Genomic DNA, 72,089 nt, shown 5'->3' with positions numbered 1-72,089 from the left:
ACGATTATTTTCCTAATCCACTGTCAAAGGTAAGCGATCGTGGTACTGCTTTGAAGAATATTAATTAGAGAATCAGAAAACAACCACATGTGTACATTTACATTTGAACTGTTCATTAAAACACGTGAAACAGACAGTCTGGTACAGATGTCAGTTTCGAAACACCCGCATAACGGGGTTTGTCTCAAATGTATTCGTTATCTTTCACACAGCTATTTAAACGGGTCAGTGTAACTGACATTTGAATTATTTGTGTAAATTAAAGTACACGGAAAGTTTGAATTGCATAAAAAGCTTCTTTTTTTAATTTAAATTGAAATTAAACGATAAATTGTATAATAATAGTATCGTTTACTTAACACCATTTTCCTTCCTTTTGATTTTTTGTTGTTATTATTTTATATTTGTATTTCTTTCTCAGAAATGCAGAAATTAGAATGTCTTAACATGTTGACATATTATTTGTAAATGTATGTGTTTAGACGATGTGCTATGTACAAGTCTTGAATAAAATGTCTGTCTGTCTGTCAACGAAAAGGTTAGATTTCGATCACATATTAAATACATTTATGTTTGCAGTTAATCTTCATTGAATAAAACAACTCAAAATGGGAATAACTTTGCACCTTTCATGAATATGCATATCTGTATTATTTTTGTAAAACAAAAATAGAAATTGTATTACTTCTTATCTTAAAACTGACAAAATGCTGAATCATTTACATGTGTTCATTATTAGAAAAGTGTGCACAGACAGGTGATTGGAGGCGGGCTACAATGCGAAAGGAACCTCTCACCCAAACGTCACGTCATTGGCGTCCACAGCCTGTTCGTATTCTACAGTCCGAGGTAGATTTACTAGACTGACTAGTTTTTTCACATTTCTTTAAACTTTCTAACATTAATATATGCTCTTTAACAATAAAAGACACACTGCAAAATCCCATCATAGATTGTTAAACGATTTTGTATTGGGATTGTAGTTATATTCCAATATAATATAAGTGTATCTTTGAAACCTATACAAAAAACTAAACAATATAAATGTGTTAATATTACAAAGGCGTGCGGGGACAGGCGATTGGAGACAGGACCTCTTGCCCAGTCATCACGTTCTTGTCGTCCACGTCGCTGCTGTTGATTTCTGGTAGAAGTAGACTTCCTGATCTTGTATTCCACGGTCCCAGGTACATAAATTATACTAATACTATGTATTACTTCGTATGTATACAAAGAAACGCTCAAATCATTAACTTTTGCATTTTTAGCTCGACTATATTATATGAAATATATATAGTAGAGCTATCCTACTCACCCTGGCGTCAGTGTGCGTGAGTGTTGGAATGTTAAAGTTTGAGTACTACCTCAAATATTTCCTATTTCCTTGACTTATTGCTTTTATCTTTTGCATACTTCTTTACCAACATGACCCTAATCTATAAACAAGAGCAGACAACCGTATCAAGCATTTCTTAAGTATCACGGCTATTGGTTTCAAACTTCAAATTCTTACTATTATGATGGTACTGTACCTGGCAAGTTGAATTTGACCTTGATCTTTGAATGACCTTGACTCTCAAAGATTAATAGTCAAACTGTTGCATGCATTAAATATCTATTATTGTACACGTGTTAAAATTTTGAATCTTTAAGTAGGTACACTCGTTGTATATGGAGTCAGTTTATGTACCCCCCCCCCCCCCCCCCCCCCCCCCCCAAAAAAAAAAAAAATTGGAGGTCTCAACACTCAAATAGAATGATTATACTTAAATATGATATATTACTTTCACAGACTTCAGACCTATGCAGATACTATTCATGTCTTAATATGTACTTAAAAAAACAACAGAGTCTCTAATTTGCATTTATGTGTGTCTCCATCCATTTTGCTGCATATTAGTACCCTTTGTTAAACTAAATGGGTGAAAATTGTAATTACTTGTGTAACCCATTTTGACCATTGCACAATCTGTATGGGGTAGTGCTGGATCAATGGTAAATGATTTACAATCAGCATGACTTGATATGTTGGTTCTATTGGCTTGGCAGATTAATTGGCATGCATCAATGGATTCAGTGTTGAGAAATCACAGTTAAAGAAACCTCTGTTTTTATCCCCGCCAGAGGCGAAGGGATATTGTTTTGGCGTTGTCCGTCCGTCCGGCTGTCCGTCCGTCCGTCTGGCACTTTTGTGTCCGGAGCCATATCTTGGAAGTGCTTGGGCGGATTGCATTGAAACTTCGTATAAGTATATATATATATATGCATAAGAGGATGATGCACGCCAAATGGCATTGTACACCATCCGTTAAAAACAGAGTTATGGCCCTTTGTATCTTGAAAAAAATACTTTTTACTATAGGCACTTTTGTGCCCGGAGCCATATCTTGGAAGTGCTTTGGTGGATTTAATTGAAACTTGGTATGAGTATATATATATATGCATAAGAGGATGATGCACGCCAAATGGCATTGTACACCATCTGTTAAAAACAGAGTTTTGGCCCTTTGTATCTTGAAAAAATGCTTTTTACTATAGGCACTTATGTGTCCGGAGCCATATCTTGGAAGTGCTTTGGCGGATTTCATTGAAACTTGGTATGTGTATATATATGCATAAAAGGATGATGCACGCCAAATAGCATTGTATACCATCTGTTAAAAACAGAGTTATGGCCCTTTGTATCTTGAAAAATGCTTTTTACTATAGGCACTTTTGTGTCCGGGGCCATACCTTGGAAGTGCTTTGGCGGATTTCATTGAAACTTCGTATGAGTATATTTCCCCAGCCAGAGGTGGAGGGATATTGTTTTTGCGTTGTCCGGCTGTCCGTCCGTCCGTCACTTTTGTGTCCGGAGCCATATCTTGGAAGTGCTTTGGCGTATTTCATTGAAACTTCGTATGAGTATATATATGCATAAGAGGATGACTCACGCCAAATGGCCATATCTTGGAAGTGCTTTGGTGGATTCCGATTTGGACCCATCATCAAACAAAGCATATGTTGCGGGGGATATCAATTCTACGAATTTGCTTGTTATTTTAGGATATGGGTCCAAAAAAGAGACCTTCACTTGTGAGCAGCCCTGCCCAATCAGAGGCAAAGAAAATTTCAAAGAAATATCTCGGAAACCGAATGAGTCCTGGGAAAAAAACAGCGAGTGAGGAGGGCTCTGTACAGTCTGAATGTAAGTAAAGATGTGTCGTTGCGGAAAGCTGCTATGGATAATGATCTGTCTTATTCAATGGCATACAGACGATGGAAAGGAGAAGTTGACATTTTCAAATTAAATGGACCTAGCTCAATTTTTAATGAAGCTGAAGAAGAGAAAATAGCGAGATGGCTAAGTGAGATGGCACAGAGAGGGATGGGCCTTCGAATGGTTGAATTTCTGGACTTTGTGGAAAATGTTGTTAAACAAGAGAAGCGAAAAACTCCCTTCAAAGATGGAAGACCCGGCAAAACCTGGTATTACGCATTTATGCGTAGAAATGCCCACATTATTAGTTCACGCATTGAGACACCGTTAGAACTAAAAAGATCTAAACTTACGAAGGAAAAAACGGATTTGTGGTTCAACAGTTTTAGAAATTTTCTCATAGATAAGAACTTGATTGATAAACCAAGTTGAATATGGAACGCTGATGAAACAGGATTCAACATGGGAAGCAACAAGTCAAAAGTAATTGGACCTGCGAAAAGAGATCTGTCTGTACCACACATAACCAGTGGGAAGCAGCGCTTGACTGTGATGTTCTGTGGAAGTGCAACAGGTCAAATGATGCCACCCTTTTTGGTTTACCCAGAGCCAAAACCAAGAGTATACAATCCATTAAATGGATCAATAGAAGGGAGTGACATTGCATTCACAAAAAAGGGATGGATGGATGTAGATACCTTTTCAAAATTTATTAACCGCTTTGATAAGTTTGCGGGAACTGACCGTCCAGTGGTGTTATTAATGGAAAGTGTAAGCAGCCATGTGGATCATTCAGTTTTCATGAAAGCAAAAGCCAGGGGCATTGAGATGTACCGTTTGGTTCCAAATGCAACACACCCGATGCAACCCCTGGATAAGGGAGTATTTGGACCATTAAAGTCAAGATGGCACATGGTATCCAGGAAGTACATGAGAGAAAATCCAGGAAAATGTATTGGCAAAGAGGTTTTCGCGCAGAAATTGACAGAGGCCTACCTTCAGTTCTACAAACCTATTACAGTAATAAACTCATTTAAATCCTCTGGCATATATTCTGTTGATAGCTCTGTTATCACAAGCGAAATGCTGAAACCGGCATTTACCTTCTCCGGTCCAGAATCTGTGGCAGACCAACATGCTGCCACTGAAGACATTCAAGTTTCAGCAGAAGTGACGAAAGCAAAAGGAGCACTAGAAGTCTTTGAAGAAACACTTTCTACATCTTCTCGTGACCGTTACAGGAAAAGAATACAAAAAGGTTATAAAACTGTAGTACAGTCTCCATGCTTTGATGTTTACCAAAAGATTTATCACAAAGCCAACCCAACATGGGAAACATCAACATCTACCTTAGAAGAACAGATTTCCCACTTAACTGGATTGGATATATTGGCACATGCAGTTGTAACTGTGACTACTGCTGGTGTAGCAACAAGTCAACCATCACAAATCAACGAAGAAAAATTGACAGAAAATTCAACTGGTGATATGGTTACATCACCAGTTTTGACCGAGTCCCTGAGTTTTCCAAAGGATACTGAGGCTGCAAAGCCAATGAAACAGACAATGTTAGACAGTTTACCAGACAATCTAACATCACCTGAATGTATTAGAAAAATGTCCTTAAAACAGCTTGAAAAAGTCAGAAGCTTCGCCCAAAAAGTACAAAGAGCTAAACTTTCTTTTTTCAAGAAAAAGAATACAAGCACAAAACCAGAAAAAAAGAGGAAACAACCAGAGCCGAATTCAGAGATAGGGAAAAGGCCTATAATCAAAAAGCTAAACAATTCACACCAAAAGGACAAAGTGCCTATGGACAAAAATGACAATGACAGTCCCAACGCATTTTGTAAAGCATGCCATATGACTTGGGAAGAAGACCAAGAACTGGGTCTGGAACGTGTGTGGGTTCAGTGCGACAAGTGTGATGGCTGGGTTCATTCTGAGTGTTTATCATACTCATTGGAAGAAGACGAGCCTTTCTTTTGTCCTGATTGCCTGTAGATAGAAATTTATTTAATCAGGTCTGAATATTATGGTTGATGAATATTTGTATTATACATGCCACGTGAAAGTCGCACATTAGATGACATTTTAAGCCATCTCAATAACTTTTAAAACTTACTTGGTGTCTTTCGTAAGAATGCTCCTACAGTGGGGATCAAACACGTGTCATAAGAACATAGTAACAAAAATAAATTAGTTGTAACTATTACATGCATTGTTTATGCCCCCAAAGGTGTGCATATAGTGATCGCATTTCCGTCTGTCTTTCTGTCCGTCTGTCTGTCCGTCGCACTTGCGTTTAGTTTTCGAAAAAAGCTCATAACTGTTATGTAGCTTCAGATGTAACCTTTATATTTGGTATGCATGTGTATATGGACAATGCTTTTCCATACGCACACATTTTGACCCTTTGACCTTGAACTTAAGGTTCGCGTTTAGGTTTCAAAATATGCATTTAGGTTTAGAAAAAGCGTTTTTCGGGGCATATGTCTTCCTATGGAGACAGCTCTTGTTCATTTGTATGTATGTTATCTTCATTTAATCATTAGTTAGAATTCTTTCATCTTCAGCCCGACATCGAAAAGCCTTCAACATCGGGTAAGATCAGTGGAACAAGCATCCATGAGAACGGGACTACAGACTGTCACCCTACCCCCAACATTACAACTTTTGACTCAAACAAAATGACACTCAAGAACTCTGTGATAAAAGGTTACCATGTTTTTATGATTAGACCATGTATCACCAGTCCACCAACACAGTTGATTGTTGACAGAGATTATAGTAATAAAAAGGATCCAGATGCATGCTTAGTATGGTTGCCAGCGTTGGAGACATTTCCTATAAGTGTCCATGATACAGTTACGGATGAAAAGCGCCATTTGAAATTATCAGATGTAGAAGGCCTCCCAATAGGACATGTTCCTAAAATATTGTCAAATTTCTTTTCTTTAATTATTAACGAGGGTGGAACCATAACAGCAGAGGTAACAGGGGAGCCAGTGCCAAGTTTTCCACCATGGCCAGCCCCAAATGAAGAAGGGGGTGGTGTTGTGTTACCTTGTAATTATGTGATTAATCACTCTGATATCAAGGCTACCTTCAGCAAGCTGTGTTTGTTTCTGGAAAAATCACCCGAAGGTTCAGCTATGGATATGTCAATTGAAACCACACCAAAGGCATAAATTAAAAGCATGGGTGATTTTTGCTTGCCTACTAGTGTTAATAAAATACAGTTTGTTTCATTTTCATAATATTATGTCATATGCCCAACCCTGTAACTGTGATAAATTGTATCTGAATTACTAGTATGAGCCTCTTTTTACAAGTTTGTTTTTATTTATTTATTATTTTGGTGCTCACATGAAACTTAACCAATATATTTAGGGTCATCAGTAAGATTCTATGCCAATTCAAATAAATCTGATCAGTATTTTAGCCAGATGATGTCCCCTTTTGAAGTTGACATGGAACCAAATAGTCCATGGACAGCTCTTGTTTAACACATAAATGTTATTTATTTATTGTTCACTACCATTGGTACCAGAAAGTGCCATTTCTTTCAGGTCTATATGGAACAACTCATTACATGGAACCAAATAGTCCATGTACAGCTCTTGTTTCACACATAAATGTTATTTATTTATTGTTCACTACCATTGGTACCAGACAGTGCCATTTCTTTCAGGTCTTTATAGAACAACTCATTAAATGGCCATCTCATGAGAAAACCGGGTATGGTGCGTCTGCATAAATTGTTATCTAGGATCAGCCTGTGCTGTCCACAAAAGCTTAATCCATTACCCTTTCTTTCTTTTTTCTGTTTAAAGACTCTATTTTTTAAACTGAAACATTCATCACATATCAGCCTGTGTGTACTGCAGTTGCACATGCTAATCTGAGATAACAATACACGATATTTGTCATTACATAATTTATAATTTCATGTTTCCAAAGTATTTGTCATGAAATATTGGCTAGTTTGATGTTTTCAAATTTGTCATGCAATGTTGTCACGTTTAATGTATGTGTGTTTATCTGCAACAAGAAATAGTGCATACAACTTGGAACAATACTAAATACTCTTAACACTGTAATATACCAAAAAAAGATATGTGCATGCTTTCTGCTCAAGAAACCTTTACCCATCGTCATTGTTATATATCTAAAAATGGCTAAATATTAATTTGACTGGCTTTGTTCATGTTTTTAAGTTATTTGTACAGACATAGTGGCTAGCTTTGTGTATTTGTCATACTATGTTGGGTAGTTTCATGTTTCCAATATTGCATGTCATGCCATTACAGTATTTACTTTTTATGCCCCGAATCCAATAAATTTTGTTTTTGGCCTATGTCTGTCTTTCATTGTATGTGTCCCAAAAATTTAACCTTGCTCATAACTTATGCAATATTGAAGACAGCAACTTCATATTTGGCATGCATGTGTATCTCGTGAAGCTGCATATTTTGAGTTGTGAAAAGTCAAGGTCATCCATCGAGGTCAAAGGTTTAATATATGGCTTCAAAGCGCAATAGGAGGCATTTTGTTTCCCAAACACAGCTCTTGTTCTATTTATATTTAAATCCTTCAGAATATGTGCCTTTTCTTTGATTCTGTTACTTATTTATGTATCACTGTTATATTGTACCAGTAAAAATTAAGGGTATGTAGTAACCACTACTTTATTAATGTGATTGACTGTGTGATCAATACTGATTTCAATATATGAAGGCTTTTTAGCTCACCTGAGCACAACGTGCTCATGGTGAGCTTTAGGGATCACCTTTTGTCTGTCGTCCGTCATGCGTGCGTCGTTCGTCGTCAACATTTTGCCTTGTGAACACTCTAGAGGCCACATTTTTTGTCCGATCTTCATGAAACTTGGCCAGAATATTTTTCTCAATGATACCTCGACTGAGTTTGAAACTGGGTCATGCTGGGTAAACAACTAGGTCACTAGGTCAAACAAAAGAAAAACCTTGTGAACTAGGCCGAGTTCCTTTATGGTTGCGGTCTGTTGAAAAACATGGCTTTAAATGGCTTTATAGTGTAACCTTGTTTACACTCTACTAAGAAATTACCAATGTACACGTTGAATGAAATTTATGCATATTATGATATTTATGATCTCCATGCAGTTATCTGAATATTAATTCTGCCGATAAGATATACAGTTAAATTGCCAAAAAAAATTATTAAATTTTGTTCATTTCTGATGATGATTGGTTGGGGATATAGTGCAACAAACATATTTACATGTATACCAACTGAAAACCCTTTATTAAATACCCGGTATTCCAAACAATTTAAGTCGTAATATTGATTTCACATAAAATTACTTAGAAGAGAAACAACTGTATATAACTTGAATTGTGTTTGACCTCCAATCATGAATGCATGGCTTTTCAGGAATGCACTTTTATTTCTCCAATGATCCCATTCATCTACCTGCTTATCAGCAAGTAAATAATTTCTCTTTTGACTGTGCCTGAATTGTTCTGGTACACTAGTACTCATTGATGTGATGTAACAGGCTTCCAGCTTAAATGCCATTAGTCCCTAGAAATAGGCCCCAGCTGACAACTTATGTTCCTATAATATATTGATTTACTTTGAAAATGGCACCGGTAATCTGAAGAGCATGGTTTTCAGGGGCGAGCAAATTTCTTCTCAGGTGAGCGCCTAAGGGCCGATGGCCCTCTTGTTTTTTATCTTTCCTTAATATGTGTTCAATCATCTTTCATTTATGTGTGTCCCTTTGTTTCAATAAATCTTATTCCCATTATTTTTATTCACTCATTTTCCATTTACATGTATTTATGCAAATCAAATTTATCAGTTGTGTAAAATCATATTTTATTGCAGTATTTCTGTCAGTCATTCAAATGCAATGTGTGATGTCATTGTACAGTTGTGTGTGACATTTAACTTTGGGTAAAGTATGTTTAAGCCATGATGTATTACCATGTGAATTGCTTATTAATGCCTTTTATGTTCTATGTCTCCAAACTGTTTTGCTAAAGTAATAATATGTGCAGTTCATTGAATACTTATTGTTGAGGTGGCAAATATACTATTCCTAATTTGCTAAGGATCACTTTTTTATTGACACATTATCTTCAATTTTGGATAACTTTAATTTTCAATTGTTATTTTTCATGTTTTGATATTAGCATGTGTTTTTGATTTTATTTTTATGTATTGATTATCATTGATGCGTGACGCTGGCTGAATCGACCAAGGCGTAAACTTCAAATTACACATACTATAACAAGTGATCCTTAGCAAATTTCGAATAGTATATTTTGTTTTATTGTTTTTTTTTTCATTGTTTCAGTTCTATATTTTAATATAGATCTGTTAACCAATTGTATACATACTTATAGGCTATGACCGTCTAGTCATATTATTTTATTTGTTGTTTGTTTTGTTTGTTTATTTGAATTGATCTCAGGTAATATATGAGTAAAATATTTGAAAACGAAAGATTTTATGTTTTATATTCCATTACATCTAATGACAAACATAACTTATTTACAATAAAAACACAATAAAAACACACACGTTTGTTTAGGTGTCATGACAAACAGGGTTTATTTCTTGGAACACAGACACTTTACACTGGTCCCCCCCCCCAAAAAAAAAAAGAATGCCATAAAGTATGAATTGCAAATAAGTGTCATTATACACAGAACTGAGAAAAATGCAGTATAACCAGTATACTCGTTAATGTACGGAACCAATGACCATTTCTAACTTAAGTCGTCCGACTGCTCTCATAAATCTCACTGAAACACATAAAGCATAATATTAACCTTTAAGCAAGCTGAGCATGAACAAATAACAACGTCAACGCTCTATCCTGCTTGCCTGTCGAATGACAAAACCTACAAATCAGTGCAAGATGAAATCTTGATTTCCACACCACTGAACATGCGAAACCTGGATATTAAGTTTATTCAATAACACAACGATAACAAGACTATTGCCAAGCAATTCATGTCCCCTACCGGCTCCACCATTGTCAGAAATCCCACCATTGTCAGAATTAGAAAAAAATGTTGCCATAGCAACCATAATTTTTGACATAGGAACAAAATTAAATAACGTGCATGATGTCTATATTACCATCAATCCATGTTTCAAGTCTCGTGAAAAAATATTAAGAACTTTTCTAAGTTATCGCAGGATCCAGAAAAGTGTGACGGTCTGACAGACGGAGCACAAACCAGTCCCCTCTGGTGAAACTTATGTAGGATAGCGGAATAAAATCAGCTTCCAAAGAGGTATAACACTAGCAAATTGGTATAAATTAGCATTTGTAAACGGCGTTAGTTTCATTAGTGATCCGGAACTCCTGTCTCGTCTGTACATGCACTGCACTGTGTTTTCTCTTGAAAGGGCCCGATTGTTTTTGTTGTCTTTATTGTGTATTTTTGTTTTCTTTATTGTTATTGTTACTACAATTTTTGTGATTTATACATACCAATCAGGTTATGTTACTGGTATTTCAATAAAGATGCATGTAAATAAACGATTTTGACAGTTAAAGTTTGTTTTGAGACGACCCCTGTAATGAAAATGCACTTGCTGTGACGTGATTCGCTATTGGAGAATATTAACCGGAAATAGAGAAACTGTACGATCGAGGAAAAACATAAACACACATCTATATTTAGAAATTATCTTTCAAAATCACTAACATCGAAATCTTTGTCGGTTGCTGTTTTAAAGTATACATTGATAATTTCGTTAGTGATTCGGAACTGACGACCTCACTGTATTGTCTTGGCGAGGCTTGCCGAGCCTTGTAAGTCTTTCTGAGACGAGTGGGATAAATTTAAGTACACAATCACACTAATGTAGTATTTTATTTATCCTACAATATATTTTTTATTTAATTTACTAAGTATTCCTGATGCAATTAAAATAGTAGTCTAAAATTGATAAAATAAAAGCAAAAAAAAAAACATTAAATTTACTGAATCTAACATTGCGTAGTAATATTATTTATTTTTTTCCCTTTTACGGAACTCAAAATAGTCCTTAAGAATTCCACGCAATAGAATAGAAACGAGACAAAATATCGCTATACTCCTCGTTTCAATTTTAATCAGCGTTTCAAATGTAACACACTCAAGTATAATACAGACGGTTGTGTTCAAACTACAGTTCTTGTTTTACCACTGTAAAATACCAAAAACAAACATGGCAGCCATTTTGAATTTTACAAAATGTGTAGACACCTGCATGAAGCATGATTCAGCAGTTATCCCCGCCGATATTGTCAATTTTAGTCTATAAACAACTCATCTTTTTACACACTTTTAACTTACTGACATACAAAGTAAAACATCTACTGGTTCTAATCACCCAAGTTGTGTAAAAACCATGTTTATTTTCGTAAAGTTAAATTTGCTTCCATGACGAGTTAAAATTCTGAACACATTTCTTTATTGCCATTCATCTTTTTCCATTTTGAAGCACTGGATGCAATTGTAAGCAGGCAATTCTTTGTGGATAGACATTATTTGATCGACTGACAAAGGAACGACTTATTCATCAAAGAAATTACCGTTTTATTTCAATATCGATTTCCTTCATAAAGTTAAAGAACAATTCACTGACACTTTTTTAAATTAATCCATCTATTGTTCAACAAAAAATCGCGTTATTCGAGTACATTCGACATTTTAACGAAATCGAAAATGGAGTCTCACCAGTTTCATTCCAGTTGTATATCCCAACACTGTTATTCACATTCATAATATGATTATAATCCATCGTAAACACACACAATAATCGTTCGATGCTTAACAAATATTTAATTTTTAAATAAAAAACCCTCCAAGTCCGAATTTATGTTGTCCTTAAATTCAAAGCGTCTAGCTAGTTTTGTCATTTAAATTACGTCACACGAGAAACGTCATAAATTGCGTAATCAATTGAATGAAAATAAAAGTACGGAAAGCTGGTTTATCATAAATGTTAGTGAAGAACCAAAATAGTATTATAGTATGGCTCAAAACCTGTGCCCGTCTATAATTTAGTATAAAAGTAAGATATATATTATAGACGTTAATACACGGCTGAGCCGGTCCGGGCAGTGATAATCAGCCCCAGGTCGCAAACCAGGGTTATGCCCCCTGCGGGCCGATTATCACTGCTCGGCCTATCTCAGCCGTGTATTATCCTCTAGATAATCCATCGTAAAAACACACACTCGTTAACTGGATAAACGACTGCGTACCAAATGACCTGAATGACGCAATCAGGGGCGAGTACCCAATGACCTGAATGACGCAATCAGGGGTGAAAGGCCAAAAAGTAGTCCCTATGTATATGTTCTAAATTTAACCTTGGAGAAAACCTTATCTAAAAATAACCGTGGAGAAAACCTTATCTTTTCTTTATGAGTCGTATTTGTTCTATAAAATCATTTAGCTGTAGGATAAAAACAAGTTCAAATCAAAAAGGGAGATCACCACCACTTACTATAACCCTATACTCTCCCCTGATTTAAGATCAGTGTTCTGATTGGCCAAAATGATTTTGGCGACCGTGGACCAACATGCCTCTGAACATAATCTAAGGTGTATGACCTAAACAAAATTGTTTTTTGACTCCAGGAGCTTAAATGTAAGACTCCAGGAGCTTAAATGTAAGTATAAATGGTCAATATTCTAGTAATTTCACATGTTTTCAGTCATTCGAAACTAAGTTACCTGAATTTTAGTCAACAACATGCTCAGTGAGATTTAAACAAATGTACTTCCGGCTTAAAGCAGCCGGCATTTGACAGATTTCAACGGTGGGTTAAAATAAGTTAGCAGTGCAAAAAAGTTAAATGGTAATAACCCATTTTGTTTGGCTCAGTTTGAAAGCATTTGCTGTGATAGAGCAAAGCATGTTGTCCACTGTATGCGTATTCTTACCCGGAAAGATAAATGTGATTGCCGGGTTTATCTGAAAATGGGGTTTTTAAGGACAAGTTCCGAGACCTCCGAAAAGGTCTATTTTACCCCAGATACCAGTTTAAAGTGCTTTTTCTGAATTGTGTTGTGCTTTATTTGCAAGCTGTTGATGAGCTGCACTGAATATTGTCTGAATCTATTTCAGGTTGGGACTGAAGGCCTTGTTTTGAGGGTGTTTTGCAGACCAGTGGTTGTCGGCCTGGGGATTTTCAACATAAACTGTAGACTGCCCCCATAGGGGGTTAAACTCTTGGTAGTCAAGATGGCGACGTTCTTGCCGAGACCGGTTTCGCCGTTTTATATCCTTTATTACTAATATAAAAAAGTGCCGCTCATTGTCCAGCCATATCAGCAAGACAATTATAAGCATTTATTTCGGAGTTATATTAACTCTATATCTCGACTTAATACGCTACGAAATTTATAAGAGAGGTAACACAATATCAGCTCCCGCTAAGCAACGGATTTAAATGTTTATCTATTGAAATACGGTTACGTTGTTTTCCAAATAGATTTATCATCCAAAGAGTATTCTCAAAAGTAGTGCGGTGTTAAATCCGCCCACGAATGGAGATAACTTAGTCTGTTGTAAAAATGGCGGTATTAAAAAAAATTAAATCCCTCTTTTATTGACGCCGACAATTACATCAGAGAGGAAGAAATCAAAACGTGCGAAATAAATTTTTGTCAAGACGTGGTTCATCGAAGTCTACAGGTATTTTAACAGTGCGATTCCAGTGTTTTGATAAAAAAAATACTCAAATTTGCCATTTAATCGATTTAAAAGATCCCAATTAGACTCAAAATGGCTAAGAAAACTGAGACTGTGCATGAAGGCTGAACTGTCTGAAACTACTTTTGAAAATCTCTTTGATATATATTTTAATTTTAAGAAAAAGGACAAAGACATTCAGCTGTGAATATTATATTCATACAAACATGTGTATTAATATAATAAATATCATTACATATAAACAATTGAATTTTTATTTTTCCCCTTTTCCTATAAAACGACGCATTTTTTCACCTTTGGACGGGCCCCGCAACCATTCCCCTATAAGTGAAAACAAACACTGGATTCGAAGATTTGTGCCTGTTAAATGCTGCACCTTGCTAATTGTTTACACTCCTCCAGCATTTTTAAGTTCCTGTTCTGTTGACCTGCACTTCCGCAGATGCATAGTGTGTTATGTGGTGCCCTTATTTTTGCAAGACTTGGGTCACCCCAGTCTACAGGTGTTTTGATATTTCGAATCGAATTTTTGTGCCTGTTAAATACCGCACCTAACTTATTGTTTACACTTTCTCTACGGTTTTCAAGATGCTGTTGACTCGCTTCAAAAGTGAGTTCACGATGATAAAGCCAAAAGGGGTACATGTACAAGCAAATAAGCGTTGTCGGAATCGTTAACCTAAGCCACTGGCTATAGATTTAAAACATTAGATCGACATGACCAACACATGTAAAGCACTAGAACATAGTAATCATGCTTTAGAATTGGACTAGGTTTATATGAAATTCACTCGCACAGAACATTGTCATGCATATCGATTCACTATACTGACAATGTGAACATTTTTTTAATTAAGCTGTTCGTTTACCAAAAAAACATACTGAAGTAGTGCCTGTCAATTTGCCTTTGCTTAAAATTATCGGCATGTTTTGTTTAGGTACAGCGCGTGCTTTCAGTTTATAAGGTCCGGACGGGACCGCTGTTCACAAGGTTTTGAGTCTTGGTCTGACGTGCAATAAACCGGTCCTTACCGGTTTAGAGACTGCAGCAAATGGTTAATCACACCTAATCAAAATAAGAATATCATAAGGGTGTGTTTGCATGTGCACTGTGTATTCGATTTCATGACATGGGAATTTGAGCAAACAGAATCGGACCGACTGTTTGGGATATTTAATCGGTCTTTCATGACCCCAATCGGTCTAGGACCAACAAAACCGACAAAAATATGATCCCTGCACATATGTATATTTTTGGCACATTTGCATCAAATATTTATATGAAGATGCCAGTGCCATTGATCTTTAAGAACAGAGACGCGAAAGACATAATGGGTTTAAAGAGCATGTGTTGTTTCTGCTATTGCGCCACCATTAGCAGAATGATGAAAGGACTCCAGTTAATAATTAGTTGCAAAACTGCTGTTATGATCTAAAATAAGTTTTTGTATTTAAATTGTAATGATATAGGTAAAATAAAATGTCTGGTGGCAAGAAGTCTCCATACTTCCCCTGTGAAGTAAAGAAAAAAAAACAGAAAACAAAGAGTGAAAACTTCAAGAGAAAGCCACAAATTAACCATCAATTGCTATTTTTGGAAATGAAAAGAAGTGTGCAATAAATCTATTTATCACATTAAATTTGACACTCAACATGTTTAGGAAATAAGAAACAGTGTGACTTCTTAATATAATATTGTGATTCTTAATAAGGTCCCAGGAAAAGTTATGGAGAAATCTACAAACTAACACTGGCTTTTTAAAAGTTAAATAGATGTGAATGGAAATTTACTTACACTATTTATTTGAATTAAGCTTATTGTGGAAATATTAAAATTTGAAACAATCGTGTGAAAGCATTGAATTGGTTTAAAAGGCAATGTATTGAAATGTATTGTATAATACACCAAGTGGAAGGAAAGGAGAAGGACATTTGTTGGATTGTTTGACGTCAAAAATATCTGGTGTTTGTAAGATATCCATTGTACATGTACATGTAAAATTGTACAATGTCAATGGGTACTTATCAATCAGCAGCTCACAAACAGATCTTAACAGGTAACAATACAATACTTACATTAATTTTATTTTGAATATTAAATGTTTATACTTTTATTTATATATATATATATATATTTGTAACAGTTACAGTCATTTAATATATACATAAATTTAAAATTTGTTATTTAAGATAAGCAGATATATATAAGATATATATGTATATTTGGTTAAAGCAGCAGCTTAAACATTTTGCATTATTTATCACTGTTCATTGTTTTGCAACTTTGTTCATGTTTTATGAAAGTTCATAGCCAGTTTAATCAATGGAAAGCTTGACTGATTATGTAGTTGTTATTTCCTAAATGAATGTTTGCCATATATATACATGTATGAACAGGTAATGTTTCTTAGATGTTTACAAGTAATATGCTATGGTGTGAAGAAATGTTACTAAATCCTGCATTTATATCACAACACTTAACACTTTAAATGGCAAAGTCTACATCTTCTTTTACTGGTCAATTTAACTGTGTTTTTTTATATCCATGTTTATGATACTATAATCTCAGCGTTGAGAAAAAAGGCAAAATAAGTATCCGACAAGGCTTATTATATCAGTGTCGATGCTACTCTTTTGCCTATGGTGTTTATTTACATGTACAGAAGAAACTACATTTAATGTGAACAATTAATTCTTTCATAGAGCATGAGTCATAAATGAGTTTCAATTTGTATATTGATTTTGGTATTATTTTTTTTTGGAAATAAAAAACAAGTGCATTACGCAAAACATGTATAAGCGCAATTCATATAAAATCTTATTGTTTTTATAAATTTAATAAGATATACTAAAGCTTTCAAAACACACCTTAAGACATACTTGTTTGGTGATTTTTTTCATATTTTTTAGGTAATAAGTGATGTTCCTGTGTATGTTTTTAATTTGTGTTTATATTTTTTTTTATTGTACAACGCCATTGAATATGTTTTATGCGTAGAAATAGGCGTTCAATCAAATGCTCAAGTTTCAAGTTTCAAGCTTACATTTATAGACTATATACTAGAAACTTAAATGATTGTTTATGTGTTTTATGTTGATATAAATGTAAAGTAATACTGAACATATTGAATGCTTGTAGCTTAATTGATGCCATGATTGTAGAATTAAGCACGACGGATGGCATTGTGTTTCGATTCTACGAAAATCGTGGTTTCATGCCAATACCATTTGATGGATGTCTGTCCGTGCTATTGGGAACAGAAGTAAGAGAATGCCACTACGGTCCTAATAGGAAGGAAAGAAAGGAAGCTCAGCCGGTATGGTTGTCATATAACACATTTTTTGACAAAATAATGAAAAGACATTTTATTATAATTGAAAATGATATTTTTCTGGTATTATTAATTATTTGGATAACATCTTTCTAAGCATGATTGCTTGGGTGGAAGAGAAAGTGCAAGGACAGTTGTTATGTAACTACCAGTATTGTGTCTATTTAGTATTACCCATGCGGGCATGGCATTGTAAGCATTCTTGCCATATCAATTGCTGTGCAGTGAATTGTTTACATTCCATGATGTCATTTGATGTGGTAATAATGTAATGGAAATTGGAATGTTATTGGTAAGTCGAATGAAAACTATTTGTGATGGTTATATTATATGGGAAACAAAGTATAGCATGTGATACATAATTATCGGTTTTATCCATAATCATATTTTGTAAAGTCTATCCATCAGTTAAGGGTCTCACGTTTACATATATTTTTTAATGTTTAAACAAAATGAATTAAGCTTAACGTTATTGTTTAAACGGTATCTCCGTGTCCCTTTTAAAAGCATCTGTGTCACACTGAAAATCATCCTTTTTCTAGATATTATTTTTCACATGTTATTCATGCATGACGTCACATTAAAAGTCAACTTCTCTTATGGTTGTCAAACCATTGGGCTACATTCTATCTAGCTTCATGGCATAATTAATAATACAACTGTTTTTGACGAGTAACAGTAGGTTTGACAAGTTATTCATTATTTGTTTGAAAAGTTCGGATATGGAGACTTTTCCCCCGACAAGCCTCATTTGCCATCACCCACAGAATGTATGTCAATGAAAGAAAAGATGTTGGGAAATTTCTTCGTGGTCTTTGTGCTGATGAGTGTCGAATTTTCAATGTGTTTTGGGGCATGCTCATGCAACTAGTGCCTGGAAAATGTCTCAGATAGGGGCCTTTCCCCCATGTGATAGTTGTGGTATGGGATGTTCTATAAACAAGACATGTGAAAAAAAATCTACAACAGGCTATTAAAGAAGAAATAGGATGTCGTCTTATTAGTTCATGAAATGCTGAAGTTTGTATTTTGCTCATTCACTGTATATAGTGTGTTTCTTCTAATATCAGTATTTTTCTTCAAATTTCACTGTAAAACGTGGACAGAATTCACATTGATGACCTGTTTTTGATATATTTCATAAGCAGAATCCTTGATTTTATTAATGCATGTATTGTGTGCATGAACATGTATCTAAGAATGATCCCGAACATACATACGCCGGCGGCAAGAGGAAAATAATTCAAAACACAAAGAAACTCGGCTGTTGCTGCCAGATTCGAATGAAAACCATCTTGCGGTTCCCAGACTATAAGGTGAGATGATGTGATTATAAATAATGAAATAGAATTTTAAAAATCAGCTGTGTACTTTTGAGGAAATTTTTCAGGCAATACTTGTTTAAAGAACATGTTAAAAATAGATCAAAAGAAATGGAATAAACAATCACAAACCATGTCAGAAACAAATTTTATATTGGTTTGTAATTTTTAAGCTCGGCTGTTTTCAGAGACAACCCGCAGTATTGTCATAGCCAGGTTGTCTTTTCAACCAACGTCCGTGTCATGCTAAGACCTTTACATTGGCTCTGAAATCAAAGTGCACGTATTTGTTTACTAGTATTTGCAAGTAACCTACGTAAATCATATTGCCATTTTGATTTATTACAATACATTTCTTTAATCCGTATACGCCGTCGTGTCTGAAAACATTAAGTATTATGAATATCTGAAATAAAGTATTTATTTTCATGCGCGATTATCCGCAAAGTGAACAATTAACTCTATAATAATGTTCAACCATATCCGTACTACCGTAGTTCTTAACGGAAGTGATGTTATTAGAGGATAGGTTGCTATGAATGTTGTCTTTATTTCAATGGTCTTTCACCGATCATTACGAAGAAAGCTGCACTCAATACAGGTATAAGTAATAGTACATCACGAAGTAAATTGGATATTACTCCACCAAAATACACTGTGATACACGAATTTACTTCTTAATGAAACGAAACAATCAATATAGTTTACAGAATTCCATATAACATATAACAGCTCCTTAGTTATGAACGAAAGATAAATAGTTTGCATTTACTGTAATACATTTTGTCTCCTTTAATAATGTCACACACTACCAGTTGACATACATTAACAAACATTTTTTTTCAAAATAAATGGAGTATATTTCAAGGTTGAAATATACACGACCAAAACAATTAATTCCCATAAGTCTGCGCGATAGTGTTTTAGGATCTTAATTCATAATATGATAATCTGAATGTTCTTCTGGTGATTAGTTTTTTCCTGATATTTGTTTTTTATCGTTTGTTGTTCGTCGTGAACATATGCCCTATAGACCCCTTTTAATTACAGTCTTTCGAGGTACGAGTTGTTAATATTATATATCCCCCATGTATTTTTGCAAACTGTACATAATTGAAATAATTTGCTGAGATGTAGGGTTAACTATATATCACCCTATATTCTCTCATATTCAAATTAAGCGGGTTTCTAGAATCAAAAGCCAACTCACTATCACTACACCATGAAGGTATTTGAATATGTAAAGCAGTTAAAACACAATGACCTTAAACACGTTGTTGCTACATCTTCGATGAAAAGCGTTACAACCATTTTATAATTGGTACGATTGCGATTGATGATTAGCCAAGAAAGAACACATATTTGTGTTAATATAATGCACCGCTAAACCGTAAACGATACCCATGAAAGAAATTCATAGCATGACCATATATGAACAATTAAGTTTGTATTTCTTTCTTGAATATCTGTGAATTGCGTAGAAGATGGGGTCAATATAGCCTATAAAAGATACAACCATGCTAATTGACGCTACTTTTAACTGTTGATACTGTTTTCGTCATGATTTACTACGAAGAAAACTATGCACAAATGTGTTTCCAAACAATTCCCTTATTTCGACTACGACAATAATATGAGATTCGAAGGCGATTTTTAAAGGTGACATAAAGAGAGTAATAAAATTCGTAACTTCAATACAAAGTTTTATTTTCAATAGCACATCAACTCCACACCAAGCGCATGCCGAAAGTCAAAGTTTAGACAGTAAGAGGCTTTCAAAGGTCACATCCAAGAAGACATTCATACTGGCACCCCTTACCGAATAAACGTATCACAGGTGTTAATGATGCAACATATAAATAAAAATGCATGGGGATATAGAAAAACAACAACATAGCAGTACATTTCGAGGGGAATAACAACTCGACAAAGCCAAAGATATTGCCCGTTTCAAGTTCCTTAAAACTATAAACTATTACAGTGTATGACCTATAAACGTACACATGTTCTTTATTTTGATTTTAAACTAATTGCTTTACAAGGCGGTCTACACACCTGATAATAATAATAATATAACGTTCTTATACGTAAGAAAAAAACGCATGTGTGACCCATATCTTTGTATAGTGTTCGTAAATGTCAACATCACAACATTCAACGTCTGTCAGCGTTCTAACCCCCCCCCAAGCGCCACCTTAAGCGGAAACGGCAACGACCATCGCAACCAAAGTGAGCCCCAGTGTCGCCGCCAATGCAGAGCATCCACACGTGCCCACGGTGATCGAGACTGTGGCAGATCCATCGCCAGCGGCTGCTCCGGATTCCTTCGCCCCCATCACCACCGTGTATTTCGCGGTGGTTGTCTGAGCCAGCGTCTTTCCAGTTGCTACCTTGAGCACGCCGGAGGTAGAAGAGATCGCATAATCGGTGTTTGTGTTTCCGGCTGAAAAAAAAACATATTACAGTGACTCAACTTCCCCACAACACCATTCTGGACAACTATGATGCAGAATAATACTAAAAACAGCAACATAAACACTTAAAGCTTAAATTTAGTACATTAATAGCTTCTGAAGTGACTTATTTAAACCGTGAAGATTGAGGGAAGTATACAAAATTTGGGTTATGGGATATAAGCATTTGAAGATTCTTATGCAGTGCGATTCTCCTTAATGTCTTCTCTTATCCATCCATTACTTTTAAAGATAAAAGCAAAAACGCGTATCGAGTTCAGCAGTTAATAATGCTCGATTGGTCATTGTCGGCTCGGGTACTACTTACATGTACCCCGGGTACTCTTAAGTATACTTACATGTACCCCGGCTACGGTAAATATACTTAATCGTACCCGGGAAATTTAACGCTAAATCGGTCGTTGTCGTGAATAGAAAGACAATCTGTGTTCATACATATACGAGTTTCAATTTGTTAACCTAAATACAAAAAAAAACAAGTTTTAGACTGAATAATATTTTTTAAACAATATACTGTTTACTACGTTTATAAAGCTTTGTTTACTATAAATCAATCAATATACGAATTATCCTGGCACTGCCACGCATGGAGCTTACAGTATAGCAACTACGTTACAAGTCAAACATTATTACATAAAAATGTAGTGAAGTCCTACGTTTTAACAACGTGCATTGGTAAATATTTTGTTGTTGCGCAATCGTATAATTAAGTGTATGTTTATTAAAAAGCAGCGTTATCTACAAACAATTCGTAAATTCTAATTTACGTTATCGTTAAGGTATATATGGGCATAGTCGAGGCTCTTGCCGGCCGCCAATTTGACTACACCGGCTGCACTGATCTCCATCACAGTACCGGTATTACCGGCGGTTATGGTGTATGGAGAACCGCTCGCTGCGGCTCCCGTTGCGGTTGCGGTGAAAAGCGTGACCCCGGAAGCCGTCTTTTCTGGAATCGCGGCGGTGACTGATCCACTGATAATGGCACCATTTGTTCCAGTAACCGAACCCGCTGTTATCGTCCAGCCAGAGATTTGAGCGTCTTAAAGAAACAACCAAGCACATTGGCAGGGTTTTTGAACGTGAGAGAAAAATAAATAAAAGTGAATTCAACAAAGTAATGTGTTAAGAGAGTTTACCAGATACTTGTTTAAACTGTACTTAGGGGACACCATCGTTATGTTGTTCTTACAGATTAATCGCAGTAGTAATACATATAATCAAAAGCAAGTGCGTTTTCAAGTCGTTGAAATACCAAAAGCATTTTGATAGTATGTATTCGATGTACAGTTATATTGTGTAGAACTGTTTAGAATGTATATGTCGATCACGTAATCAAAAGTAAGAAATTTTCAAACGTATATTTTCTACGTGTTTTTATTATTGAAAAAATATTCATAGCTCGTACTAATCATTATCAATATCAAAAAGCTCATGTTTTATTAGTGATATTATTCAGAATGAAAATAAAAATTGTTAATCGGATGTGCAAATCATCACAATTGCCTGTTTGCCATGACTTAAATTTCTAGCATGCCATTCACTGAGTTAACCATACAAATATATTGTTTCACTATTTTGACCAAGATTTAACAAGAACATAATTTGATATATTTTCTATGTAAAAAAGACACAAAGGTTTGAATGTATAAAAACTGAAAAATATATTACGTATGAAGTTAGAAACATTGTTTAACTATTACAATTTTGTGCAGAATAATGTAATAAGTGTTGACATTATTAAACTAAACTCACAAAAACAGGAAAACATGTTTACTCCTTATATTGTAAATTGATCTGACATTTACTTTCCTATTTAATTGACGTTAGGCATAGAGCTGTGTAAAGTATAAGATGGTAAAAATAGCATCACACTGGAATTGGGAACGTCCCATTTTGTACACGGGTATTATCTACTCATTTATCTGTTGTGTACTGGAATGTTTTCCATTCTTTGTGTATTTATATATTAAATGATTTTCTTGTACAATGAGGGCATTTACCACAGATAAATAAAACATTGTGCAAGTTTAAACATAATTATGTTTGTATGCAGAAATCTGCACATGCTTCCGAGTTTACCAATGGCTATTTTTAGATAAACTGCTCCGGTTCATTTGAACAGCAGTAATGTAGAGTACATGACGTAGCGTGTGACGAAGAAAAGTTTATTGAGTTCATAAACTCATTTGAATATAGTGATAGGATGGCATAAAGGTCTTTATTTAACTATGCTAAAATAATTCTTAAAGACCCTAGATGCCAACTCGTCAATTATTAAGTTAAATGGATTATTAGATGGATTTTAAAGGATAATTAAAGGTAAGATACTAGTTCTGACGTGTTTTGGTTTTTGTTTGTATTTTAGTCGTTCCCTGTTATCGGGGAAATGATTTTAACATGGGCGCCATTGATGCATCGGATCACACACGGCATACCCATAACATTATATATAAAAATACACGTTCTGCGCGTCCTTAAATTCGTCGTCCGAAGTCGGAAAACGTATTGCCCTGTATATTACGTCAAATAAAGTGTTAGTCGCTGCAATTGTCTGTTTACTCGTCAAAATTGTCAAGGTCGTCGATAGCTTAAGAAACTTCGGCGTACAGTTTATATAGAATTGACAGACCTGTACAAAGTCGCGCCAGTCAAAAATCATAAAAGCGACATTTAAAGTTATGGTAGCCAGAACTAGGTCGTCGATGGTGTACATGTATGTTGACATCGACATAATTTTGTCAGGAGAAATCGCCGCCATATTGGATTTTGATCATTTTCTTTCGAAAATGAAATGAATTATAATAAAGTAAAATCTTCTTTTCGCGGTCGTAATGTGTTACAATTCGCATACTGCGTCAAATTGAATCGGGGCATATGGTGATATTTTAACTTGTTTTACGGTTTGTGTGTGAATTTTTAAAAGACTATTTTGCGTACCATAACAAATACATGTATATCACTACGCCTGGTTACATTTGTTAGATTTTAAGCGCTTTTAAGACTAAACTAAAATTATTGTTAAAGTTATTAGATCTCTTTATGTTAAATGTCACGTTGAAAAAAATCAAATGGGATAAATAGAATACTAGGATTAGCGTTGAATACAGAGAAGTTTATGTAGTCCATATAAACGGACTCCCAGATAGTTTATCTCCCTTTGATAATTTTTGCTATGGCGGCTCTGGCAGTCCATATGCACCCCTTCATAAACATGGGTGCAGTTCAGCGCGGCGAATCCGTGCGCTTCACTGAACAGACGTCTTTCGAGACAAATTGAGGAAAATAATTAATAAACTTCATAAACATGTTAAATTTACCTGAATGGCAACCTACGGATGTCATCCTTTGCATGCACCCTATAAAAACACGACGATGTTTCAACAAACTTTTCTCGCTGACATGTTAATGTTTAAATTTGAAACAGTGTATTCTGTATTGAATACCACATCGTTATCGACTTTATATGCTGGAGCACATAACCCGACGTGCAAAATATTGGTGTACTGCGACCTAACCAATATTGGGTAAATTTTCCAATATGGCAGATACAGCGTACAAAACAAAATCTAAGTCAATAAAATCAATTATTTCTTGCTTTAATGGTACCAGTTGGATGAGTTTGTGGTTTAGATAGGTAAAGTTGTATAAGTTTTTGCAGTTTCAGTGTTCCTTAACCCTTGTATTGTTGATAACATTTTGCACCCATGGCCAAGAGAGAGCGCATTGCAACTATCAGCAACTCATTGGGTTATAAAGCTGATTTATTGCAACTAAAGTTTCGCGCTCCCGGCGTTCTAAGCCTCGCAACATAACCTTCTCTGTATTCAACGCTAACCTAGTATTCTCTACATATTCATTATTACCCGATGACACGTTCATTTTTTTAAATGACCACAACATAAAATCGTTTGTACACATTTATTGACACAAACAGTTTTATTGGAATAGACGCATATACACTGTTTTTTTTTAATTTAAATATTTGCTTAAGAGAATTGATCGGTTTATTTCTGTTTAAAAACGATTATTCGTGATAAAAAAATGTAAACCATATTCAAGCCATGACATTGCGAAAGTTTGCAGATGATGAAATGATGAGACTTCTTTCATCTCGATTCCGTGGGACAATTTAGAGAATAGTCGGTTATGTTTTTAGATAAACATTATCAATAAATGGGAAGAATACTTTTACAATACATGCATATTATTAGGTTTGATTGTTAAATGACAAACGTCGATGTTAATGGATGGTTAAAGTTACGTAAAGAAGTACATGAGTTGTTGTGCATGTTTTAAGATGATAATAGTCTATGGTTTGTATTCGAGACAAACCATACACAATCTTTCTTTTACATATGATGTTATTACATCCTTATCAAGGATATCAACAACCTGCCAATAATAATGACATCTTTATATTAGGATCTTGAAGAGCACGTGGTGAATTTTAAGATGATTTCACAATTTGTCGAATGTCTAAGACAAATAAGATAAACACATGCTCTTCTTATTCATAATCGATCTTAATATGTATGTTACCCAACATATATGGCATTTGCACGCCATAAAACTGTCAAATAACTTCCAAAATTGCAAATCAGTATAGTTTTATCAATGGTTAAACCCATGTTCTATACTTTAAGATCTGTGATTTAAGTGTTGAGAACAAACAAGAGCCAAAACATATAAAAATCAATGTGCAACCACTGAACGGTATCGTTACCAAAAAACACTATATTTATGCAAAGTAGGATTATTGGAAATCATGTCCTCTCCGTGACGTGAAGGACTGCACAGGCTAATCTGGAATTTTACGCACGTGCATTTAACCACTTTTTCACTGAGCATATATATATATATATATATATATATATATATATATATATATATATATATATATATATATATATATATATATATATATATCTATATATATATATATATATATATACGAACTACGGACACTATCGTAGACACCTGTCCTTTCTGGTTTTATTAAATTTGGCCTACTTCTGATCAGATTTACATGCATTTCATACCGTTTACAATGGTTACCTTTTCCTTTCTTTTAAAGTAGTTTATGGCAATGCATGCTCGAGTGAAAACTGACCGAAAATGTAAAACCAGCTCCAGACTAAACCTAAGACCGTCACAACCTGCCAAAAATGACAAAACCTGATGAAGATGTACTTAAAATCACATAATTAATTGAATGTGATAAATGACTAACATCAAATTTATCAAATATCCTTGAACACAAAATGAATATGCTCAATCTTGATCCCGGACCTATTTTTGGGGTGCACATAACTCATAAAATTAACTTGGCGTGGATATTCTAGAGAAACGCAGTCTGACAAAGTTATATCAAGATTGAGTCATAAATGTAACTACAACAACCCTTATGTACTGAATATTTATATTCTCCCACATGACGATAATACTTAAAGGAACAATAATTTAAATTGAAGTCGACTGTGTAAACAGCTCAGCGGAACAATATTGTTTAACTTTCCACTTAAAATAGTTATCTAAAATAGAGCCAAATATATGTTGTGTATTTGATCAGTGCTTTATGTACTCTTGTAAATGTCATTAGTGCTGGTTTATTGATACATCAATTGTACTATGTAAATATTGCGTGTTCCGATAACGTTTCCAATATGTAAGTGTTTACTTAAACCACTCGTTCCTTGTATTTTTGCGAATGAATCGGTACAATGCCATAACTTATATGAATGTAAAATGCTTACTTCATAATATGTTTTGTCATAAATATATCAATAAATAAATCTTCAGAAATCAGTACAAACGAGAAAAAATCACCTTTTCTTTGTTTGTCATTTTTTTAAAGATGAATGCAAGTATAAGTCAAATTCAAAGTGTTTATTTTGTATCTTTAGTAGTTTTTGAAATATTGAGTTTTGCACACATGCACCCTTACATGACCTCATATCTAAATAATGGTTTTCTATATCAATTGACATTGACAACAAACATTTTTGTAAAAACAGTATTCATGCAGTTACCGTATAGCATTCACACATAGATTCAATGCATTAGTTTGACTAACCATGTTTTTCTTATTTTATGTGAACACAAAAAAAAATCATTTAAATACAGTGGTTACTATGGTAACAAATTTACAAACAATACATTATTATTATTATTATTATTAATATCAGGAAAATAGGTTGAGTCATGGTGCAACAAGTCCTTTTTATAGTAAAGATCCACATATTTTACAGTGTATTGATTTTAATCCAGTAAAGCCTTCGCAAAAACAGAGCCATACATATATGCTGGTAAAAACTTTAATGTACAGACTTTGTGCAGATGGTTACGATGGTAACCATGTCAACTGAGAAAATATCGATTTTTACTGTTTTGAACAGCATAAACACCTACTTTTATTAGTAAATCGTTTCCCATACATATCAAACATGAAAGAGAAAAACATTTTTGACAATACAATTTGTTTACGAAACCCACATAGAAAAGCCTCCATAAATAAAACACTGATAATAACAACATTTACTTCTAATTCAGAACAAGTAAAGATGAACATGTATTATTTTTAAGACATTAAAATGTGCCTTCAATAAATCATGTAAAATTAACATAATGACATTTTCCTATAAATCGAATTGATTCAATCAACAAAGAAGTAAATGCCAACTAATGATTCCATGGCAACCAATATTCTTACTTTACATGTAATAGGGATTCAAAATCATAAGTATGATGAGTTACATCAACAGAGTTGATATATTACCGCCTGTCATCATAAATGAACACACATGAACAGTGGTTTATTTATATGACTGAATGTTTTGACAAACTTTATAAAACATGTTTCAAGACATAATATTTTACATTTATAGCATCACAAAATAAATTTCAATTTAGAAAATACCATGCCACAAGCAATTTTAATATTGAGATTTTCACAATAGTTCTTGTTGCTGAAATGTTCACCAATGAACAGTTTATATGGTAAACAATAACATATAACTTGGTAAACAACACAAATAATCTAAGGCTATTTGTCAAACAGGACCATACATTTGTTTTTACTTCGGCTTAGGATAGGTAGCTTGTCTTTTGAGGTCTAATATAAAACAACTTGCCATATTTCCTTATGTTAATACCCTTGTCGGGCGATACTGAGTCCAGACCACATAATTCGGGCTGGGCAAGACTGGTTAGACATTGATGGTAAGATGCAAGCACTCTTTAACAAACAGTGAGTTTTAACTGTAGATTATTCATTTGTTTTTATAAAATACCCAGCCTGGTTTACCAGCATCAATGAGGAAATGTTGGTACTTTAAAATGTTCTTCAAGGGCATGCACAAATGCGCAAGAAAAAATGTCCACTCTCAGAAGTGCACAGGCTTCTCCAATTCACCAACCATGTGCGGCACATTATGTCCAGACCTTGAGGAGGTGGACACAGTCTCAGCAACAGCCCCGATAGTCTCTTCATCGCAAAGTCTGGAAAAGTGTGAGGCATGAACATCGGTTAAATATTGCAGGGCTTTATTAACTTCTTAGAGAATTGACGTTTGTCACAAATTCGAAAAGTTTGTGACTCAAATGTTCACAATTTAAAGAATTTTCCAACTCAATTTGTCACAGTTGTAAACGCTCGCATTTCATTTTTTCAACTATTGTTTCACAATTTAGAACAGTTAACAATATGAAGGGCAAAAGGTAACTTCATTAATATGGAAAATGTCCCTGTATTAAAAACTTTTTTAATGAATACCGGAAGTAATAATTGCGCCAATGCTCATTGCAATATGAATACTAACATTATCAGTTGGCAACTCAATATCTTGTGATTAATATACCTCCACTTTGACTTCCGCAATCCGAAATGCCAATCAGCCTCGAACTTGTTGCGGCCAGTCAGCATCATCGAGTATCTCTTTCGAGTGTTCAGCCCTAATTAAAACGGAAAGAATATTAACATATCATTTTCACAATATGTAAACAAACAAATAAAACGTAAACACAAATTTAATGTCTTTGTTAACCCCTTTTTATGTTTTAACCAAGCAAAAGGTTTTCCCAAACATTTTTAATATCAAAGATTCCATTAATATTAAATATATTTTTATATTATTATATGTAAATAGTGAGTGATTCTAATTGTTAGTCCAAAATGTTTTCCTTTAAGATGCAAAAATAGAACAAAGTTTTCATGCAATAACATTGGATGCATAATGTAAAGTTCTTACCAAAAGTTACCCTCATCAATGCATACCAAAGTACACAGTTGTTCTTATTTTGTCCAGCACAGTTGTCGGAAGGAAAAACTGCATCTTCCTCCCCTAGGTCATAGTGGTGAAGGTAGTGGTGCACATAGCTAACACCAGTGTTTGCGCCTTTCCCGGGTGATTCTCCCTCATTCGCCCAGTATAACACCTGTTTTCCTGCAAAAGAACAATAACTGAAAATAAGAGCAAACTGACTAGAAGTGTGATTTGATACAGAAATGTGTATTTCATGTTTCACCTAAAATAATGAAACCAAAGTCATTTTTGTATATTTAAGAACATTATGGGAACTGATTCTTTTTAAATGGTACATACACTAAAACAGTCTTTACTATTTATGTGTAATTAGGAATGACACTTAGAACAGGCAAACACTCAATGTGCCTTTCAGATTGTATCTTAACAACACAAGTATTATTAAATAAAATCTATTATTACGTAATTATATGTTAATAGGGAGTGGTTTAATGTTGTGTCCACATTTTTTCCTTTAGAATGCAACACATTGAACCAAGTTTTCATGCAATAACATTGAATGCATAATTTCCTTACTAACAAGAACTCTCCACGATGCATACCAAAGTACACGGTTGTTCTTTTTTTGTCCAGCACAGTTGTCGAATGGGAAAACTGCCTCTTCCTCTCCTAGGCCATAGTGGTAAAGGTAGTGGTGCACATAGCTAACAGCAGTGTTTGCGCCTTTCCTGTGTGATTCACCCTCAATCGTCAAGTAAAACACCTGTTTTCCTGCAAAAGAACAAAAAAACAGATAATAAGAGCAAACTGATTATAACTGTGATTTGGTACATAAAAAGGTATTTCATGTTTCACCTTGAATAATGACACCAAATTCATTTTGTATATTAAGAACAATATTGAACATGATTCTGTTTTAAAGGTACATACACAAAAACAGACGTTTACCATTTATGTGAAATAAGAGATGACACATACAACAAGCTTAAACTCAATTTGCTTTTCAGATTGTATCTAAACACACAATTATTAGCAGTAACTGATATAAATTAATTAACACACATACCTGTACCTTCACAGCAAACACCAAAGAATTTGCATTTTTCCTTGTCTTGAAGTAGAGTTGTCCAACAAAAGATATAAAGTTTTTAAAACAATTGTCAAGATTGAAAAGATAAATATATTTCACTCAACTTCAAAGTAATATACAATAATATAATGCAATAAATCAGAATAATTAAGTGTATTTCGGTGTTTCGTTTAGAATTTCATTTATATTAAAAGCTTTTCAATTGCATTAAAAAACTTATGTGACATTTAATTACATTTATGACGCTTTTTCTCACTCAATTTTAGTTATTGAACCTCTTGACTGTGGTGTGAATAATGGACCTGCTGTGAATAATCCCATGAATAATGGTTCTTCATGTGTGTCGAGCATGCAAGAGCGCCTGAAATATAATGATATTTATGTTAAAGCAATTTTCAATATGAAACACGTATGCATTGTCTTAATACAAACAATAAGCATATAGCTGCCTCATAAATAAACAGGTTCACTACTTGTAAGTTACATTTATTTTTTTATTAATGTATTGCTTCTGTTTTGATAATCTACATCCCGACAGAATTGTTATTATGTGCATCATGTTTTTCATTTTAGTAGGAAATGTGATTACAATGTATACAACAATAATAACACAATTTTCAAACAAACATACACCTTCAAATGTGGTGGTTTCAAAACAGACATGCTTAGAGTCTATGCATTGTTGACGGTGAAAATCCCTTTCAAGTTTAGCAAGGGACACATGCTCATTATATGCAGCCAACAGCACAGACTTTTCCTCTTCATCCATGGAACCGCTGCAAAGCTGTTTGTTACTGAACTGTTGGCACTGTTTGCATGATCCGTCATTGGTTTTGACAATACAATATGTTGACATGATTCATTCCATATGCGATATAAAGTTGATAAGCTAACATTCCTTAATCCTGATTATGTGGCTGTTTTCTGGTACAGACTATGGATATCAGCCATGCATTTATAAGATGGTAATGGAAGAACACCAAATTAGGCAATCTACCTGGCAATGGCAAAGTATTGTCAGATGTATATTTACAAAAGAATTCCTTAATATGCTCCTTGTCAGAATAACTCAGAGTGTTTGCTGTAACCATCTGATTGTAATGATTTGGAAATTGAACTGAGTTTTTGTTTATCGATGTCAAGAAGAAACAAAAAATCTGTCTACAAATCCGGACATCATGAAAATGAAACTGCTGGCGGTTTCGTTCTCGTTCTTTTTTAGGGGGGGGGGGGGCTTCAAAGTATTTGCCTGTTGTGGGCTTTCATTACTAAATCATGTTGGCAATAATATCAATATCAATGTATGATATGTATAAGCACAATCAATTTACTTATTTTAATAAATGTATAACGACTAAGTTTTTTTAAATCTTGCAAAACTAAAGCATCGTGTCTCTGTGTCGTGTACATTGCCTCAAAGGAAACGTGTATTTGATGATCATTACGAGAAGTGCAACAAGTAGGAGAAACAAGCGTCAAACAAACCAGCATGTATTTATCTGTTGGTTCCATTTCTTTGGAACATTTAATATCGTGTGATATTTGTCATTCCAACATGGCATCTTCAGGAAGTTCGTCTATACCCGCTTATAAATGCGAAGTATATGATTTTCAAGATGTTGAATGATTTCATTGAATTATTAATAAACTGGAAATTATTTTCGGGAGCAAGGTGCACATAACTCCATGTCACGCTAAACGGTTAAAGAACATCTGTATAAACCTGTCGTTATATTTTGTGTTTTATAACCGCTTGTTGAAAAAACAATGTCGTGAATAAAAACTCAATGCGCTTTTAAATAATGTATTCGTTTGATAAGCAGTTAATTTATTATTTTCAAATAACTTTGGATTAATTTATTCATTCAATTGTAAGAAATATATCGTTGTCAAGTAGAGATAATATGTCATGAGTCGGCTCGGTTTGTTTGATAAGTACTCACTGCTAGCGATTTATTATTTAATTAAGTACTTAGTGTGCCCTAATCTGCTTTTAAAGAACAGTGGGTGAGCGTTTTTCTTAATAGATAAAATAATTTAAAAAAAACAAAGCAAGTAACTGTTCATATGGAGAGTGATATACTTTAAGAAAAGTCATGCACGAATGAAAGAAAGAACATTATAAATAGTATTATAAAGGAACTCAGGGTATCTAAATGTGCATAATAATTATACAAGTAAATGCTTCATTTGAAATTGAATAATTATGATCGTGGTGATCACGAGGTTTTAAATTGAAAAAAAGTTTAATTGCTATAATGTGATGTTCACATCCGTTTAAACTAAAAGTTTTAACGATTACACCTTGGAGGTTAAGACAAGTTATTCTTATGTTCGAATCAAAACGCCAACAAATTGATCGTGCAAAGGCGATTATAATCAGCATTATGCATCGTAAAATGTATTCAATTTAAAAAGTGTCACACAATACGCCCGTTTAAAGATCTGGTTTATATTGACCTGCAACCGACGTAGAAATTTGTTATAGTGATGATGGCGCAGGCATGAATACACCATTAAACGCCGCAATGCGATTAAAACATATACTTAACGCATACGATTTTCATCTAATTCAATAAAAACAAGCAAATTCGATGAATTAATATCCCCCGTCAAATTGTGTTTGTGGGTGGGTGTAGAACTAAAAGAAAAGGTATAAGTGAAGGGTTGTGCCTTTTGTCATTTTTTTAAACTCATTTTTACCTGTGATGGGTTTGTAGACAATAAAATGCTGGCATATTAAAGGAAGGACTAAATAATGAATAATTGATCATATTTGTGACCTTTGATCTAAGTGTGTGACCTTGACTTTAGCCCCGAAGATTATGGGTGTTGAATGTGAAGCACCCCCAGATTATTGACAACAACTATATCAAGTTTCATGGCTCTGGCTCATGGAGATAAAGATCTAAGCTTATATCAAAAATCATTTTTTCAAGATACATAGTCCATAACTTCGTTTTTAACAGATGGTGTACAATGCTATTTTTGTGCATCATCCTTTTATCCATATATGTACTCATAACAAGTTCCAATGATATCCGCCAAAGCACTTTCAAGATATGGCTCCGGACGGACGGAGAGACGGACGGACGGTAAACGCCAAACAATATCCCTCCGCCTATGGCGGGGGATAATAATAACGGCCTAATTTCAGGTTAGGTTTGAATGTACTATTACACTAAATTTAAATAAACGACCTCTATAAACACTTAAGTTATTCAATAATTTGAGCAACATTCACCTTGTCTTTTATACAAATGACATAACATTCAATGACCAGCTTAGTCTAAATGTAAAAAACAACACCAACGCTTTGCAAAACACCCCCATCCAAATTCCAGTTATTATTTGGGAACTGCTGCTATAATTCATGATGAAAACGACATTAAGCTGAAAGGCCCCATATGCAACCATAAGTTAGGCCTACATGTATGGTACCTACATACACCGTTTGACACCTCTTTCCGATTATAAGTTATTGAGCAAAAGTGTAATTCTACTATTGTTCACGTGACATTTAAATGATCAGACCACCAACATATGCATTTCCAAACTAGATCTCTATGGCAGCTTCCTACACACATCGAGTACAATACCTCAATCGAAAACTAGTTATTTAGCGGAAACTTTTTTTAAGTAACAGTGATCTTGACCCCAACCCATAAAGCCCCTATTAAAATCGAATGATCCATGCACGCTTGCAATATTCAAAGTTGGCTGGTTTTCAAACTTGGTGGAGATTATATAACCACGATCAAGTCATCAAGTTAAATGATGATCCGATGTAAAATTATCTGAGTAAATGGGAGAAAATATTTTATTTACCCACTTTTTAAGTGCCTATTGCGATCTAGCTTTTTAATGAAAACTGCCGAGATAAACTTAATTATCACGTTTCATTATAATCCGATTTTAATTGTTTGCGTAATTGCTCCCAAAGTACGCTCCCTTTTTAAAGGGCTCGTTAAAACGTGTTGAAATATTTTAGAAACTGTTAGAGATTGAATGAATGTAATATTTAAATCTTCTGAAAACGGACCATGTCAATTCATATTATATCTCTCCCGTGCATGTTTTTATTTCAATGAAACTGTGTTAAAAAAATGCATTTTCCTCACTGCGATTTATTTTATAAATTATAAATACTAATTTAATAGCAATATTTTGTGTTTATCATGTGTTTAAAAAAAGGGATTCAACTTACAGACAATTAAAAGCGCTTGTTTTCATCACCGAACCGGTAAATGTGTTGTGCCCTATTAAATAGTAAAGCATTTAATACATGTATACTGAAAATGAAACCGGTCATGAAGGTTAAGACAGTATGTGCAAAGCACTAATTAATAGACAAAGATTGATCACGTGTAATGCGTTCTTGATCTTTAAGTGAAATAACTTGTTTTCACTTTGTCAATTTTATTTTAATTATTTCAAAACACACGCGCCATTATTTAACTAACCATAAACAACAAAAGACTACTCTTTCGTTATTTTATATAAAAGTGGCATGCAATTGTTTCCCTTGATACTTTAAATTGTCGTGGTAATTTTTGGACTTCATTTTTGCACATTATGCACAGAAATACACACAATACTTTACACAAATATTTTTGCACAAAATAATACTCTTTTAAGCTCCATAAGTAGATTGCTCATGGCAAAGACAAATCAATTATTAAATACTTAAAAATATATGTATTCAAAACTAGTTTTAATACAGGTTTTCAACGAACATCTTTAATGCAATGTTGGCATTTAATACCAAACTGATCATGCAATTTCCCTTGTTCCCTGCTACTTTATTGCCGAATAAAAGCGAGACTGTTGCCACAATAATAAGGCGGAATGGTCGGACTAATAGCATCCTTAATGAAATCACCTGATAAGACCCATTCGACGCACCATCAGGAGAAGCGGATTGATTATATTTCCTCTTTCTCATACATGTGATTAGCTCGTTATACAAACCTTATATCCATAATAATCACAATTAACATGACGCTGACGACATCGACGATGAAAAATGGTGAAACCTATGTGGCATCTTTAAAGCAAATAATTGCAAGACACAATAAATGCATTGACTTATCGTTGGAAATGGTCAGGTTAAAATAAACGATTAATGCAGTGATTGACTTGTTAGCATGTTAAAATCTAGTGCGAAAACATTTTTGGATATTAATATTTTCAAGAATGTTTGTCACCAACTGTCTCTATAGTAATATCTAGATCGTCGTTGTAATCTGATTAACCGTTTTTATGACAGATCTGATCACTAAGCGTATTTTTTTACTCGTCTTTGCAAGTCACAGACGTTTTTCTTAATTGCCATTGAGATTTGGTACAATAATGTTCTTCAATATTGATTAATATAAATATCTGAATAAATTTGTTTCTCTTCATGTGCAATAATCCACAACATTAACAATTAATTCTATAATTATGTTCGACAATATCCTTACTAAATTAGCTCTGAACGGAAGTGATATTATTCGGGAATAAGTTGCTTTGACGGTTTTTCCCTTTTTCAGTGGTTTATAACCCATCATTCCGAACAAAAACCTACACGCATTACAGATATAAATAATAAGAAGTAAATTGGATAATAGACCACATACAAAACAACAGTGATGCCAGGATTTATCACATACGGAAATAAGACAACTAATATAGTTTATAGCAATTCATATTAAATCTTACAGCGCCTTAGTTATGACCGGAAGGTAAATAGTTTGCATGGGCTGTTCTACAGCGTGTCTCCCTTAATAATGTGCACACACTACCCGTTTAGATAAATTAACAAACGGGCTATTAAAGTATGTTTTAAGTTGATTTGCTACATCCTTAATACTCCAGATGTGCCGTGGATATCTTTAGATTAACAATATGACCGTTAAAGTAATTATTGAAATGGTATTTTTAACATACGTAATGTTGTGTTGGTGTTTTTCAAATAAAATATTTTGTGTACTTGCTGAAAAGTGTAAACTATCTTAAATCATCCTTAAACATATATAATCAAGGTAAAGTGGAATAACCAATTTAATCTTAAGAGAGATTCGAAACCGGTATCTACGGTTTCAAAACCTAGGCTATAGAACTATTAAGCGTATAGAGAGATTTTTGTGTTATTCACGTTTCTTGTCAAATTTTTAACTTGTCTAGTATTAAAATACAGTTGCATTATTTTATTTCAAATGGGATAATTATAGCCATACAAGAAACAATTCATTAAATATTTCGCTCTATGGTCATTAGTGATATTTTGCTTGTTTGAATAGCATGGCTACATTATCTCAAATTATATGCATTATTTGTGCGATTTGTTTTTTTTTTTCGAAATAATGAAGGAGTATATTTAAAGGGGAAAATATAAACGAACACAAACAATTTATTATTATAAGGCTGCGTCATAGTGTTTTATGAATCTCAATTCATAATATAATCTGAATACACTGCTGGTGATGAGTTTTTTTCTGATATCATTTTTTCTTTGTTTGTTGATCGTCGTCAGCATATTTCTTATATACGTCTTTAAATGGCGGTCTTAGAGAAATTTCTCAGAACAATTTGTTAGTAGTTTATTTTTCCTTACTACTGTACTAACCATGTAGGCTAAAACTACTTTTTAGCCATGTATTTTTGAAAACTGTACTTAATAAATATAATTTGCTGAGATGTAGGGTTAACTATATACCGCCCCATATTCTCCAATATCCAAATTAAACATAAAGAAAATATCGATCTTTGGACCTCTCGAATCAAAGCCTACTCACTATCACTACACCATGGAGGCATTTAAATATGCAAAGCAGTTAAAATTCTATGACCATTAAAATGTTTTAGCTACATCTTCCATGAAAAGCGTTTATATTACGATTGCGATTGATAATAAGCCAAGAAAGAGCGCATATTTGTTGTAATATAAGGCATGCATTCTCATTCGAATAATTTACTGTTTTATTTCGTTTTGCCAAATCGTGAACTATTCCCATGAAAGGGATTCATAACAAGAACTTAAATGAACAATTAAGTTTGTATTTCATTCTTGAATAACTTGTAATCGCGTAAGAGATGGGGTCAATAAAGCTTATAAAAGAAACAACCATCCTTATGGACGCAACTTTGAGTATTGATACCGTTTTATCATCATTTACTACAGGGAAAACTATGCACACACTTATTTCCGAACACCTCCCTTATTTCGACTAAAACATTAGATTTCGATGCTATTTTTAAGATTGAAATAAGGAAAGTAATACAATTCGTAACTTCAACACAAAGTTTAATTGTCAATAACACATCAACTTCAAACCAAGCGCATGACGAAAAACAAAGTTTAAACGGTGAGAGTCTGCCAAAGGTCACATCCAATAAGACATTCATACTAGCACCCCTCACCGAAAAAATGTATCACAGGTGTTAATGATACAGCAGATAAATAAACATGTATTGGAATATATATAAAAAAACATCAACATAGGAGAACATTTCGAGGGGATTGAACGCGACAAAGCCAAAGTTATTTCCCGTTTCCAAGTTCTTTAAAAACTATCAACTATTACAGTGAAGAACCCATACACGTGCACATGCCATTTATTTTTATGACTATCAGCGTTCAACCCCCCCCCCACCCCACAAGCGCCACCTTAAGCGGACACGGCAACGACCATCGCAACCAAAGTAAGCCCCAGTGCCGCCACCAATGCAGAACACCCGCATGTGCCCACGGTGATCGAGACGGTGGTAGATCCAGGACCAGCGGCTGCTCCGGATTCCGTCGCCCCCAGCACCAACGTGTATTTATCGGTGGCTTTCTGATCCAGCGACTTTCCAGTGGCTACCTTGAGCACGCCGGTAGCATTGAAGGTGAAATCGCTGTTGGTATTACCGGCTAGAAAAAAATTACTACAATATAACAGCCGGAAAACACTGACTCAACTTCCCCACTACACCATACTTGATAACTTTGATGCAGAATAATACTAAATACAGCTAAATTAACATTTATAATAAAGCTTAAATTTAGTACCTTAATCGCTTCTGAAGTGACTTATTTAAGCCGTGAAGATTGAGGGAAGTATGAAAAAATGAGTTATGGGATATAACTCATGAATTTGAATATGCCTACTGAAGATTCTAATGCAGGGCATTTCTCCTTAATATATTCATTTATCGAAACATGACTTTTAAAGATATAAGCAAAAACGCGTATCAAGCTCAGTAGTTACGAAAACCAAATATGAAATCGATCGACCGACATGCGATAAGCCTTTCAGGCAACTGCAGCAGAAATGTAGTGCGAATTACTTTGACCATAGTTGAAACGTTTGTCAATATAAGAAACAAACACTGAAATAAAATTACTTAGAATGTATATATATTATTAGAAAATTAATGACGTCAACAGGATGAGAACAACAAAAAAACATATTACAAATAAAAGACTAAGTACATTTTGAGTATGCAAGTTTTAAATCAAACAACTAAATTCAAATGTACATGAAATTGCGTAGGTCACAGTTGTGCTAGCGGTATTGTCCTTCAAGGTGTATGTTCAAACGGTCGTGTCTGAAAACAATATGATAATAACATAGTAAGTTACTGATACCAGCTGTTGATTACACATGCAAAAATAAACAAAGTGAAACTGAAGCTGCTGCAGCAGAAAATAAACCTTATTATCGCGGTTGGTCCCTTATGTATGGCAAGGTAAACAGCCGTGTTTCCGATTACATAAATCCCATTAAATGGTGTATTAGGTAATGTGTAGTATTTGTTAAAACAATAATATGATTTATGTGATTTTGTTTATTCCTTTGCACTTAACATGCAAGAATTGTAATGAAATAAATCAATTTTCTTGGATGTAAGCAATATTATCCGCATTTACAAGTAATTGAGATAGCCTTCAAATGTAATGAGAACATTTACAATATATAACACTTAACTTAAAAATCATACAAACAGTTGCATGAAAAGGCTTAAAGGTACGAAATTGCTATTAAAACATATTTAAATTGTCATATGAAAAGAAACTTCCTAACTGCGTTTTAACAAATGGTGTTTTATTTACTATTTATTTGAATAAGTTAAGCAAGTAAGTCCCTCAGGACAGACAATTAGAAGTTTTATTTTAATGTTCAAATTGTGTGCTAAACCTCCTACAGCCCCGCTCGCAGGATTTGCACTATGTAAAACAAAACACAAATTCAGTAATAAATCCGAGCGATATTTGAGATTCATATTCGTAAATGCGGGCGATATTGTCTTGAACTTTCATCCAATTATCAATAGAGGTCTTATAGTCAGTGCAGATCGAATAAACACATCACTGTGAAAAGACTCACTTGCTGAAATGCATTAAACACTAAGTTCATACATAGTACGGTTTAACTAATTCGGGTGCCGTTTAATTGATAAATGCATATTAACTCCATAAGCATGTGATATAAATCATTTCGCTCTTACTTAAACGGTTTGCAGTGTCATACATAAATACGAATATGAATTTATCAAATTAAAGTTACACTGTCGTTTGTGTATGCATAGGCGGAAAAGTGCACTAGCCTATGCGACAGAATCTACAATCTAACATTAAATTAAATTTAAAAATCATTAACCTCTAATGTTAATATAATTGCGAATTAATATGTTCTTACCTTAATACAAAGACGCAATTATTGTACTGACTAACTTAAAGAAAAAGACAATTTATAATGTTTAACGTTAAATCATATGCTCATTTTACTACTTAACATTAATAAAGATACGGATTATCTTCTCACACATGAATACAATACGAATTATACTGTCAAAGACGTGCTGTGTGTACTTTCTTGTTTAGTTTTAATGTAGAGACGCGTTGTATACAAACATAAACGTTCGTTATTGCAAGGAAGTAGTGCTGAAAAGCTGTATTATTGGATCGTGCGTTCATAGACAAGATAAGTCAGCTGGTATGACAACGATAAAGTAAACATTGCCCGTTAATAAATTTAGTACATATGTGTAAATGTATGTCATATTAGCGTACGCAAATGAATTAAATTGCTTATTGCAATGATGTAATGTGCATGCATTCGAAAGTACACAGTTCTAGTGATCATACTTGAGTTATTACAGAGTCTTAGTGATAAGTATTACAGCATAGCAACTTAGATACAAGTCTTACAATATAAAAAGGACGTGTTTTAAATCTTTCTTTATAACAACGCCTAATGATAAGTATTTCGTTATTACAAAAACGTGCAAATAAGTCATACGGTATAACAAAGCAGCGTTATTTCAATAAATTATTTTGTAAAGTCTTTCGTTATAACTTAGGTGTAAAAAGGCGTGGCTTCAAAGTCGAGGCTCTTTCCAGCAATCAACATGAGCACACCGGCTGCACTGATCTGCATCACACTGCCGGTGTTGCCGGAAGTTATGGTGTACAAAGAAGCTCTCGTAGCGGCCGCGGTGAAAAGGGTGTCACCGGGGGCTTTATTTACCGCGACCTTGGTCGTGACTGAACCAGAGATAGTTGCAGTACCTGTTCCAGTAGTTACAGTAAACGGCGTTTCCGTCCAAGCAGTCACCTGGGAGTCTGCGAGAAACAAGCAAGCACGTTGCCATAGTTTATACATGTGAGAAAAACAGTAATGATTAAATTAGAGTAAATTGAACCCAGTCATATGTTAAGGAGGCTGTTGAGATCATTGTTTTAGTTAGTCTCATGGCACACCATGGTCATGTTAAGTGGCTCTTAAATGGAAAATGCAGCAATATTATCATAGGTTGTTCTATCTATGAAGTTAGAGCTATGTTCATGTAATTTGTTTCATACAGGCAAATCGAAATGATGTTAACATAAGGTATGATGACATGCAGTCGGGCTCGAAATAGATTATAATGACCTCTTATTTTGATTTGTATTAAACCTTCTTAGTTTAACGCTCATAATCTAAATTACACGCAGTTGAGTACAGTTCTAAGACCTTAAGTGTCTTTTATTGCTGAATGAAATTGTAAATAGAGTCTTGTTTTTACATTACTGCGACTTTCTTGTTTGCAAAAGTAAACAGTATGTCCGATTGACAAATAATTTATTTATTATATTTGTATTGAATGAATTTTCATGATATTTATTTCATTTAAGATGCTCAATTATGATTAAAGACGGCATTCGTGGTCCAATTTTAAACATGGATTCTATTCAATAACTTTTTCATTTTATGCTCTTAAATAAAACCTTTTCTAAGACAAAAATAATTATCAACATTCATGGCTACCAATATATAAAAATAAAGGTGACGTGCATCTGCCAGAAAATTATCGCCCAATAACACTGCTTAGCTGTTTAGGTAAACTGTTCACCTGTATTTTAAATAACAGACTTACTGAATATATTGAAACTGTTAATGCTTTAAACGTTAATCAAGCGGGTTTAGAAAAAAGTACAGCACTATCGATAACATTTTTGTATTACACATGATTGCCGAGTATTTAAAAGTTAAAAAGAATAAATTGTTCTGCGCATTCGTGGACTTTAAAAAGGCCTTTGATTCTGTATGGAGGGCATGTTTGTGGTCAAAATATTAATAAGATATAATATATGTGGTAACTTCCTAAATATTATTAAAAATATGTATAGCTCCATAAAATCATGTGTTAAAATATCTGGTCAGTGTTCTGAATTCTTTGTGTGTAGCAGAGGCCTCCGTCAAGGGGAAAATTTATCCCCTCTATTGTTTTCCTTATACCTAAATGACCTTGAACATTTTATTACTACACGTAATGATAAAAGTATAGAGATATACGATGCAGATTTAGATATACTCGTCAAAATGCTTGTACTACTTTACGCCGATGATACAGTTATATTTGCAACTTCGGAAGAAAACCTTGTGTCTGTTTTGAACACTTTTTACTCGTATTGTTGCCAATGGAAATTAGATATCAATTATGATAAAACTAAAGTTATTGTTTTTGGTAATAAAATGAAACGAAAAAGGGATATAAAAATACATGAATACTCATTAGAGATAGTTGATTATTTTAAATATTTAGGTGTGATGTTTTCTAAAAACAGACAATTTTCCTTAGCAAAAAAGCATGTAGTAGAACAGGCAAGAAAAGCAATGTTTAGTCTATATAAAAAAGTAAGAAACCTCGATTTATCTATTGAATGTCAATTGAAACTGTTCGACAATACTATTGTTCCAATTTTAACATACGGGTGCGAAGTATGGGGTTACGGAGACTTATCAATTATTGAAAAGGTTCACACAGATTTTCTTAAACATATTCTTGGTGTTAAAAATGGTACACCACATGTCATGATTTATGGGGACCTTGGTCGTTATCCGCTATCAATTGTTATTAAAAAGCGAATGGTCGGGTTTTGGTATGACCTTGTTACAAATGATCAAAATAAGCTCAGCACGATAATGTATAAGCTAATATTTTCTCATGTAAGTCTAAACGATGTTAAGTTCAAATGGATCGATAACATGAAATGTATCTTTGATCAGTGTGGAATGAGCTACGCCTGGAATAATCAATATTTTACTGGCACCAAGCATTTTTTTGGCAAAATTAAATAAAGTTCTCTGTGATCAATATATACAGCAATGGTCATCCGAAATAAATTCAATGCCTAAATCTCTCAACTATCGAATTTTTAAAGATACGTTTGGACTAGAGAATTATTTTGAGTCTGTACCTGATTGTTATTTACCTTATTTTATAAAGTTTCGAATGTGTAACCACCATCTGCCAATTGAAAAGGGCCGGTGGCGAAATATTGAACGTAACCTAAGAAAGTGTCAACTGTGTAATTTAAATGACATTGGCGATGAATTCCATTACATTTTGAACTGTCCTTTCTTTGCAAACCAACGACAGCAACTACTCCCATACATTAGACATAATACCAAAAATGCAATACTTTTTAAAAGAATCATGAATGAAACAGATAGATCAAAATTTTGTAATTTAGTAAAATTTATAAAGACTATTTTAGATTATTTTAAAAATACACCTGGCTGATAGTGTTTATAAATAACTTTGCTGCTAGCTTTATGTAATGCTAATAACATGTATGTATGTACATATATATACATTGTTGATAATATACCGAATGTCGTTGTACCCTTATTTTCTTGCTGCATCTGTATTTGTATTTATATACAAATATTATCTGGAGTTGATCTAGTACTATGCTATTTGTTTATATTATCATAGTAACTGTGTTGTACAATGTATATGTTACCTTACCCATACAGCTTGACCTATACTTGAATTATTTTGTAACTCACCTTTATACACTTGTTCACATTGTAACAAATGTGCTGAGAGTATTAATAAACGAAACGAAACGAAACGGCTCGTACAAATATATCATTACCAATGTCAAACTGTTTTATGTTTTTTAGCAATATAATCCAGAATCAAACTAAAAGTTATTAATTGGAGGTGCAAATAATCAGATTTGCCTGTTTTCCTTTACTTAAATTTCAAGCATTCCATTCGCTGAGTTAACGAAACAAAACAAGTAGAAATTTATTCAATATTTCAACCAATATTTAAAAGAAAAAAATAAGCTATTTGACGTAATGATATTTACATATTTATACAAATGAACATTACATTTTCGGGTTATTATCGCTTATACGAGTGCATTGAACGTTTTATTAATTTAACACATTGTAATGAGAAACGTATATATATAAACCATAATTGACAGTAAATTTGAGGGGTTTATGGCAAAAACATATTTTAGACACATTTTTTGCTTTGACCTCTAGTATTTTGATAACTTTTACACACGTTGTTTAAGTCAGATAGGTGTATTGTGATATGCGATATTTTGGATACTGACAAATGCTCGACATATTGGGGTTTAGATAAAGCTAATCAAAGTACCCGGTACCCTTAAATATTGAATACGGCTAGGTAAATTATACAGATTTATATTATTATTAAAAGCGAAGTCATGTAATTAATGTTTGATGAGATGTTTTGGTCGGTCATAATGGCAAACAAATACAGGTATTTTTTTTTATTTGAACATGATGCTATATGGTAGAAGTCCTCTTAAATCGCTGACTGATTTTTCATCAGTACCTCACAAACAAATATACATTTGGTGTTTTTGGCACAATATGTTATTCTCATTACAGGATATGTTGTTGCATAAGAAAACTATAAATAAATGGTAAGACACTGGATTCTTGTTTTCAACCATCGATAATTATGTTAACTGTCTTTTATAGACAGTACCCAACAAACATGCGTCGTAAATACAACGTCAGGTTGTGGTCGGATTTTGGTTGGCTGGTTATCAACCAAATTCCAACGTTGATGCAACGTTAAAATACTAACATCAATACAACGTCAGTAATCAACGTTGTACCAACGTTATATATTGGTAAAAGTAAACCTTGACGATCACCCAACTGGGGTGGTTTAAACCATTCCAAATATATGAAAGAAAGGGTAAATAACTTGTACAGTAAGCGCTACAAATCTTCAGGTGCCTAATTTAGTAATTAACTCCCCTGCAAAATATATAAATAGGTGGGGCTGCATTTCAAGTCACAATTTCGTACATAACTAATTATGTTTTAATGCGAATTAATTTTGTAATAAAAGTGCAAAACTCAATGTTAAAATATGTAATTGTGTCTTATTTTGTAAAAAGAAAACAAAAAACGATGGTTAACGCATGTAAAACAATGATGATTAAAATGCGAAACTGTGGCGCATTCGCTTAGAGAACCGAATGAGAAAAATCATCTGAAAAAAAACCTCCGATTCAACGAAAAAGATAAAACTTAATTTACCAGGAAAGACAGATATTCAAAGTGATCATGTGTGTTTATGCAAGAGTATGCCAAAATAACAGCATATCGACCGTCATTTAAAATGAAAGGCCAATGTCTGAAAGTGGGTGGGGTATAGTACTGAACTGACGATGTTCTACGGGAAATTCTCACCTGACCCTAACTTAAATAAATCAATTGTAATCAAAATTTCTTTTAATTTGCTGTTCTCTGTTTAGTTAATAAACAATATAGAGTGGCATTAATTGGAACAAATGTTTATGTTAATTAGCTTTATTATCGGATATAAATCATAATTTATATTTCTAACTGTTATGTAAATATACACGCGGACCCCCCTTGTTTTGGCCCGTGAAACCGGCATTTAGTGTACCCTTTATGGTTCGGCAAAAAGGTCAATAGCTGCAGAACTCCAGCTTTCACGTATTCTATGGTGTTTTATAATTTTCGAGCTGGAGACAATTCCTATGCGAAAACATATTTTTATCTCGCCAATCATCTGGTACACTCCCATTTAAATTTCCCATTAGTAATGCAGGGCGAAAAAAAATTTAAAGTTACATCATTAAATTTTCAATTAGTCAAATATAAACATGCAGATTACGATAATTTATTAAACAATACCTTTATAATTTTATGTTGCGAAGATGTCATTTTTTTATTCGTGACCGCAAATTAAAGGTTGCAATGTTTTCAAATGACATGTCAAGAGCTCGTAACTCCGCCTTCAAAATTGGATCCGTTTCAACAGTTTTTTGTAAACGTAACCACGTAGAATTTAAAATGGATTTAAGTATTTTTTACACAAGTGCCACTTTAACATAAGATTAGTTCGTTGCAAAAAGAAGAAATTATCGATAATTTAATTCACAAATTTCTGGCACGCATGACGTCCCGCTGTTTTGAATATCATGTGTGCAAACAATTCAATGTAAACGGTCATTCGCTTGGAAAATATCTTGTTTGTGTTGTAAAATTTGGACTATATTCATTATTCTACTGCGAATAGTGCTACGTGATGTTGTAACCGTTGTTCAATATATACAGGCCATTGTTTTCATGATAGATGTTATTCAGGTACGTTTTCATACTGGCATTCCTCCTAACTCTGGGTGAGCGACCATAGTAAAAAATAAAAAAGCCGCATTTTAGAGTTGTGGAAGCCATTCGAGCCTAGAACTAACAAAGCTAGAGTTCGCTAAAACGCCTACATTAATTCACTGTAATTTGGTTACTCAAATAGTTACAATACATCAGGTCCTTAAATTTTTGTCAGTTTTAATACTAATTTAATGTAAGGCGACAGAAACGTACCTGAATTCTCTTCACAATTTTTGCAAATATGTGTTTTGGGATATACGAATATATAAGTCGCCGATGTACAGGATGGAGATGGTACTGGCCGGGGGAATAGGCACAACCTACTATGACAAGCAATATTCTGTGTCGTATGCTGTTTACAACTACAGTGATTGCCATTCATATTTTAAATATATATGAAATCTTGCCCTTAAGTAAGAGACACAGGAACTTTTTAAATAACATTTTCAATTAATCCACACCAAAATTATTCTGTCATTCAGGTTAATTAGCATGTTTTTGCAGCCCGTAAAACACATACTAATCACATGTATAATTCTTTCAGGTTAATCATCTTTCACTGATTGGTGGATCAAATACAAAGAAAACTTTGCAGATCATATTAGAAAGGTATCACATAAAACGTGTTTGTTATTGTACCCTACCGGTGAAACTGGAGGGGACTTTCGGTGTGCGCTCTGTGTGTCTGTCAGTCAGTCAGTCTGCCAGTCCGTCACACTTTTCTAGATCCTGCGCTAACTTTTGGAGATTTGCAATATGGAGATTATGCACGTCATTTCATTTTGTTCCTACGTCGAGAATTATGGTTACTTTGGCAACAAATAGATTAGAAATATTGCTAAAAATGGTCGATCCTGCGATAACGTTAAACGTTCTTCATATTTTTTTCATAAAACTTGAAACATAAATAGATGGCAATATAGATATTATGCATGTCATTTCATTTTGTTCCTACGCCAAGATTAGACTAAAAATATTGCTGAAAATGGTAGACTTTCACCGATAAGGAACTTATATTGATTGGCAATAGTCTTGTTCAATATTTTAATTTCAATTGAGCTGTTTGAAGACCATGTTTGGTGTGTTATTTGTTCACTGTCATAACCATACTTCCATCAAGGTTTTATTAAAATTATTTACCTTCTCTAAATAAATGCTTTCAAACACCTGGAATAGTCAATAACTCTTACTGTGTTTCCTAAATCTCTATTTGCTTTCTTACTATTGTTTATTTAGTGAAATTAATTCATATGTTAACTTGTATGTTTACTATGTCAGATTGATGTCTAAAAGACTGAGGTGTTAATTTAACTCAAAGAGAGTTAAAGGGAAGCTCTCGTTCGATTCATCAGAAATTCAAAGTTGTAATTGGTAGGTTTATTTGCCTTTAAAGTATAAGTACAAAACACATGCCAGACTTATGCCTCAGTCACATATTCACGGATGCCGTTGTCAGTTCCACTGCGGATTAAATCTCCTGGATGACCCTTTAGGTGTCCAAGTTCGTGATATCATATATACAGATCATGTACTACGGTTGTCGGGAGGTTGGGGAATGGTTGAATTTTGGTTGCATGATAGTTATTTGGTTATGGGGAGGTTGGCGAATGGTTGAATTTTGGTTTCATGGAGGTTGGGAGAAGGTTGCGGGGAAGTTGGGAGAAGGTTGCAGGTAGGTTGCATGGTAGTCACTTGGTTGAGGAAAGGTTGTATTTTGGTTTGGAGAAGGTTGCAGGGAGGTTATGAGATGGTTGCATTTTGGCTGCAGGGACGTTGTGAGATAGTTATTTGGTTTGAAGAAGGTTGCAGGGAGGTTGTTAGGAGGTTGGGAGAAGGTTGTATTTTGGTTGCGATTTAGTTAGAATCCGACGTTGGGTCAACGTTGAAAAAAATGACAACGCAAAAGTTTGCAAAATCAACCTCAACCCAACCTTCCCCCAACGTTGGAATCTGACGGTGGTGCAACGTTGGTACAACGTTAGAAAAATGACGACGAAAAAGTTTGCAAAATCAACCACCACCCAACCTTCCACCAACGTTGGAATCTGACGGTGTTGCAACGTTGGTACAACGTCAATTGTTTGCTGGGTGGTGAAAGTAACCTTTTCTTAATATCATGTATTCGTTTAGTTCTATACATTTTGTTTCGAAAAGAGTAGTTATTTGAAAAACATGAACACGTAACACTAACTTAAAGGAGAAAATTTCAACGACTGAAAGAAAATATTTGTCAATCTAATAAGTATGAGCAGCGGTATTTAATCATCTTAATTCGTAAGATGTTAATAAATACATGTGTGGTGAATTATTTGTTTTATATTTTGTCGTTCGTCGTTGTTGTTCGTCGTTTAAATATTTGTCTTAAAGACCCTTTTTAATATCAGACTTTTACACCCATTATTGCTGCTTCTTCCTGTATTCGCGCGATGATTATCTGAGATATTAACTCTATGATTCTATATTCTCAAATCTTTTCTATAAAGAAGGAATGTAGTTGACAATTGTTAATAGTTTTATTTGATCGTTCGTCAAAAAGATGTAATTCTGTTACTCTTGTATCTTCAATGCAATTGAGTAATTAAATAGTAATTAAATTGAATGCGTTTTAATTCCCTTTTATTAGTGTTTAATTTGAGTTACAATGCTATGACGTTAAATTGTATTTACACTTAAATGTATTATGAATATTGCTGGGCCAAGTGTGAGGTTGAGCGCTCTATAACCAGGTTTAAACCCCCAATGCTCTGCATTGACCGTTCCAAGGCGGTGACCCCAGCTTTATTCATATTTTGTGTTTATGTTGGTTTGTATTGCGCTGTATTGTGCTGTTTTGTACTGTTTGGTCAATCGGTCACTTGCCTTAAATAAAGGACCAACTAATTGTTTTTAATAAAAATTCAATACTGCTCCAGCAGCTGGAGTTTCACTTCTTTATATTAAAGAGAATTTCCCAGTACCATTCGTTTGTATTATTTTCGTTCATTCTATTTCAGTGTTGATTATGTTGCCTGTATCAACTTTATCCACATATAAAATGGTTAAAAGCCATAAAAACAAACTTGAAGTTCAATTCTTCTAAACAGTTTCTAAGAACATGTCTTAAAGTGCTACATCGGACATGTCATAAACTTGCTGACAAGAGGTTAAGATCGTCAGATCAGGTTGTCCTACATTTTTATAAGTGTAATTAATTGCAGCACTTAAATGTATATTGTCCACATTTTTACAGGCAAAACAGAAATAAAACAAACATAATATAGCCTTATTCACGCACGTGTACATATATCGCCTTAGATATTTAGGCTTACGTTGGATTTGGCAAAATGAGAGTCATAACACGATATTAAATGAAAAAGTATACTTTCTCATTTGTTAATTTATAACAACGGAGTGCACACAACACAGGTTTTTATTGGTTTTCACATATAAACTATATAACTCGAGAAAAGGACAAAAGGCAAAGTTTAGAAGGTGAGAGGCAGCCAAATTTCACATCCCTGAAGACATTCATACTGGCACCCCTTACCGAATAAAGGTATGAAAGGTGTTAATGACATTAACATACAAACGAAAAAATGCAAAAACAAACAACATAAGAGTACATATCGAGTGGAATCAACGCGACAACGCCATTACATGTCCATAAAACAAAATATAGTATTAACATCGCCCAATATATTTGCCTTGAAATCGAAAGAAGTGTAACAGTCAATGTATTAACTGTTCGTTATATAGAACGCGGCTAAAGAAGTAATTGCCGATTTCTAAAATAAACATAAATGCATTGATAGTCAAAACACATAGATGTAGTTTACTCAAAGTTATTATATTTGTTAAAAAGCAATTTAAAATTGTTTTTCGTTATTATATAACGCACTTTTACTTCAATAAACTAGCACATGCGTGTCTTATATATTTTGTTTACAATGTTTGCGAATGCCAACACTACAGCCATACAACGACTGTCTGCGTTCATCTCCAAATGCCCCTCTCTATGCGAAAACGGAAGCGACCAGTGCAAGCAAAGTGACCCCCATAGTCGCCGCCACGTGCACTGCAGAGCTCCCGCATGTGCCCACGGCAATCCAGACTGTGGTAAATCCATCGCCTGCGACTGATCCGGATTCCGTCACCGACAGCGTCAGTTCGTAGCCACCAGTGGTTTTCTGAGCCAACGTCTTTCCCGTTGCTACTTTAAGCACGCCGGCGGAAGAGATCGTAAAATAATCGTTTGTGTCTCCAGCTGGAATAAATATAAACGTGTCAGGCATGTGTTATCCTTACGCTCAGCATAAGAGTAAATGTCACAAAACGAGACTTGACAATGACCAGGGCAATATAAAAAAGTGAAACTCCTGCTGCTCCAGTAGTATTGCATTTTATTATACACAAGTTCGTGGTCCTTTATTTAAGACCCATTTCCGAAACAGTACGGCACAATAAGAAATAACATACACCACATAGTAGAATAAAGCTGGATAAGTAGAATAAACTCTACACCTAATTGATGATCGTCACCATGAAGCATAGCCGCTACAGTTTCATAGAGTTTTAACACTTACTCATACTTAGTAGAGGGTCACTGACAATTGTAAAAAATATTCCAATGAATTAGTTAAAAGCATTTAACATAACGAACACAAACCGTAAATATTGTGCATATAAACGATTAACGGCAAGGGCAATAACTCGATAATTATAGAGTGCATCTTATGCGCTTCTCCCAAATTAGAACTATCCATCTATGACGTTTGAATTGAATAGATGAACGCGTTCGGAACATTGAAAAACATAAAATTCGTCGACGGTCAAGTGGTTAGCTCATAGGACATCCGCAGTAATAAAATATTATAAAATATTAATATCAAAGGAATGAATCGATGAAAATGGCGATATAATGAATAAAGGGATGAGTTTATGTTTATTATTCATTTTTTAAATAAACAGACTGCACGAAAATTATGTATGTAGAATTGGTCTATGTAAACATAAACTACTAGTATTTTTAATTGGAATCATACGATGGTTCGACCACAAGCAATATTGAAATAAAAGTACTGAAAAGGGTGTTCTTACAATCTATGTCGTAGGTAAGCGTTGTACCAGATGTTTTGTCCGAAACGGTGTAGGTCCCGACAGTCGTGTCTGAAAACAATCACATCATGAATTTGTAAATAATTGAGAATGGTTGTTTATTACGCCTACAAATATATACAAAGTAAACCTTCAGTTGCAGCCGCAGATATACTTGATTATAACGTGTGGTTGCTTATTTATGGCAATTGAATACAGTCCTGTTTCTGATCGGAGTTATTTTGAAGTAATTGTTTGAAACACAAAGGTGAACAGATTTTGTTTTGTGTGTGAAATGTTTGACAGGTAAATGTTAAATACGAGTACTGTACTACAATAAATAACCGTGATGTCAGCCCTGGCATCCATGTGATAATGAGCTGTGACTGTTTGATAGTATTCACATGTAATAATTGCATTCATAATTAAGCTCAATTTTTAAAATATTATGCAACCAGTCATCTAAATATAAATGTTTTAAAAATAAGTATGTTCAATCAAACATGGCTATTTAAAATGATTAACAAAGTATATTCAGTAAAACATCGATATTATAAAACGCGCAAAAAAACAAGAATGTACAGTAAAGCATCGATATTATAAAATGCTTAAACAAATAGTATGCTCAGTAAAACATCGATAATACAAAATGCGTAAAAAACAGTATGTTCAGGAAAACACCGATTTATTTTTTAAAATGCTTAAAAAAACTAGTATGTTAAGTAAAACACCGATATCATAAAATGCTTAAAAACAAGTATGTTCAGTAAAACATCGAACAAAAGAATCAATAAAATTGAACAAAATTGTGTTATGCACTGCATAGAGTGCACTCTGTGTTGTTCAAATGTTAGAATTTTTTAAAGCTCCTACCTGCGGTCGCTCCGTCAGACATACATACACCATACTGCTTCTGTCCGAACTCGAGGACGTTTTTGATGTTGACGGTAAGAGTCAATGTCCCTGTTGTACCCCCACTCGAAGCCAATGCTCTATGTAAAGGAAACATAAACTCCAAATAAAGCAGAAAGACGTTTAAGCTTATAAACGGGGCTTGTTCTCAGGGCAGGCCAACCCAACCCATTCAGAAACAGAAATGTGATGAAATACATTCTTATTAAATATATATGCATTAATTGATAATGATATGTGAATTCTGTAAAATTTTAATGTGAAATAAAGACCTTCGTTCCAACAAAAACATTTTGTACTTTAATACATTAATACAAATATGAATTAGACAAAACATGTTTTCACTGACGTTTATGCAAATGAGAGTAATCGCACTAGCCAACGTTTATAGAACTGTTCTGCCACGCATTGAGCTTACAGTATAGCAAATTTGTTACAAGTCTAACATAATCTCAAAACAATGTAGTGATGTCCAACGTAATTACAACGTGTATTGATCAATCTTTTGTTGTTACGCAATCGTTCAATTAAGTTAGCTTAAAGGGATCTTTTCACGCTTTGGTAAATTGACAAAATTGAAAAAAAGTTGTTTCAGATTCGTAAGTTTTCGTTTTAGTTATGATATTTGTGAGGAAACAGTAATACTGAACATTAACCATACTCTAATATAGCCATTATATGCATCTTTTGACGATTTTAAAACCTAAAAATTATAAAGCGTTGCAACGCGAAACGATTGAATAATTTGGAGAGTTCTGTTTTTGTCGTTAAATTTTGTGAAACTACGAAGATTGCTTATATAAGGTACAAAATACTTCATAAATGTGTACTCGGCGGAATAGCTCAGTAGGCTAAAGCGTTTTTACTTCAGGACTCTGGCAGGACTCCAGGAGTCACTGGTTCGAAACCTGCTCCGGGCAATGTTCTTTTCCTTTTTTTATTTTTTTTTCTTTATTTTTTTACTGAAGCTTTTACGATCCAATGTTTACATTTATCAATATAAAGCATTTAATGAATAAGTTTAAAAAATGCCAAAATCTGTGAAAAGGCCCCTTTAAATAAAAAGCAGCGTTATCAACAAAAACTCGTAAAGTCTAACTTACGTTATTGTTAAGGTATATTTAGGCGTGGTTTCAAAGTCGAGGCTCTTTCCGGTAGCCAATGTGACTACACCGGTTGAACTGATCGCCATCACATCACCGGTGTTACCGGTGGTAATGGCGTATGGAGAACCGATCGTTGCGACTCCCGTTGCGGCTGCAGTGAAAAGCGTTCCTCCGGCAGCGATTGTTTCCGAGATCGCGGCGGTGACTGAACCAGAAACAATTGCACCATTTGTTCCAGCTACAGTGCCCGTTGTTATCGTCCATGCAGTGATCTGAGCGTCTAAAAGAAATAACCAAGCAGTGTTTATGAACGTTTGAGAAACATAACTGTGTAAATAAAAGTGAATGAACAAGGTAATGTGGTCACGGAACTCACCAGATAATTGCTTACATTTTATTTAGGGTACGCCATCGTAAGGTTAAGTTTTTCTTACAGATTTATCGCAGTAGTGATACATATAATCAAAAACAAGTGCGTTTTTAAGTCGTTGAAATACCCACAACATTTTGAAAGTATTCGAATAACAGTTGTATTATCTAGATTTTTTTAGAATGTATACGTCGATTACGTCAGCAAAAGTAAGAAATTTTCAAAAATATATTTTCTACGTGTTTTTATTATTCAAGAAATATTAATTGCTCGTACTAATCATTATCAATGTCAAAAAGTTCATGTTTTTTTTAGTAATAGTATCCAGAATAAAAATTGTTAATCGGATGTGACAATAATCATATTTGCCCGTTTTCGTTTACTTAAATATCTAGCATGCCATTCGCTGAGTTATCGAAACAAAACAAATCTATTTTTTTCAGTATTTTATTGAAGATTGAAGATTTAAATATCTTACATATGAAGTTAGAAATATTTGTTTTCACTAAAACAATTTGGTGCAGAATACTGTAATAAGTGTTTAACTAAACTCACAAAAACAGGATAACATGTTTACTCCTTATATTGTAAATTGGTCTTTCTACGAAATGATGTATATTTTGTATTTACTTTATGCTTTTTATATATGTTTGTAAATAAATGAGTGAATGGACGGATTGATTGATGGATGGATAGATGGATGAATGGATAAATGCATCGATGGATCGATGGATCGATTGATCGATGGATGGATGGATGGATGGATGGATGGATGGATGGATGGATGGATGGATGGATGGATGGATGGATGGATGGATGGATGGATGGATGGATGGATGGATGGATGGATGGATGGATGGATGGATGGATGGATGGATGGATGGATGGATGGATGGATGGATGGATGGATGGATGGATGGATGGATGGATGGATGGATGGATGGATGGAATGATGGCTGGATGGATGGATGGATGGATCATGAGAACGTACTTGCTTATCTGGGACGGCAATTTACGCACATGCATTAATGCCAGTTTTCGCAGAATGGGGCTTATTTAACGAATTTTGTTCACAATTTTGTGACACTTACATGAACAAGCAGAATGTTATATAAATGACCGAATACTATTTTAAGATTTCTTTGCAAAATTGGATTTCATAGAAAGGTTAAACCCATTTATGCCTAGCGTCTAGAAAAAAGGCCTTGGCAAACAGCGTGGACCCAGATGAGACGCCGCAGTCTCATCTGGGTCTACGCTGTTTGCTTAAAGGAATTTCTGTAAGAAATATTCTTAATATAGAAATGAATATACTAGACATCCCTAATTTTGGAAATAAATTGATCCAATTTCGAAGGATGGGAGAGTTCACTAGGCATGAATGGGTTAAATCGTACAGTAGTTTCGTACGTATGTAATAAAAGAAGTACGATTTCCGGGAATTTACAGTTATAAACTCGATATAACGAAATTATCCAATTATAGAAACCCCATTTCATTCTTGATATGTCTTTGATGAAGCTTATGGTCTGTGAAGTCAAAGCTCATAATACATATATCATAGCATAATTTACACTTATAAGGGGCATATAAGTGTTCAATATTCTATGCACAATCCATTGAAAAACGTTTAAAATATAGTAAGCACTATATGCATAGCTAATAATTACAGCTGTAAAGGGGCCGTGTATACAGAATGGAAAATGACAATTAAAAGCAGTGAAATTGATTCAATTTACACTGTTACTTAATATTTAAGCAAGCGAAATATTTCTCCTTACTTAATACAACTTCCGGAAAATGCCGTTCAAATTATAAATAATCATCACTTGAAATCGATGAAACAGAAAATTATTTTAAGTGTTTTTCGTCGATTACTTCGAAAATATGTGAATTACTTATATAGCATTGGAAACACTATACGAGCTTTAAAGCCCGAGTTTTGCTCCTTCAATTAGCAGATGTTATTTGGTTTTAAGGGTTATCTCTCTTCCATCATCTGTTCTGCTTTGCCAATATAGAAATATTCGTCTAATGTACTAATAATGTTCACACGAATATTGAGTCGCTCATATTTCTTTTAGAATATGATTGTGTTATTGAATGTATATGTACATATTAATATGTATCATGAAGAGTGAGACTGAAATAAACTATTAAACTATTAAACTTTTTAAATTTATATGAATAAATTGGCTATAAATATTCTAAATGAACGATGTGCACGTGATAATATGTAATTGCACATGCATGATGTATCCGACGTTTTAAAGTAAATTCGTGTGCTTTTCGCAATATATTACATGTGTATTTTCTTTGAAATAGAATCTGTATGCGGTACTTTATGTAAAATGTCTTTTTTTATATGATGCCCGGTATGGGAAAACAGGGCTTAATGCTTGTGCATAAATAGTTGTCTCAGATTATACTTTCAATTCCGCCCAGACTGATCAGGAACGACGCGTTCTGCTCCTTTTTGTTTAAAGGAAGTCTCTACTAAACGAAAATCGAGTAAAGGCGGAAACTGTCGTCCCTGATTAGCCTGTGCGGACTGCACATACAAATCTTGGACAAAACTTTAAGCACATGCATTAAGCCCCGTTTTCATTGAGCATAGCTAATATATTTCTTTCAACCACACTTCAGGCATCGACGTTGGAAGTGTTTCGGTTGTGCCGGTCCTGTTATTACTTGGCCAGTGTGTTTATGTCACCAATGACGTCACGAATACGATGTTGTGACTGAAATACTTACTCTTTTACTACATATTTTATTATTTGTGTCAAGTTAAAGATACATCCTGCAAAACAAGCGTTGTCTGCTTTTCGAATACAAACGTATCATAAATATGCTTCAATTCCCGAGTGTAGTTTAGTTTAAACCTATTTATTTTACCTTGATTGCATCGAAAGTCTCAATCTTATTGAAACGCTCTCGAGTCCGTTTCCTGGGCCTAGAACCAATACTTGATGTCTTTGGGGAAATCTAAAGAACGCTCCCACAGTGGGGATCGAGCCCATGACCACTCGGTCGCTAGGCAGACACCTTATCCATTACCCCACGGCGACCTCAATGACCTCCCGAATGTACAGGGCACGCTACAAATACGAGGATCGCGGGTTCGTTCCGGGCCCATGTGTGCATTGGTCTTTAAATGATTATACATCAATTTTTTCCCTGTCACACTCTTGTAACCCATTTATACCAGGCGTCTAGAAAAAAAGGCCTTGGCAAACAGCGTAGACCCAGATGAGATGCCGCATGATGCGGCGTCTCATCAGAGTCTTCGCTGTTTGCTTAAAGCAATTTCTGTAAGAAATATTCTAAATATAGAAATAAATATACTAGACATCACTAATTTTGGAAATAAATTGATCCAATTTAGAAGGATGGGAGAGTCCACTAGGCATAAATGGCTTAAAAGTAAGATTCGAAATTAATAAGTTCAGTATTTCGTTACTGAAAAAATGTCAGATTTGTGAAGAGATAGTCTGTTCACCGCGATATCACTGCAATACTGTTGCTCATTTGGTTGTTGTCGGCTCAGATACTACATACAAGTTACTCGGTTGCCCTTTAGTATACTTGAATGTACCCCGGTTGAGGAAAATACGCTTAAAGACAACCGGACATACTCCGTGGTATACTTTTGGTATATTTTATACTTACGGAGTACCCGCGCTACTTTTAAGTAGAACTTGAGCCGACAATATGACTGTATTACTGCTGCTTTCTGGTCACGAAGGAGTAACCTATCAAATACTGTGATACAGGCTGACAGATAGTACCTATTTCCCGCAACACGGGCCTATTATTTTTTTCAAAATAGAGTATAAAATACGACACTTTTAACACGCCTCTTTTTTTACTCTTAAGTGTACGTAACATTAAATCACGCGCTAGCCATGAATGATATCACATATCATGCAGTCTTCCCACACTGTTGTTTAGGGATTCCTGAAAAGGAACAGGGTGGCCTCTTTCGCGAAAATATAGTCGCATGGCAAACTTTGGTCAGTTTTAGTGCCGTAATTATGTTGTCACTATTAATCTAAATATACTTGAATTCAATCATCGATTAAGTATTATTTCGTGAGGTATCATCTTTATTGACTATAATTTGATTTAAAAATCAAATAATACTGTATAATATTCTATCAAATCGAAAATAGCCAATAAAACACGTTAGGCGTTATTACCAGAACATTGGCAAATAATACCGTGTGGAGCATTACCATGGGTAGGGCCACTGATTGTAAAAGGGAAGGCCACACAAAGTAGAAGTCATTACAGAGTATCTAATTTTTCCAAGAAAATTCGTCCCTAAAGCTCGCAAAAGGCTGGCGCAATTATTACAAAATTTCTAAATTCGTTTAACTTAATATTATATGGATAGTAAACTCTTTTTACATCTCATATCACCACAACATATGCATTCCATTTTACGATGCAAATGATCTTACTTATCTAAGAAATTTAAAAACAAAATGAAGCGCACAAAACAATCATACATCTATTTGGCTAGTACGTAAGAACTTCTACCAAAGACAGTGAAGATAAATTTTCATTAAATTTATCCTTCCGACTTTGCTTGTTAAAATATACTTATGTTTTCCAATACACAATTAAATATTTATTATAACTGTTGTTTAAGTACATGATATTCCGTTAAAAGTATCAAATAAATCAATAAACTCTTTATAATAAATCAATTGATCCCCGCCAAACTGGATTATAAAACAGTCGTGTACTCTACGGATTCATTCCCGCGAATATATCTATTCATACGACCCACGAACACCATGTTATGTTTCAAATGTTACGGACATGACATTCCGCATCTATCGCTTCAATATCATGTTCTTAATTCTATCAAACAGTTCTGCATTATATAACCCTATAGTAAAGAAACTAAATCACTCGCGTTATGCCAAAAATGAGTCTGGGATTGAACCCGGATCGCCTTGGTGAGAAGCGTGTATACCAACCACTGCGCTGAAAGGACATGCACATGCGTAGCCCTGTTTCCCCAGAGCGAGGCTTTTTTTGTCTTTCAAATGAATTGTGCTGATGCAGTACTTACTGGTAAGCATTTCGTGACAGCTGAGATATAGATATAATAGGGTCGCATGAAAGGTAAACATGGCTTAAAGTGATATATTGGACATCTAACAGTTTATAGTTATCGCAACCGTTGTTTATTTTTGGTGTTTTTCACTTCAAATACACTTATATTTGTTAATGCAGCATCAGCATACTAAAACAATATCCCGGAAAAAGAAAAATAATGCATTTGAATATCAACCGTACTTTTGTTTTGACAACTGACGACAGAAATAATTCGATTTACGATGTGAATCTAAATAGAGTATTTAGTGCAGATTCGTTCATACGACACAAAGACACTATTTTGTTTTACGGATCATTTCGGCTTAGAGGACTTACCAGTCATGTAAAATATCGAATATAATATATATATTTTTTTATAAACAACTGGAAGCAAGATGAGTTGCAGATAATTGGTCAGTAACAATATTTTAAATTACTCTTTTGACCTGTTAATTCTTTTCAGCTCAATCAATCAGTGAAAAATGCCCATACCATCACTTTAATGCATGAGCGGTTTGCAAAGGATAATCATGGACAACACTTAACGCACATGCATAAAGCCCGGTTTTTCCCATTATGCGACTCATATCTAATTCAGGTGTTTCGAGTTTTTAATAACTCGGAACGCGAAATAGGTTTGCCGAATGGTTTCCATGGGTGAATCTTGGCCCGGTGTTCTACAACGCGGTCGTTAGTTAAGAATCTCTGATGACATTATCAGTGTGTTCTTTAAAACAGCAACCGGCATTGATTGTTGTTAAAATCATTGATTATACACTGATTGGTACACAGGACAAAATGCTCGGTACATTCTGGGAAATTGAGAAAACCCACGTCGGGTCCATCGGCATAATAGTGACCAGCCAGGCAGCCTCAAACATTTTACTTAACGCAGTTATTACCGGTAGCCTAAACTCACAATTTTGATTATGGATAAAAATATTCAGTTTCGGTAAATTTCGATACGAATAATAAGACATGTGTAGTCATTTCATGTTGGCGTTGTGGCGCCCTCCTCTAAGCACGCTCCCACAGATCGGACGACAAATATCGCCATTGTCGTATCGCGCTCTTTTTTGCCGTTGTTTCAAAAACGTCAACACGACAAATAGTTTAAATGTGATATGGCGTTTTTTTATTTAGTGTTGTTCTCTTTGGTGCACGAAAAACCCACATGATCATCAGTACCACGAATCTATGTCGTCAAAACGCAACTTTAGGTCCATCGTAACGAGATGTTTGAGTGCAACATTGTAGTTTCGACAGAACAGATTGACACATGAGTAGACTACACAGTCTTATATGAGAAATTCTTTGTATAATTATGCTATTTTTCAGACTATTGGATTTTATATAATGTTTTATCAAACCAAAGAAAATGTATTTGTAACTGGAGACACAAACTCGCAACGCTGTGTTCAATCATGCGGTAACGTGTTTTCATATTTGAGGAGACTTATCGGAACACGAGAAAATATTTGCCAAAATTTAATCTAATTTCTCAAAATAAATAGGCGCTATTTAAAACAAAATTGAAGTTCATATAAGAGCAAATAATACATGTTTATATTCGTATTCTAGGTTAAATAAATACAACTAAAAAAAGGAGCTAGATAGTGTTTCTTGATTTGCGACCAATCTGTGATTCTTTCCAAAGATTAGAAGTTGCGTCATTATCTACAAATATCTTGCAATGGTTTTGTTTGACAATTTTTTTATGTTTATTTGTGCATACAATTCTTTTAAATCTCAAACAATGTAGAATGTTTAAATTTAGAAAAAAAACATTACAAAAGAGATCACAAAGTCTGGGAAACTGTATTTTAAGTTTTAAATTTTACTTAGCCATGCAAAAAGAAAACATGTGAAAGTGTTGAAACTGTTATTTCACGATTTATTTAACCTTGCACTCAATGACATTCGCCCTTAATTCTAGTTTTTCCGTAAAAACATCAAACGAAGATGGATTTCCATAATTTGAATAAAGTACATGTGTTTCTGTCGACGCGATATATATAAATCGCGACATAATTATGTGCTTGTGCAGTCGATCAATGTGGCGCCCACAAACCGAATTCCATGGTTTGTCGTGCGAAAAAAATCTGAATCTGAATTAAATATTGAGAAATGCTTAAGAGGGTACAAGTAAGTGTTCCTCAAAACCTTCCTCAAACAATATAAAAAGCGTAAACAAAAATCAAAATGTGTTTATCTGTTGATACTTTTACTTTTGAATCGTTAGTGAAGCTTGTTACTCGTCAACGTTTTTTCTTTCGAAAAATCGCACATACCCGCTTGCAAAATGCAAAGTATCCGATTTACAGATAGAGATTTATTTCATGTAAATATTTTAGATATTTTAAAAACTTTAGGTTCTTAACGGAAGCCAGGCGCACATTTCGCCATGTCAAGCTGAAGATATATAGTATTTGAGGCGGAGAGAGTAGTAAACGATTATGTTTTATAACCCCTGTTGAATACAATTCCAATGAGGTTTTTAATTATGTATTCGTTAATATGCATTTAATGTGGTTGTGTTTTCTTTTTCTAAATACGTTTGTATTATTTAAATTATTGAATTGTAGGTAATATATCATTGTAAAGTAAAGATATCCCGTCGCGAGTGAGCTCGGTTTTGTACATACTGCTAGCGCTTTATTATTTAATTAAGTGCTTCAGTGAGTCAGTCACTTCTTCTGAAGAACAGTGAGTGAGCGTTTCTTCAAACAACATAAAATAACAAGCAAGTAAATCGTTTGTGCTATTCAAAAATAGAGAGCGTATTGCGAAAATTGTTCATAAGGAGTACCGATATTTCTGTAGGGGCATGTTTAAAGTAATTATTCTTTTATATGAGAATCAGTTTTACTAACGTTTATTGTGTTAATACTTGGAAATTCGTTTTTGTGTTAAATAATAAACAAGTGACGGGTATTGGTTTTATTCTTGAATAAATATCACAGTGTCGTATAGAATGCCAATGAAACACCTATAAATCGTGGTTTAAAACTAAATGCTTGAATCTGTCATTTAAGAATTAAAGGGGCCTTTTCGCGTTTTGGTAAATTGACTCAACTATAAAAAAAAATGTATCAGATTCGCAAAATTTAGTTGTAGCTATAATATGTGTGAGGAAATAGTAATACTGAACATTTACCAAGCTCTAAAATATCCATTATGTGCATCGTTTAAGTATTTAAACACCTGAAAATTATAAAGCGTTACAACGCGAAACGATTGAATAATTTGGAGAGTTCTGTTGTTGTCGTTATGTTTTGTGATACTACCATGATTGCTTATGTAAAGTATAAAATAGCAGTCCGCACAGGCTAATCAGGGACTACACTTCCCGCTTTGATGGTATTTTTCGTTAAAAGGAAATTCCTTTTTACCGAAAATTTATTTTAAGCGGAAAATGTCGTCCATGATTTGCCTGTGCGGACTGCACGGGCTAATCTGGGACGACAATTTAAGCACAAATGCATTATGCCCAGTTTTCTCAGAACACGACACATATTCTCTTAAACAGGATATTTGAAATATGGGGTCTATGGGTTCACCGATGATGTTTTTTCTCAAATGTCAAATAGTTTAAACACAAACATAGGTGTTCGGAATAAAAAATAAAATTAGTTATATATTTTATAAAATAATATCCGCCTACCTGCATAGTGGAACAAGTAAGCCAAGGCGAGTATTCCGATAAATCCTTTCATTGTTGGTTTCAAGTAAATCCTTTCGTTGCTGACACGAACTGCGTTTGAAGCACGCTACTGCTGGACATTTATAGCAATGGTCAGTACCGGAAATCACGAGTGATTGTTACTAGGAATAAACAACATATTTCACGTATCCAAAACAAAATTTATAAAATCATACTCTTTTCAGGAATGAAATGTCAATTAACTTAGATTGATATTTCGAAATATTTCCTTTAGACCAATCAGCAATTGTGTTTTATTCACTACGCAATGTGTTGTTTTCTAATTGGTCATACTGTTTGTGAAGTTCGGCAACAGTTCCGAGGCCATTTCAGAATCCTTCACTGAATGGCTAAATCGATGCAAAGTTAGGAAGCTGAAAGGCGGAGCTTGCCTTGGTAAATGATTTTACAGTAGTCACTTCTTTAACTTGTCACTTGCCTATAGGATTACCACTCGACAGGATGTGAAAAAAGGATTTGAAATGTATCAAAAATTGGATTGAACTTGGCTTTAACTTTAATATATCGGAATATGGTGTTTAAATGTGTTATACGGAATATAGTGTTTACTGTGAGTTTAAAATTGTATTTAATGTAATAATGAATATGACATATTCGGAATTCCCAAATTACGCACACTATTTAAATAAGCAATTTCAAATAAAAATCTTTATTTTGTTATTACATAGTTTTTATTTAATAAACTACAAATCACAATTCCATAATAAAATTGCTTATTAATTCAATATAAAATGAATAAAAATTATTTTTTTCAAAATCCAGTTTATCGAAAAATATTGTATCATAAATATGACCATATGACATTCAATAACTTAAATAAATTCCCATACTGTTGTTGTCAATATGAAGGCTTCATGAACATTCAGTATATGTTTGTGGATTAAAGCGCGTATGTAAATTTGCGTTTAGTATTAATTAGTTTAGGTAATTTACAAGTTAAAGAGTGTTCAACTTAAAATAAGGTGTTTTTTTAAACAATATTTTAACCACACACTGATTTTTTAAACGATAAATGATCAAATAGTCAGTAAATTTGAATCTATTACCGTCATAATTCTTGCGAAACCAGGCGTTGAGACTTGTTGTTATAATATTTAAATTAATGATCCTTAAAATTGTGCAACTACTGTGTAAACGTTCTCACTCAAATCAGGTTAAATTGAGGAAATTTTATTAACAAAGATTTTTTTTTTAAGATAACAAAACAACTCGGCCTTATTAAGATTATGAAACTGACCTTACATCGTAAATACTGAATATATATGGCAGCAAGTGATGAACATAGTATTAAATACATAATAAGTGATTATTTAAAAAAAATGTTTTAAAAGTAAAATATAACTGCTAGAATAGAGTTGTATTTACGTATGACTTTCAAAAATTATGGTAACACCACGCATAAAATAAAGTTTATTTTGTTTTAAATACTTAAAAAAATAAAGGCAGAGATAAGTTATGTTTTAAATATACGCATTTTGAAGATATAACTAAATACGATTAACGCATAGGTTTAACTCAAATTAGTTGAACTCAAAGATATGCAGTGTTGCACACGTTTTATATTAAATCTTGAACAGCGTTTGACTAAGTGAACCATGTAATGAAAGAACTAATAAATTCTACCACAGGAGCTGAATGAGTTTTCAGGCTTATACAAACTAAAATTTAGAGAACAAAATGGACAACGATTTTTTTTTGTATTCCTCAAAATATCCTGACGAGAATTCTTTTAATGACTAAAAGTAAATCTAAATGAGTATCTTCTGTAGGGTTTACAGTGTTTTGAAAAAAAAACGCAATGCTTCTCTTACTGCGATTTTTATAGTTAGAAATCCAGATTTCGACAAAAGCTTCCTATATAAACCGTATAGTTTTTATATATGAACTTCAGGACCCCTTCTTGATTTCTTTGCACCGTGTTGGTATTTAGTTCGCTGTGTAATGCCATGGTCGGTGGTAAAAAATCGATAGCATTCATAAAAACGTTAGCACTCATCGACTACTGAAACAAATCATGCAATCAAAAATGACCCCAAGTAATTTGTAAACATCTTCACGTCAAATTCCCATATCTCAAAACGTTCATGCCAATTTTAAAGAATTTATCTAAAATACAATTTCGAAGATGAAACATTTGAAAATAGGTATTCACAAATAAATTAAAATGGCGTCTCTTCATCCCGCGAATCGAATACTCCGTGACTACCCTATGTAGGTATAGCATGATTAAGCATTTTCATGTTTTAATTTGGGTCAACCTTAGATACTTACAATCTTATTAAATAGTGTACGAATTCGAGTTATACCTTATAAAACTTATCGCAAAGTGCCTTGACCATAGCAATCCTATTGTCGTGAATATCTAATTAACATTTGTCTTTAAATATCGAGAATATTCGCAAAGAAGTAAGGATAATTATTTAGACCAGGATTCCTATAGCAATATTCGTGCGCCGTTGAACACTTATTCGCCAAGTCCATATCGCATGATGTCTTTACCAAAGACGCCTTTGTCGGCACAGAATATTAAAATAAGATCCTTTTGCAGCGATTATAACTTGTTTCGTTACAACATAAACACTAAAAGAAATACGTTCAATTGTATTTTTCTAGATATTCGCACAGCATTAAGCAAACATATTTTAGAAGTTCGTCTAACGACGATTGTGAAATTTAAAGTAAATAAGTTGTAACATGAAACTCTTGAAAGAAAAATGCAAGCTATGAATTAAAAAGGTCATGATTGTCAAAAACTACCATCATTTTCGTCGCAATAAAAACGATCTTATTCGAAAACTGCGTCGGTTTCGTTAAAAAACAACAATTAAAGAAAAACTTGTGTTCTGGTGATAATTCACCTATTAAAAGCTGGCAGTACAGCTTAAAACTGTTTTTCTACCGCTACGCACACAATTTATGTCGTCTTTATAATCTCGAGGCATGAATATTTATTTTAAATTTATTGATTTAATATCGTTAAGTGTTATCAAAAAAATATTTGTATATCAATGGAACGATTATTATAGGAATAGCACGCGAGTTTAACAATAGTTGTAATTGATTGCAAACAGAAAATAAAGCTAAAATATGAAGACAGCATTAGCACTATGATCGCACATCTTGGCATTTCGACGGCGCAGTTAAGTTTCGTTTTTAAAGTTTTGGTAACTGATATCCTGATTAGTCATTAACGCTAATAATGCAGAAAATAAACAGATATAGAATTGTATTAAACATGACCTTAAGGTTTCGCCTTGTGTTATATACGTACGAACCATGTCATTATTTGGAAATATTTATTGTTTCTTTAACTAGATATACATCCATCAAAGGAATTGTTATGTATTCAATTACCTTACATGTAATGATTCAACTTATTTCGGTTACCACTTCTATTTAAAGTACAAAATGTATATTTGCATTATCAAAGCCAGTAACATTTTTTATATTTTATGAAGTCACGGGTTAACGCCTTGATAGAATGTCCCAGCGCAGTTATGGTGTTCCCTCTAGCATACTGTCTGCCTCATGATTTTATCTAACACCTGTTAACAACGTTGATATCCATTATAAACACTCGATGTCAAATAATCGTTCTTTTAAACATAAATGATGCATGAAACATGTACTTAATCATTTCGCACTAACATAATGTTAAATATTTGATTTATGATCTAAAAGTGTGATAGTGATAAGTGCATTTTAATTTTACAAACGGCTCTGTTCAACGCGAGAAAATATGTGAATATAGCTAAAATAATTGAGACCGAAAACAAAGTGTGCACGCGAATTGAATTGTATATATGATTTAAGAATGACAATTGAGGAATAGCGAGCGACCCATATAGTAAAATTGTTCTCATTATTATTTATCGTGATTTTTTCTTGAATAAAAGGTGATAGTTTCAGAGTGCGTATAGGTATTTTGACGAGCATGGATAAACGCAGATATTTACCACAAAAAAAAAACATTAAATGAATACTTAATTTGCAATTTGCAAGACAGACTAGTAACTCCTAGCTGGGATCGCGCGTTCCAAGTATTGATTTGATGGACCTCCTCAATAAATTCGAATACATTCGAATACAAGAATGCAAGATACATTCACCATTTAACAACCATAGTCGCATTAGAAAGACTACCGACCCTTTTTAAGAATGCGGAAAATGAATTACGAAAACAAAAACTTTAAAAAACTGAAATAAATCGTTATTAAAACTTGACATTAACGACGTTTTTACGCGCTACTTTTAGTAACAGTTTGACGCGTCTTGGTATATTTCTTAAAGGGGTCTTTTCGCGTTTTGGTAAATTGACAAAATTTAAAAAAGTTGTTTTAGATTCGCAAATTTTCGATTTAGTTATGATATTTGTGAGGAAACAGTAATACTGAACATTAGCCATGCTCTAATATAGCCATTATATACATCTTTTGACGATTTAAAAACCTGAAAATTATAAAGCGTTGCAACGCGAATCGATTGAATAATTTGGAGAGATCTGTTGTTGTCGTTATATTTAGTAAAACTACGAGGATTGCCTATATATAGTATAAAATACAGCATGCGGAATGATGGTCGAGGGGTCTAAGTGGTAGACTTTTTACTCCATAACTCCTGGGGTCAGTGGTTCGAGCCCCGTTGAGGGTTTCTTTTTTTCTTTTTCTAAATTTTATTCTTGATATTTTTACTGGAGCTTTTAAGAGCAAATGTTTACATTTTTCAATAGAAAGCATGTAATAACACACTTCAAAACATGCCAAAAATAAAAGTGAAAAGGCCCCTTTAACACCACCCTTTGTTATTCGATTATTTCACTATTTACGTTTTTCATTCAAGTATTACTTATTTCAAAAGAGCTTTATTTGAGAAGCATTTTGATCATATATGTCTGACTGTTGCCTTACGATCTTTGAAACGACCGTGCATTGTTGTTCACCAGAAAATCTAGGTACTTGAACAATGTCTCATATTTGTTTGCTACATTGTGTACTCTGGAATTCGATAATTTTTTTAACCAAAGCAACTTTCATCAGCGCAAAAAACACATCATTTGTAACAACGTCATCCAATACAGACTGAAGAAAAATGTATGTTGTATGTCATATAAGTTTGTTTCAAAAATCGCGTATTTTTCCGATTCATGAAAAACGTTTACCAAATGTGCATGTTCATTACTTGAGACGGTTTTATATACGCAGCTTAAATAATAATTGTTAACCAAAATGAACATTAAGTAATTCCTTTTGACAGAACAAAATATTGGAAGGAGAGAACGAAGTGTAATGGGTTTTTTTAATATTCGACTTTTAACCTTTACCCATACCGGATATTTTCATTATTGCGACTGAATATTTTGTCAAAACTTCATATATATATAATATATAATAAAGTCGCTTTTAGCCGTTTATATATATATATATATATATATATATATATATATATATATATATATATATATATATATATATATATATATATATATATATATATATATATTATATTATATTTATATATATATATTATTATGAGAATGTATCCGTTTTATAACAAATAATGAATCATGCAATGAAATCAGGTTAAAATCTATATAAAAAAAATCAAGGTTTTCTAAGAAACATCGGAAAAACGTTATTGACGATTTACTTACCCCTTATCAAAATACAGCCAAATTGCATCAGAACATTGCATATAAAATGATATTAACTCTTTGCATGCTGGGAAATTTGTCGTTTGCTGAAATGTCGTCTGCTGAAATTCTAAAATAAGCATTTTCTTCGATTTATTTTCAAAGAATACTATCAGAATAGCAAACACTTTGGATCCTGATGAGACGCCACGTTCTGTGGCGTCTCATCTGGATCCAAACTGTTTGCAAAGGCCTTCAAGTTCCAGCACTGAAAGAGTTAACATACACAAATCATGAAAAATAATCAAACTTAAGTGTATGTATTAAAAACAGCGTATTAAGATCACACTTGTAATAAATAGACAATATATATATATATATATATATATATATATATATATATATATATATATATATATATATATATATATATATATATATATATATATATATATATATATATATATATAATAAAAGTAAAAACACGTGTCTGGGATTTTAAATATATATTGATTTAGCCAACGCGTTTCGCATAGCTCATCAGGGCATTATACAATATATTACAACGTCAAAAGGTCATGGAGATAACGTCATATCAATTATGACGTCATAACGTCAATAAATATTAAATGAAATTTAATTTGGGTTTAAATACATGTATAAAATGTTGTTCTTTTGCTAACCTAGCTGAAATATTGTTCGAAAATAGCTTATAAAATGGAAATATTTTAAATTTTGGTTCATTATGTGAACATTCATCTAAATGTTTACTTAAAGGCATCTGTCTTGTTGAGGGGTCTCGCATTTGTTGTTCATGGACAGATCGCCTATTTCTAAAAATCCCAGACACGTGTTTTTACTTTTATTATATAATATTCACAATCTGGATTATTACATTTTACTTATATATATATATATATATATATATATATATATATATATATATATATATATATATATATATATATATATATATATATATATATATATATATATATATATATATATATATATATATACTGTTTCATACAATATTAATTTAAGAGGAAATCAAATACTATGTTTTGCCTTCCGAAGGCTCAAAGCATGAGTATTGACTCTGGCAAATAAGTTTTGACAAGAAAGAATGTATTTAAATTCCTCTGAATTTCTCCAGTTGGATAAAACCAATATTTTTATATTGGAAAATCGCTATAGATTAAAATAGTTAGAAATATTCAACAGTCTTTGCGATATTTAATGTACATGTTCGTTCATCAGTAGGTACGTTATTATTATTTTCTAGGCTTAATAAAGATAACTGTTGTTATATGCATCATTTATACTACGCGAATTCAATCTAAAACATTATATTGTATTCTAGTCTCGCTATGCTAATATTTTAATATTTCGGATAAAGATCTTTTCTTTTCTGTTAATTTCAGAACAATAATTAAAATTGTCATTTAAATTATTGACAAGCATTCCATGACCGTGTTGTTCTATTTTTTACAAATAAATAGTTTTTTTGGTATTATCGTTTAGAGAAGCGTTGCAAAGATCACATGATTCTTTGTTTACAATTTGCATCTAATATTCGTTTATTTCTTAATGCTCGGTCCATAACTAGGGGCACGTTGTTTGCATATAATAGAGAAGACATTCTGTCTTCAACACCAAAGACAGTTTCATTAGAAATATATGAACGTTACAATTATGCTGCGAAGTGTTTCGACTTATTTAATGGTGCAAATCCTATTTACTACAGATGCATATAAAAATTATTAACATGATCAGGAAGAAAACGCGATATATTTGTGTGTTGGTAAGCTAGTTGTCCTTATTAAAAAAGACGATAAATTATAATAATTTTTTAGGTATCTTTATTAAGTGCCGTTATTGCTCTTTACAAATTAACAGAAACGTGTAACTTGAGACCAAGTTAGCGACATTTACAAACAAACTTTTAATAGCCCATTGGATAATTGCCTTTCTAGAGGAACAATTACTTTTCCTTTTTCAAATAGACATTTTTTTATTTTGTTTACAGTTATTTGTAATCTCCATTAACATAAATAATTGATAGGTTGAATTTAATTGCAATTGCAAGCTTACTAGATTTGTAGTAAGTAATGCAAAAAAGAACATAACTAAAGATAATAAACGTATATCTTTTGCATTTAAAATAATGAGCATAAATGCAAACATTAATGTCAATTTAGAAACTAATAAAATTGTTCATGGCTCACGCTGTTTAACATCGTAAATAACACCAAAAAGCTCCGAATAATACAAGTCTTTATTATTTGACACGCATAATTTAACATTATGATAGAATGATCGTGCTCAACTTTTTACAACCTATTGGCGTTTGTACTAATTTTATTCACAATGCTTAATGTATAGCTGTATCAAATGTCTTTCGCTATTAAAAAAGCAATACAAATCATGATAAGTTATATTCTAGATTTTGTGCGCAAAAAATGCAATTAGTCGAATTACGATTATGCAATATTTGTTAAATGTGTCGCCATTCTCCTTTAAATATTTGTTTCCAATGCGCAATTAAGTGAAAATGCTTTTTAACTTAATATTTACTAGTGTAAAAATTCGAAAATAAGACGCAACAGTTTTGTCAACTTTTTTGAAAAAAGAAACTATTTCACCATGTTTCAGGATATTCCTTTATGTAATACGTCATGAACAAATTTAACCAAATATGCTTGTTATAGTCAACACAAATATCTGCATATAATATCTTTTGTTTTCTTTTCTTTGAATAATAATTAAACCAATAAAAAACCGAAATTTCAAGCAATACATAAATACGAATTAAAACATTCAATACAAATACAAGCACGATTCATGATCAGCCATTCGAAAGTCAATTCTGGTGTTTTATTCCCTTTACCTTGATCTTCAATTTCAAGTAAAAAGAACTGTAACTACTACTACTCCTACTACTACTACTTCTTCTACTACTACTACTACTACTAGTACAACTTCTACTACTTCTACAATGCTACTGTTCCATAATCAAATGAAGTGTTAAAGGGACATCACCGTATTATACTTAACTATACCCGTAAGAGTTGTCTTTATATATAAATATGCTATACAGTTTTAGTGTAGCCGCATACGTCTTAAATTGTATAATACTGTGCTTATTTGGAAGAATGATGAATTTAATAAATGCATATTATATGTTTTTTAGTTACATACACCTATTTTTCTTCAATCTTGACATGAACAAAAGAGACTGCTTATTAAGAATTATTCATTGGTAAATCATCTTTAATGCACACAATTATAAAAACAACCCTTCACGTGTCAGATTATAATAGTTATAACCAAATCCATAATGAAAAAAAATTTAGTCAATTTGTGGCATGTGTATGTGTGGGTATGTGTTAATCCTATTATGAAAATTCAAAACAAAATAAGATCAAAGAAAAACAACGATTTTTAAAAGGAGAAACAATTTAATTTAAAGGTAGTAATGATACACGTTTACTTTTAATTTACTGTGGTATATTTGATATAATTTTAACAAAAATACTAAAAAAGAAAAAATCAATTAATTCACATACTATCAATGACTTAAAAGGGATTTATATACTAATTCATGGATATTAAAGAAAACTCTTAAGTTAAATCAGTGATATTTACAATAAAACTCGCATGAAATGGAAATCATCCTCTGTTGTTGTTTTTAATTTAACACAAGACAATTTAACTTCTCGCCGAGGGATATTGTTGCTTGAGCATATTCTGATCTGAATTCTCAGTCCGGAAAATGGCATCATTTTACAAAGTTTAAACGTAGACTCTGGCAATAAATTCAAATCGTATTCATAT

General features: G+C 33.5%; 1 protein-coding gene across 1 annotated transcript; it reads right to left on the bottom strand.

The window, feature by feature from the left end:
- Nucleotides 1–50,321: 50,321 nt before the first annotated feature.
- Nucleotides 50,322–62,615, bottom strand: LOC127849204 (protocadherin Fat 2-like). The gene is made up of 5 exons (XM_052381923.1): nucleotides 62,564–62,615; nucleotides 53,418–53,700; nucleotides 52,276–52,394; nucleotides 51,406–51,474; nucleotides 50,322–50,572 (listed from the first exon to the last, which is right to left on the bottom strand). Exons 1-5 carry the CDS (start codon nucleotides 62,613–62,615, stop codon nucleotides 50,322–50,324), a joined length of 774 nt encoding a protein of 257 aa, XP_052237883.1.
- Nucleotides 62,616–72,089: the final 9,474 nt, after the last annotated feature.

Source organism: Dreissena polymorpha, chromosome 10 (assembly GCF_020536995.1).
Source record: "Dreissena polymorpha isolate Duluth1 chromosome 10, UMN_Dpol_1.0, whole genome shotgun sequence".
In the NCBI taxonomy this organism is placed as follows: domain Eukaryota; kingdom Metazoa; phylum Mollusca; class Bivalvia; order Myida; family Dreissenidae; genus Dreissena; species Dreissena polymorpha.
This window is presented reverse-complemented; position numbering and strand designations above follow the sequence as displayed.

Coding starts and splice junctions, on each gene's coding strand:
- LOC127849204 (XM_052381923.1), bottom strand. CDS start 62,615: ATGAAAGGATTTATCGGAATACTCGCCTTGGCTTACTTGTTCCACTAT. Junction 53,701..62,563: donor TTACTTGTTCCACTATGCAG/GTAGGCGGATAT, acceptor TATTTCTTTTAG/ACGCTCAGATCACTGCATGG. Junction 52,395..53,417: donor AAATATACCTTAACAATAAC/GTAAGTTAGACT, acceptor TCCTTTACATAG/AGCATTGGCTTCGAGTGGGG.